The sequence below is a fragment of the Cyprinus carpio genome, chromosome A4, assembly GCF_018340385.1.
Source record: "Cyprinus carpio isolate SPL01 chromosome A4, ASM1834038v1, whole genome shotgun sequence".
Lineage (NCBI taxonomy): Eukaryota > Metazoa > Chordata > Actinopteri > Cypriniformes > Cyprinidae > Cyprinus > Cyprinus carpio.
The window spans coordinates 22,383,317-22,455,405 of NC_056575.1; the positions used below are offsets into that span (position 1 = coordinate 22,383,317).

The 72,089-nt window shown below is 37.3% G+C and overlaps 2 protein-coding genes across 4 annotated transcripts; both read right to left on the minus strand.

Annotated features, from left to right (window-relative positions):
- Nucleotides 1-22,535: 22,535 nt before the first annotated feature.
- Nucleotides 22,536-25,503, minus strand: LOC122140921 (GTPase IMAP family member 7-like). The gene is made up of 2 exons (XM_042746365.1): nucleotides 25,498-25,503; nucleotides 22,536-23,704 (listed from the first exon to the last, which is right to left on the minus strand). Exons 1-2 carry the CDS (start codon nucleotides 25,501-25,503, stop codon nucleotides 22,817-22,819), a joined length of 894 nt encoding a protein of 297 aa, XP_042602299.1. The 3' UTR covers nucleotides 22,536-22,816.
- A 9,768-nt stretch (nucleotides 25,504-35,271) lies between these two features.
- LOC109077900 (NACHT, LRR and PYD domains-containing protein 3-like) lies at nucleotides 35,272-58,823 on the minus strand. 3 transcript variants are annotated; one of them, XM_042744064.1, is made up of 10 exons: nucleotides 58,748-58,823; nucleotides 58,099-58,285; nucleotides 57,449-57,541; nucleotides 54,680-54,793; nucleotides 48,588-50,450; nucleotides 45,851-46,024; nucleotides 38,705-38,878; nucleotides 36,432-36,605; nucleotides 36,299-36,345; nucleotides 35,273-36,226 (listed from the first exon to the last, which is right to left on the minus strand). In XM_042744064.1, exons 2-10 carry the CDS (start codon nucleotides 58,242-58,244, stop codon nucleotides 35,652-35,654), a joined length of 3,360 nt encoding a protein of 1,119 aa, XP_042599998.1. In that variant the 5' UTR covers nucleotides 58,245-58,285; nucleotides 58,748-58,823; the 3' UTR covers nucleotides 35,273-35,651. The 3 variants fall into 3 exon arrangements, with proteins under 3 accessions (XP_042599994.1, XP_042599998.1, XP_042600003.1); XM_042744060.1 differs by having other exon boundaries at nucleotides 35,272-36,345; XM_042744069.1 differs by lacking the exons at nucleotides 35,273-36,226; nucleotides 36,299-36,345; nucleotides 36,432-36,605; nucleotides 38,705-38,878 and adding an exon at nucleotides 41,302-41,546.
- Nucleotides 58,824-72,089: the final 13,266 nt, after the last annotated feature.

Sequence of the window (72,089 nt, forward strand, 5' to 3'; positions counted from 1 at the left end):
CTCTTCTCGTTGTGCAGCGTTTTTTTTGCCACACTTTTTCCTTCCCACAGACTTCCCACTGAGGTGCCTTTGATACAGCACTCTGGGAACAGCCTATTCGTTCAGAAATTTCTTTCTGTGTCTTACCCTCTCGCTTGAGGGTGTCAATGATGGCCTTCTGGACAGCAGTCAGGTCGGCAGTCTTACCCATGATTGCGGTTTTGAGTAATGAACCAGGCTGGGAGTTTTTAAAAGCCTCAGGAATCTTTTGCAGGTGTTTAGAGTTAATTAGTTGATTCAGATGATTAGGTTAATAGCTCGTTTAGAGAACCTTTTCATGATATGCTAATTTTTTGAGCTGTATGCCAAAATCATCAGTATTAAAACAATAAAAGATCTGAAATATTTCAGTTGGTGTGCAATGAATCTAAAATATATGAAAGTTTATTTTTTATCATTACATTATGGAAAATAATGAACTTTTTCACAATATGCAAATTTTTTGAGAAGGACCTGTATATGAAGATGTTGTGGACTTTACAAAGGGTATTCATTTCTTTTTCTATTGCCTGTAAAGTCCCTCTACTCCCATGAGATGAAAAATTGGTTATGTAATGTGTTTTCTGCATGTCTTGCAATGTTACGATATTTGTGAGAGTTTAATGGTCCTTTTGAATTAAATGTTTTTCTGTTTCTTACACGTTTGTCACCACCGTCAGTTTTGTGTCAACACCGTTGATGCCTTGTCAACTCTGTCAGAATGATATATTGTTGTTGTTTTTTTTTAAAGATGAGCTGTTTTGTTCCCTCAAGAATATTTGTTAATAAAATGGTAGCATTTTTTAAAGTTATTGTGTAATTTGTATGCTTCTAAGTATCACTGTTCATTATGGAAATTAAATGATAAATTGATGAATCCATACAACCTTAACCACAATCATTAAACATTGACTAATCTAACTTTTAAAAGGTGTTATGATTTATTTTAAAAAATAATAATTAGTGATTAAGACAATTAAAAATTGCTAAGAGTCAAAATATCTGTGATAATTTAATTAAAAATAATTTTATAGACATTTCTATGTGTCTGATGGTGTTGACTAAAATCCGGTGCTGATCCCGCAAACCTCTAATTTATATGTATGTATATATATATATATATATATATATATATATATATATAAATATATAAAATGGGAGGTTGTTCCAAAACATGATTACATACCCAAACCCTCGTTTAACAAATATGTATACACTGGTTTTTAAAATAATGAAGATTTTTTTTTTTTTTATTAGAAAAACAAAACCTGTTTTGTCCCTGATCACAAGAATCACTGATAAGTCCTGAAGGTTGAGTGGGTACACACCAATTATCCTTTCAGCTGTCCTGACAGTCTGTTGCAGTCTTCTTCTATTTGACTTTTTAATGCAATTAATTTTTTGGTAACACTTTACAAAGCAAATTTTCACTTTCAAAAGTCTCATTTGTTAATGCATTAATTAACATAAACTAACAGAGAGAAATTATTATTATTATTAAGTTAAAAGTGAATATAGTGCTCTTTAGCATTGCTGGTGCCATGCCATGAACCCTACCTCCACAGCAAACAAAACCGAACCAAATAGAACCGTGACCTCAAAACCGTGAAATGAAACGAACCGTGGCATTGGTATCGTTACACCATTAGTTTTGAGCGTATTCAGCTCCAGGTTGTTGGGACTGTACCAGACAGCCAGCCATTCAACTTCTTGTCTGTAAGTAGACTCGTCGCCGTTCTGGATGATGCCGATGACTGTAGTGTTGTCCGCAAACGTCAGGAGTTTGACAGCAGGGTCTTTAGAGGTGTAGTCATTTGTGTAGAGAGAGAAGAGCAGTGGGAAGAGAACACACACCTGAGGAGCACCAGTGCTGATGGTGCAGGTGTTGGATGTGAGTTTTCCCAGCCTCACTAGCTGCTGCCTGTCTGTCTGTAAGCTGATTATCCACTGACAGATAGAACTGGGTACAGAGAGCTGAGTCAGTTTATTCAGAAGGGTATCCGGGATGATAGTGTTGAAAGCAGAGCTGAAGTCTACAAACAGGTTCCTTACATAAGTCCCTGGTTTGTCCAGATGTTGGAGGATGTAGTGCAGTCCCATGTTGACTGCATCATCCAGACCTGTTTGCTGGGTAGGGGGGTCCAGACTTTGTCTAAAAAGTGATGACTTGTAACTATTTTTTAAACAACTTTATTATAGCCTCCATGCAAGGATGATGACAACATGACACCCATAGAGAACTGCTCTGAGGATTCTGTAACTACTGCAGGCACTTCACAATTCACAGCTCAGGTATGTGTATTTATTATCTCTGTCTGTGTCAGTCTCTTTATGTGTTTGTGCCTGTCTGTGTCTCTGTCTGTGCCTGTCTGTGTCAGTCTCTTTATCTGTCTGTGCCTGTCTCTCTCTGTTTGTCTGTCTGTCTGTCTGTCTGTGTCAGTCTCTTTATCTATCTGTCTGTGTCTCTTTATCTGTCTGTCTGTCTATTAATTTATTATATTTGGTTTTGACTTGGGAAAGTCTTACATGCTGTTTCCAGTGTAATGTACGTAGTGGGGACCTGTAGTTTAGCATAGTGGGGACCTTGTCTAATAAGTGATGACTTGTAACTATTTTTTAAATAACTTTATTATAGCCTCCATGCAATGATGATGACAACATGACAGCCACAGAGAACTGCTCTGCGGATTCTGTAACTACTGCAGGCACTTCACGATTCACAGCTGAGCTATGTGTATTTATTATCTCTGTCTGTGTCAGTCTCTTTATCTCTCTGTGTCTGTCTCTGTCAGTCTCTTTATCTCTCTGTGCCTGTCTCTCTCTGTGTCAGTCTCTTTATCTGTCTGTATGTCTCTGTCTGTGTCTATCTGTTTGTGTCAGTCTCTTTATCTGTCTGTGCCTGTCTCTTTATCTGTCTGTGCCTGTTTATGTTTGTGTCTCTGTCTGTGTCAGTCTCTTTATCTGTCTGTGCCTGTCTCTCTCTGTCTTTCTGTCTGTGTCAGTCTCTTTATCTGTCTGTGTCTGTCTCTGTCTGTCTCTTTATCTGTCTGTCTGTCTATTCATTTATTATATTTGGTTTTGACTTGGGAAAGTCTTGCACACTGTTTCCAGTGTAATGTACGTAGTGGGGACCTGTAGTTTTAGGAAAGCCATACAAACCCTTTGGTACCAAATACACGCATTTCACAGGTTTAGCATAGTGGGGACCTTGTCTAATAAGTGATGACTTGTAACTATTTTTTAAATAACTTTATTATAGCCTCCATGCAATGATGATGACAACATGACAGCCACAGAGAACTGCTCTGAGGATTCTGTAACTACTGCAGGCACTTCACGATTCACAGCTGAGGTATGTGTATTTATTATCTCTGTCTGTGTCAGTCTCTTTATCTGTCTGTCTGTGTCTCTGTCTGTGTCTGTCTCTGTCTGACAGAGATTTTCTCTCTTCAACTTCATTTTCATATTTTTCTTTCTTTTTTATTCCTTAACAGCCTGGTTGATTACTCGGACAGCGAAGACGAAGTTTTGTGTTCTAAAATTATGACATCTTATAAAATGGTATTTATTTTTATATTTACTTCCATTTGTTTTTACCTGCCTTGTCATTCTGATGTTTTTTGTTTGTTTGTTTTTTTAGAGATCTGTGATTTGTGATGATTCGGATGATCTCTTTGAAAATTCCAGTGTAAACAGTAAAGATGACCATACAGACATTCAAGATGACGTCAGACGGAATCATGCATCATTTGCAATGAGTGAACAACATTCCGCTTGTACCATAGCATCCAAAAGAGCAAAAAACACCAGAGTGAGTGTTAATTACTTTAATAGCTTGAATAGAATAGAATAGAATAGAATAGAATAGAATAGAATAGAGAATAGCCTATTATAGAGGAATAAATTAACTGAATGGTCATTGTCTTTCAAGGCTAGAGGGAAGATTGCTGAGTACTCAGATGGTTCGAGTGAAGATGAGTTATCTGTTAGTGAGGAAGAGTACATTCCTGACACATCAGAGAGTTACACATCAGTGGCATGAGCTTTACTGCTTCACCAAAAAGTAAAGAAAAAAAGTTACAGACTTTGCCAGTCCGGAGCAGTTCAGCTGTGAACAGAATCAAAAAGTTCAGTATTCAAAGCAGCGGTGACTTAGGGAGCTCCCAGAACCACGACATAGCCAAAGTTCCTGACACATCTTCCATTCTTGAAAGCGCAACATCAGTAGTTATCCCAGCTATAATTAAAAAGAGAGGTGGATTGAGAATGTACAGCAAAAAACAACAGTGCTTTTTTTGTGACGGTGCTTTTACAAAAATTTCTAGACACCTGGAACGAAAGCATAGAAATGTGGTAGAGGTATTGAAACCATTAAGTCATCCAAAGGGCTCAAAAGAAAGGAGGATGCAACTGGAGTATCTACGAAACAAAGGGAACTTTGCTTACAATAGTACTGTTATTAATACAGGTGCAGGACTGATGATTGCGCGGAAACTGCCCAAAAAGAAAATGGATGGGGAAAGTTTTATGCACTGCATTTACTGCAAAGGACTCTTCTTAACCTGTTAGCCAGCACCCCCCATTATGGTACTCACAGCTGAAAGTGCCCTACCTAACTTAAAATTGTAACAGTTGGTTATTTCAGTGTGTTAAACACATAATTTTGGTGTCTTTGGAAAGAATACCCTTTGGGCTGTACTTTTTATCAACCAGAGTTGACAATGCTCAAAAATATTAAAAGTTATAGACACTGAAGTGAAGTGCATTGAAATTTTTTTTACCACACTGATTTTTTTTTATTTGATATAAAAATACATGACATCAGTCCTGGAGCAGGGCTCTACAAACTATTTTAGAAATTAAAAATACCAATGAATTTCTATTTCAAATCATAAAAAAATACCATGAAAAATTAGATTACTGGAACCATTTTTCTGAGACTATGTCTAGCCCCCCCCCACCCCCCCAAATATTTACCTTTACCTTTACCTTTAACTGTATTGAAGGGTTCTACAAACTATTTTAGTCATTAAACACACCATTGCATATTTTGTCAATTATTAAACACTAGACAGAAATTTAGACATCATATAAGTGATTTATTTGAGCACTAAGAACGATACAATAAGGATAATTTGAGTAAGAAAAATAAAAAAAGATTTAACTTTGTATGCCAATTACAGAACATCCTAAGATTGCTATATAACGAATAATAATGAATTACAATGAAAATACGTGCTGATGTGCTGATGGCCAGTTATAGAGATGGTAATCATATAAATGCGCCATAAAGTCAATAAATCGCACTCTATTCATATAGATGGCGTTCACATTGATAGCTGTGATTACACAGTAATAGTGAGCTGATTTGCACTCAAATAGATGGTAATCATGTCAGATACAGGCACATTCAACATAAAACACACTCACATATATATAAAAAAATTTTGAAAAATAAAAAAATTAAGAAAAAGGCGATCGCTAAGTTCTGCCTCCATCAGATGACAGGTACATCACATCCCTCTCCAATATAAAGCGCCCAGAATTCAAATAAACAATCTTCCGTCTATCTTTCACTTTTTTTTGGGTGGATCATCTCATTCTGTTTGTGACACTGTATGCCTCAAAACCATGCCGTTTTTTTTACTACCAAGACGCAGTTTTGGCGGGAGTTATTCCATAACAGGCACAAACAATTCTGTCCCAGAAGAAATGAGATGTAAACAAAGGAATTATATCCAGATTACGTTATTGCTTTGTTGGACTAAAAACGCTCTAGGAGATTGTTCAGTGGACCCTTACCTGTCTAACTAAACCGGGATTTACAGCTGTGAATGTGTTTATGACTGGCTATCAAGACGAATCTGGTATGTTCTGCGTTTTCATTCTTCATGTTTTCATGTGTACTGCTTACACAAATTTAGCAAATACATTATTTATAAGCTTTCCATTGAAAAACAGCAATCTATCATCAATGCTTGAGGCTTACATCTTTATCATGACATATAGTTTGTCAAGATTAAATTTGTCCCGTTTCATTTAATCTATTTGTAAATATTGACACGTGCAAACAAGGAGGGGTTGAGGACGCCGGCGTCTAGGTGCAGGTTTACAGGTTAAAGAAAACTCTGTGGCAACATGTCAAGGTTTGCAAATTCAAGCCTGGTGATGAGAAGCTTAAAACCTGGAAAAACCCATGTCCAGGTTCTTTGTGGTTTTCCACAACCTCCCCCACCAAGAGTAACTCATGGTGTTTGGAAGCTGTTAAATTCCATGAACCAGGACCAAGTGGCACTTGAAACTAGAAATGACTGGTGCATTTTAGAGTTAGGAAAGCATCTTTACAACATGTATGGATCAAGAGTTAAAATGCATGAACACATCCACCAAAAGATGAGGGAGCTTGGAAGACTCCTAATATGTGCAAGAGATGTATCCTCCCTTACATCTATGAAAGAGCTCATTCATCCCACAAACTTCATGCATACCATCAATGCAGTTAAAAGGGTTGCTGGCTACAATGAAGAGACCAATGTATTTGAAAAGGCTAGTGTGGCTGTGAAACTTGGACAGAGTCTGAACAAAATCGCAATGCTCATTGAGAGCCACTGGAGATGAAGAGACAGGAAAAATTGCGAACAGCTTTCAACAGCTTTATCAGTCCAGATGGCCCGAATACATTTCTACAACAGCCCGGGGAACACTGGAGGAAGCAAAGTGGAATTCCCCACAATTACTTCCATTCACCAAAGATGTTAAGCTCCTTCAGATATATCTTGACGAGCAAGAGAAGACCCGTCGCAAACTCTTGTTAACACAGCCATCATCTCAGCACTGGGCAAAACTGGCCAAGATCACATTAACTCAGGTTATGCTTTTCAATCGTAGATGAGAAGGAGAAGTATCACAAATGCCGTTGTCTGCATACATCTCCAGCAACCAATCGGACACTCATCCAGATATTAGCATGGCCCTCACAGATTTAGAAAATAAACTGTGTCAGTACTTCAAGCGTGTAGAAATCAGAGGCAAAAGAGGCAGAAAGGTTCCCGTGCTTCTCACACCTTCCATGCAAGAATCGATCAGCCTGCTTATTGAAAACCGGAGTAGTTGTGGAATACCAAATGAAAATCCTTTCCTCTTTGCACATCCGTCTGCAATGAAAAGTTTCAGAGGCTCTGATTGTATTTGAGAATTTGCTGTTGCATGCAGCACAAAAAATCCTCAGACTCTTCAACAAAGTTGAGGAAACAGATCGGGACACTTTCTGAAGTTCTTAATCTTAGCAACACAGAGCTAGATCAGTTGGCAGACTTTCTAGGCCATGACATTCGAGATCGTCAATTTTACAAGTTACCCGAAGGCACCCTTCAACTGGCTAAAATTAGTAAAATTTTTCTGGCCCTCGAAAAAGGATGCTTGGCAGACTTTAAAGGGTGAAATCTTAATGAAATCAACATTGATCCAGAAGGTACTATACACTATACACTGTAGAGGTTGACCAATTTATCAGTTTTGCCGATTAATCGGCACCGATAGTTGATTGCTGGAACAACTGGTTATCGGCGAAATCCATGCCGATAGTTTTACGCATTTCGTCCCTTGCTGGAGCAGCTGATAGTTTTCCGGGTTGGGTCCGTTGCTGGAGCGGCTGAGAAGGCTCTGTTTTCATTATACAGTGCGAGAGCGGCCACTAGTGGTTGAAATCACTGACAGCACGTGCTATTTGTTTAGACACGTGACGCTGCATGCTGAACAGAGTGAGAAGCTTCAGACAGAAAATCCTGCCGTGCCTCAGAGTGCCATTCACATTTTCCATTAAATCACATTATATTCGCCCCGAATCGTTATTAATGTACATAATGAATTGTATATTGAGATTTTCCATCGAAACGTTTGTCTTTCTGTGGCTCTAATAAAGTCTGTATGCTTCATTTATAGAGCTATAATATAGATCGCTCGATCTTTCCGTTTGCTCCATTTTTTAAACACTGAACTTCAAATTATCTTTGCCTCATTGTTCATTCTTTTAGTCAGCTTGTGTCCCTTTGGTGAATAAATAAACAGTTTTAGACTGGTGCTTGTGTTGAACGCGACACATCCAGATGTGTGTGACTTACAGTGCATTCAGGCTATCAATTTTTACCTATCATATGTTCCCGGGGAATCGAACCCCCAACCTTGGCTTGTTAACGCAATGCTCTACCACTTGAGCTACAGGAGCACTGCTAATGATTAGACAATCGTTAGCAGTTAAAGTGGTAGAGTAAACATTGTGCTGGTATAATTGTAGGGCCCTATGTTTTCCGCTATGCAGAAAACGTGGACGGAATCGTGGAATCCATTCATAATTCATCCATTCATAAAAAAGAAATTCACAGTTTAGCGTGTATGATGCTCACGGTGATTTCAGCATCTGCTGTCTCACTAAATGAGGATGAAAACACATGAAGAACATCTCCAGAACTGCTCTGAGAGTCACTTCATGACCTTTCGTTGATTTGAGCAAAAGCATCATATCACATGCACAGAATTGTAAAGGTATTCTTTTATTTTGCAACCCGTCAAAATAAAAGTCTGGTTTTGAAGTCTATTGTTCAGTAGAATGTACATAGCCTACTACTACTATTAAAATGAAACGAGCATTATTTTTTAAGGAATAATCACACAAAATTTCTTCCATGTTTTAATTTTATTAGTAAATCCCCTTTGTTTGCCAAAAAAGTTTGCTTAATTTTAAGTAATTAAAAGACAAATAAAATTAATGTTTCATGCCTTGATTTGATAACAATAAAAATGTAAATACACACAGAATTTTTGAGGGGAAAAATCATTAGGCTTCTTTAAGAAAAAATAAATAAATTAAGTTGTTTTATGCATTCAAATAATTAGACATGCTAAAACAGAATTTGGTAACAATAAAAAAAAAATATGGTGAGAAAAAATAATACATTTCATAGGGCTCTAATCATGTAATTTTTGTTAAACTTTTGTTAAACTGATTTGAAAATGTGTAAGTTTCATGATTTTATTTAATTAGACTTACTTTATGATAAATAAACTTTAATTTAACTATTAAAATGAGTGGAGTAAAATTAAAATGGAAAAAACAGAATCCAGAAAAATTAAATAACAGAATTTGGAAATAAATATATAGAATTTAGGAAAAAATTAAACAGATTTCATAGGGCCCTATTAGAGTGTGGTAATTTCAATATTTACTATTACTGTTATTTTTATTATTATTATTACTACTACTACTACTTTTTTTGTAAATAAAGCACTATTTTATTTTTTTTTTTTAGTATCCATTTTAAAAACTATCGGTTAATTAATCGGTATCGGCCAGTATGGTCCAGCCTAGCTATCGCTATCGGCAAAATCCAATATCGGTCGACCTCTAATACACTGTACACAACATGGGTTTTGGGAATGCTTTGAATAACATTACCTTGTGTTTTAAATTATATATTAATGTATTTTCTACCTTTAGAGGAAGTTAGAGTGGACAGTGATTTCCAAGGGTTGTGAGTTCGAGTCTCAGGCCAGCAGGAATTGTAGATGGGGGGAGTGAATGTACAGCGCTCTCTCCACCCTCAATACCACGACTGAGGTGCCCTTGAGCAAGGCACCGAACCCCCAACTGCTCCCCGGGCGCCGCAGCATAAATGGCTGCCCACTGCTCCGGGTTTGTGTTCACAGTGTGTGTGTGTTCACTGCTGTGTGTGTGCACTTTGGATGGGTTAAAAGCAGAGCACGAATTCCGAGTATGGGTCACCATACTTGGCTGTATGTCACGTCACTTTCACTTTCACTAATGGGACATCGGATGCCCATTTTTCATGAGTTGGACTGATTCTTTAGGGTCTTCATGGAATGTCTGCAAAATACCCGTCTGCCGAAACCCGGAAGCAGTTAAAGCGGATGATGTAGCACGTTGGCATTGCGTGATTACTGAGAGCGCAGAGAGAGTACAAAACAAAACGCTGTTCACGAATTAGAAGCACAAAGTGAGGATTTGGCAGACGTGAGAGAAAGGCCTTTATAAAGCATATGTTTGTATATATATATATATATATATATATATATATATATATATATATATATATATATATATATATATATATATATATATATTTGTTTTAGTGTTTATAGCTCTTTTGAAGCTGAGAACGCAACCATCTGGAGTCCATTGATGTCCACTATATGCCGAAATTGTCACAGATCGTCCTGTTTCTTCCTCTTCTTATCACAGCACTCGCCCAAACCTGGCTCCTGATCAGGCACACCTGCACCCCATGAACACTCCAATTAACTCATTCATCAATCCCCACATAAAAGCAAACACCTCAGAATCATTCACCATCCGGTCTCGTAAACTCTGTGTGGACTTTACCCTTGGTATCCTTATCCTAAGCAAGCTATTACCTACCTGCGATACTTACCACCTGTCTCCTTCCTCAGTGATCCCTTCCGTCTCCAGCTCCATTCTCCAGTCGAGGTGTGCCCGTGCAGCTCCCCTGAGCCTCTGCTGGTCTCATCCAGTTCCGCTCCTCCAGAGCACCCTCAAGTGCCAGCTCCTCCTGAGCGCCCACCAGAGCCCACTCCTCCTCTGCGCCCCCCTGACCCTAAGACCCTGTACTTTCCCAAGAATTTTTTTTTTTGGGAGGGTGGCTATATAGCCACGGCTGAGTTAAGGGTGGGTGGGCTATGAGCCAAGATTATTGTCTTCGAGCTGCCTGCTCCACCATGGCCCCCCAAGGTACCTGATCCGCCCCGGAGGTCCTCCTTCACTCCATCCTATTCCTGCCCTGCACCAGCCCCCAGGCCGCCTGCCCCCCTCACCGGTGTTATTACGGCTCAGGACGAACCTTCCGGGAGGGGGAGTACTGTCACAAGTTAGCCTGTTCCTTCCTTTTCTCATCACAGCACTCACCTGGCTCCTGCACACCTGTACCCCATGAGCACTTTGCTGAACACAAAAGCACAAACCTCAGAATCATTCACTGTCCTGTCTCGTAAACTCTACGTGGACTTTACCCTTGTGTCAGGGACCAAGCAGTTAAGCAAGAGGAGTTGCAAGGGAAGTTCAAAAATAAGGATTTTTATTTCCCAATAATCATGACAACAAAATGAAAATAAAGGTTTGGGCCCAAAAACAAAGGTCAAATAAACAAACAGTAACTAAAGCTCTAAACAAAAAATTCAAAAATACAACTGACCTCCTACAAAAGAAACAACGGGGACTTATATATTGGCTGATCAGACCAATTTTGACACAGGGGAAGACTAACAACAACACTACTACATAAGCTACAAATAACAGCAAAATCTACCTAAAACTTATTCCAAAAGGAATATACTTTTACTTAACCTTAACTCAACAAAAGTACTCAATATAATATAAATCCAAACCCCAAAATATCTAAGGAGAGAATGAGCTATCCCCCCCGGACATAACAAACAATGGTAGTGTCCAATTAGGCCACCTCCCCTATAAAACTGCTCCTGCTCTTGGTATCCTTATCCTAAGCAAGCTATTACCTACCTGTGATACTTATCACCTGTCTCCTTCCTCAGTGATCCCTTCCGTCTCCAGCTCAATCCTCCAGTTGAGGTGGCTGTTTCCCGTCAGTCCTGGTCTCCACTCTCCATCTCCACGAGTCTCCTGTAAGGCAAGAAAGTTCAGATTATTTCCTGGATCATCCTCTAGAGGAATCTCAGTGTTAGCATACTCACCTCTCCTTTTAGCTCCTTTCCTCTCCTGTTGTTAACCCTCTGGAGTCGATTAACGCGTATACGTGGTTTGGGCTATTTTCTCCTGATAACCCCAAAAAGAACTTAAATTACACTTTCAGTTTTGATCGTACAGATAAGAGCAATACATCAATCGAATCTGTAAAGGGTCTACTTTTTTTTGTATACAGACATAATAACAACAAAACTTTGTGCACTTTTTGTAAAATAAAGATAACAAACAAGGAGTGCTGTCTGCAGCCTTTGTCTGCGCTGATCTTCATTTACAAACGCATCATTAAAATGAACTGTAACTCAACACAGAGACATGAGAGAGATATCTATAGAAAGCCTGACATGTCTACTTTTAAACTAAACAAGTGCTGGCGAAAACAAATATTCTGTGATAAAGTAATCCATATGAAAACAACGCGATGTCCATTTTTCACTTCTCCCTTCATTATCTTATAATGCGACCACGCCCCCGCGCTGAACGCGCTTTTGAGATGATAATGTTTCACTGAAGCGTGTGGCTTGAATACGCCCACACAACAGAAGACAACGCAGCGAGATTGTTCTTCAAGTTTTTTTTTATTTTACTGTTTGCTTCGCGATGAGAGGAATAAGACATAATTCACCCCAAAAAGATGTGATGTGGTTAAGGATTTGAGATTTGGATTTCCTCAGAAAAAAAGAATGAAGCACTTTATACAGCAGAGATCATAAACATGAGTAAGTCTCTTTTTATTTATTTATATACTTGTACTAGTTTTCACATAATGTGTAAACATTTTACTAGTTAGACTTTTCCAAAGACTTTTTCCAAACTATAATTCCTGACTAAATGTATAATCAAGTGAAATATTATGAAGTTTCAATAACAATATACACTACTATACCATTCAAAAGCTTGATGTAAATAATATAAATGTACCAATAAATGTAACTGTAACAAATGTAACAAACAATGCTGTTCTTTCAATTTATCCCCCCTAAAAACCCTGAAAAAAATATTCTCAGCTCTTTTCAACATTAATAATAATAATAATGATAATAATAACAATAAATGTTTTTTTGTAGAAAATAAGATTGTTAAAAGGATTTCTGAAGGATTGTGTGACGAGCAATGATGCAAAAAATTCAGTTTAAAAATCAGCTTTGATTGTTCCTAATAAACTGTTTAACTGCACTCACAAGTGAATATTAAATGATGTTGTGGGATAATTAAATATATTCTAAATAAACTACAAACATAAAATTATATACATTTATTTTGTCCTCACATTCTTTCTTGTAACTCTTCCCCTCTCAGTGACACAGGTGACTGAATGGCTCATTATGCAGCTCATTATGCAGGCCTTTGTCTTCTCAGGTGTGAATTCATGATAGTTGACACCTACTCGCATATGACTTTTACCAACAAAAAAAGAAAATTGAAAATTTAAATCAATATATTGTTTTCTGTAAGTGAGTAAACAAGATGATTTTCACATTATATAGAAAGAAAAATTCTAGGCTACAAGCTCCAGTTCTCAAAAGTCCCGGGAACCAATGTTCTGTATGTGTTTTTATTGCCTTATTCAAGTGATTTAACATTTTTAGTTTTTCACTAACCACGCATAACATTTTTTTTCTCAAAAAACAAAATCATGTACATACATGCTGCTCACATATTATTATAGCCCAGTTTGTGCTGATTACAGTGAGATTAGACTTTAGCCATTTAGATATTTATAAGAAACTGAAAAAAAGCACAAATGTCAGGGCATGACAAAACTTCTCCAGGCCCCAAAAATACACTTAGACACCAAATATCCAATTAAAGATCACATAAAGCAAAAGCAAAACAAGTTGGTTTAACAGCTTCAAGTTTAACACACTAGGTGTTCAATACAGGCCGTTTCGCATTTATTTTCCCACACCACTTACTGCGCCTATATTAAGACTTTTCTCTGCGCTTCACAGTCTTTAAATCCATATAATTTGTGCAGTCACTGATGAAAGAAAAAAAAATCTGTTTGCTTATAGCAGTACTTGTAACAGTATAGAAATAACACAAAATAACCCCAGTTGTGCACGTCATGTGTCTGCATGGTGGTGCAACTGCTAAAGCGAGTGCACTTGTGTGGCAGCAACCCGAGCTCGAATCCAGTCAGTAGTGTTTCCTTCATTTAATGTATGCATGCCTGTTCACAGTGTCACTGATATTCTCCAGATAAGTGTATTAGACGGTATGCTGGAGGTGTTAGTAAAACGCAAATTCATAAGCTGTGCCATTATAAAACATTAATTTATTGCATTAAAAGCACACAATGATGCCATTAGCACACTTCAGGTTTGCTTGAAATGATATGTTTTTTAAATGTGTTTTAAAGTAATTAAAAGCAAAGGATATGACCTCAGTTTGTTATTAATAAAGTATTAATGTATGTTTAACACTCTTACAGTGTAACTGAATTGCAATTGTAATGTCCAAAATACATTTTAAGTTTATGCTGAGTGAATTCAGCATTTCAAATCTTAAATACGAGAGTGATATTTAAAGTGTACTTAAGTATACTTGGAATAGTTCCACTTTAGCACAAACATGTATATTTATTACAACTTTGGTTGAACTTTAGTACTGCTTTTGGACTACAATGCATTTAGTGCAAAATTAGTTGTTCCAATTTAACAGTTCCCTTCCAAGGGAACTTCGAACTGCGTCCTCTAGGGGTCGCTATGGGGAACACCTCGTCGTGACCCTTGTCTGAAGCATACATTGAAAAAACACCAATGAGTTGGCCGGCGACAGCCTCTGACGTCACTACCGGCGCGACTATAAACAGGCACAGGATAACACGTCATTCTCTTCTTTGTCTTTTCTCAGTTACGGTGCTTACTAAACACTCGTCAGCACCAGCCATCCAGCTTCATGTTCCGGTATTAGGCTGCTGAGATCACAGGTTTCTGCGGGAGCCTCCTTGATCATCAGGCCTGGCACAGCACTGCAGGGAATTTCATGGATGCTTAGGTGCTGTCGCATCCAGTGGGAAGTGAAGGTGGCAGTTACAGAAGTCTTCTTGTATATGCTGCCTCAGGTGATGCTCCCCTCGCTATAAGTTTGTAAAATTTGAGCTTGCCTCTCCCGTGCGGTTCAGCGCTTAGGAACCTTTAGGTACACACGCTAAGCTCTTTGTACTTTCTGAAAACCACATGGTGGTCAGTGTGCATGTGAACACTTTGCGCACTTTCTAAAAATCCACGTATTGGTAAATGTGCACGCAAGACTCTGTGCACTTTCTGAAATCCTGTATGGTAAGGGTTACGTGCTCCGCCTCGTTCCCTATCTTGAGATGATTAGACCTTGGTTCCTTGGGCTCCATTCAGCCAGTGTGTATTCGTTTATACACTTCAAGCATTCCTTCCCTCAACATGAGGGGCTATTTGGGCGATTCTTGTGGTAGTTTAGCAGCGCTCCCCTTTTCCAAGAAGGGTCGCCTATGAGCGTGCTACTCTGTATTCAGGAGTCTCCTCTGATAGGAGAACTCCTGAGTCACTGTTTTTCCCAGAGCACTCCAGCATTATTTCCACAGATCGAGTTGATGACTCTCAAACACACTGTTTTGAGATGCACCATTCCATCTATGAGCTGCTCTATCAGAGTGCCACGAGAGCCCTTCCTTAGAACAGTATTTGAAAATCCATGCTATGGTAAGTGTGCACGTCAAGTCTTTGCACACTTTCTGAAATCCACACTGTGGTAAGTTCGCATGCTAGTATTCTGCGTTCTTTCTAAAATCCTAAATGGTGAGGGCTTCGCGCGGTTGCTTCATGCCCTTTCTTGAGTTGGTAAAAGCCCGGTTCATCTTGGGCACCACTCCACCTATGTATCCTCGGATACCTATCTAAACGGGGTGTTGCTTACTGGAGATCTGTTCAGACAGCTCCTTCAGCAAGCTTTTGCGGAAGCAAGCGGTAGCCCCTGTGTGACAGGCAAGACTAAGTATAAAATGCTAGGTTCCTAGCCGTATCCCTTTAAAGGAATCTTTCCTGATTCCAAGCCTTCAGCTCTACCCCAGGCCGAGGCCCTAACAATTAAGTTGGGTATGTAGCTTAGGCCTTTGGCTGTAAGGGGTACTGTCACAGACAGCCGTCAAAACGTCCCAGGGGCAACTCCCATGGAAATGGTAGAGTTGGTACTTAGTGTTCACCATGATTCTGGCCTGCAATCCCCTCAGCATGGCGGCGTGGGTATACTGTTCCCCATAGCGACCCCTAGAGGACGCAGTTCGAAGTTCCCTTGAAAGGGAACATCTCAGGTTAAGAATGTAACCATGGGTCCCTGAGTAGGGAACGAGACACTGCGTCCTCTAGCTCCCCGCCATGCTTCGGACGCAAGCTTCAGATGAAGAAGTGATTGACGTGTTATCCCGGTGCCTGTTTATAGTCGCGCCGGTAGTGATGTCAAAGGCTGTCGCCGGCCAACTCATTGGTGTTTTTTCAATGTATGCTTCAGACACGGGTCACGACGAGGTGTTCCCCATAGCGACCCCTAGAGGACGCAGTGTCTCGTTTCCTACTCAGGGAACCATGGTTACATTCGTAACCTGAGATGATTTTTAAGTATACCAACTTATAGTGTGCCACAAATATATTTTGTTATACTAAAGTAATACAAATAAAGTGTGGTTAAGTGTAATATTTTTCACAAGGGTGGGCATTTACTAACAGGATCAAGGTACAGTACTGTGGTAAAATCACAATCGTTCAGTGGCATTAGCAACTTATTTGTAAAGAAAACATCAGACTGCACTTACTTTCACATTAATTGCAGGCCACCAGAACGGTACCTTAAAAAACAAACCATAAAATAAATTATTAACACAACTGGACAACGACATTCTGTGAATTGATGGGTTACACTTTTTTGATTGGTAATGATGGTAACGACAGTCAAAAGTCATTTGATGACCAGATGAATCACTACTGTTCCACATACTATTGATTTATTGTCATGTGGGTGACAAGAAGGGTTATTCTGGAATTGCTCACCCAAGTAGAAAAATATGCTGTTGCTGCCAGATCTTGATTACCGAAAGAATATTGTTTTATGCAAATCTCGTCAAGGTCCAAACCTAAATAACCTCTGAGATCAGAGACTGGTATTTACAGGTCAAAAACAGTCAAAACACAGTTCTGAACACTCAAATAAATACATTTTAAAAATCCTCAAAAGTTAAAACTTGTGTATTTTAATTATTTGTCAATTTTCCGTCCAATTTAATCACATAAATCCAACGTAAAAGTTAAGATTTTAAACTTTACCATCAAGTTCAGCTGACATGAATTAATGAAATAAATGTTATGTATGATGATATGATTTATGTTTGTGTAATAAATAAAACAACATAAATTGTTGTTACTTGCTTTATATAGTTATATTATATTTCCCTAATTCTACTGAATAAGCAGTCAAAACCATTAAATTTTCAAAAGTTTATTGTGTTACGAGTCAAAAAAAAAAGAAACTTTAAAGTTGTGGGTGGCAAGTTATTCAAAGTCCAATAGACCCCACAAAGTTTGTGGTTTTTACACGAGGTTCCTAGAGGGTTACAGAGCTCAAAGTCATCAACGTATAATGACAAAGATATTTTCAATTACTCTCCACAAAAAAAATAAAAATAAAAAAAAAAAAACACTGTACTATATTATTATAGCTGACCTATCACATTAATGGTTGAATTATCATTTAAATTCATGAAAATGCTGTCATCTACTCTATCCTCATGAACCATACTGTACATGATGTTTTCAACTAAAATGTATAATTTAACTGGGAGAGTTAAGTTTTTTTATTTAACTGATGCACACGTTTGAATAACGTACAGTAGGTGGACATCCAAAGCGTTACTTCTACCGCCGCTCGTACCGCCGCCGCGGCGTCTGTAAAGTGCATTTGCAGCTTTTGACCGCTGAGTGGCGCTTTAATCACAAGTTTTCAAACAAGCGCATCAAAGCACATTTTCGCAAATAGACGTCACTTTTGCCTAGCTGATGTGTTACATTTGACGGCTGCAGTCAGGGAAAATGAAAGAAAAAACACTATAGTTAAAATATTGCATATTCACAGATGAAAGTTTGGTAATTATGAAGTTATGTGCATTTCTTAGAACGAATTCAAGCAGGATAAATATCAAGCCTGTGCCTGAGCCTGTGCTTATATTTTCTCTAAGCTACACAGTATTACACCATATTTTAGATTTGACACATTTAATAGGTGTGCAGTATTATTTATATAATATGAATTATGTGTTATATTATTCAAAATAAATTGTAGTTACTTTGCATCGTAGCATTAAAAGTGGTAGCCTATTTTAGTGAGCTAGGCTACATTGATTTATATGCAAACATGTCAATATTTCTCATATATTAGGCCTATATTTTAATTTATATTTTAAAATTCCTTTAATAAAACAACATGCATTTTTGTTATTCGTTACCTGTCCTTTATTTTGACAGACAACTTCTTGGGAAAATATATTTGTCTGTAGACTGATTAAGAAATTGTTGCGTGTTTTATAAATTATTTTCTTTATTTTAGTAAAACGTGAGGCACTGTATAATTTCGTTCCCATTATTTAGGCCTAATTAAAACAAGAAACGAATAAATTAAACCTGCACGATTTAGCTAAATCATTGAAATTCTAAAGAATGGACTGATTAATAAAACGTCCTCACAATTAAACTCAAGTTCTCTCATTATAATCACCAAAGTTCAAATGATGTAAAAAAGAGCTTCATTAATAGACAACTTCAGTGATTTTAAAGGGAGCCGCCGTTACTTGCTACATAGAATTACGGCGCGAAAAAAAAATTCAACCCAACTTAAATTAAATAGCGAAAAAAACAAAAAAGAAAGATTCAAAGCAACTGAACAACGATGCTGAGTGTACGCGCAGAATGTATTCTCATTTGTTTTATCTTCATTACAAATCTTGTTTGGTTTTATTTTGGATAATTGCATGTAAAAAATAATTTACGTTGTAATGCATGTGCAAAATGTGAATAATTATTCATATTCAAGTGTTTGTGCGAAAATTATTAATGCGCATGCAGGACGGGGAGGCGCCCTCTAGATCACTTGAATTTTTTCCTGATAATGAATTAACTTAAAATTGTGGTGTCTCACATACATGATAAATATATCTACAGAAAGCTTGAAATGTCTTTTAAACGAATCAATTCAGAACGAAAGCATTATGTAATCTGTGAAGGTTGTATTTCTCTTTAAAGGCACGTCCATGTGGAGAGAGTCAGCACTGTGAATTTCATCTTGCAGCCGACAAGAAAACATTTGTTTATTAATAAATAATTAAAATGTCTCCTTTTTTACAATTATTAGGCTACTTCTGCCTGTGCTTTGGGGCAAACTTAATGCATGTGCTTGAGCGCGGAATATATTAAGATTCATTATGGATTATAGATGTAAATGTAGGCTAATATAAACCTGCGATTAGTTGAATGATGACAAATGAACGACTAGTAACTAGAAAAATCTTACATGGGAGGCAGAGCTATTAAATACCCTCTAGACATCTCTGTTAAAGTTTTTAAAGCATTTTATACGCGTTTGCATAAATTCTTCTTTCAGAACGGTCTGTAATGGAGAGATACCTTAACACTGATTTTTCCTCTGAAACACAAAAACGAAAATTGAAATAAAATTGATATTTTTATATATTTTTGAGAATGGCCAACCCTTCTCTGCAGATATTGTTGCTTCTGGTTTGTGCATTGTAAATAGGCTACAAAAAATAAATAAATAAATAAATAAATAAGTAATAATAATAATAATAATAATGTCTCCAAAAACTCCAAAATGTTTTTTTTTTTTTTTTGTCATGTCTGTAACGCATGTGTATTCCCAAATCTAAAAAAGCCTATAAAACATCATAGACGGATCATACTGATGTCTGGACTCTGTTTGGGATTTAGAAAAACACAAAGAGATATATATAGACAATATATGGTTATGAAAAGGCTACATTCTGTGAGAATTTATATTTCATAGTCTAAAAATAATATTGTTTAGACGAAACAAAATAAAATTAATGCAACAGTTTGCTATTTTATTTTTATTTTTATTTTATTTTTTGAGTTAAGGCAACTTCCTCTGAAGTTATAATAACTAATAAACTATATTGCGCTATACAGTAGTCAACATTTGAAGTGGATCAAAACCTTTTTTCAAAGTTGCCCTAAAACCAAAATGACGAGTCCTATGTAAACCTGTTCTGCAAGTTTGATACCCTCATAAGACACTGTCCATATGAAAGACCAAGAGATTCACACCTTTATCTCGACCCCCACAAGCTATACAGAACTACCACCCAGCCCCCTCCAGCTGAACTGAATTCGGTCTGTTTTTTGGCCGTGAGGAACGGTGTGTTGTCATGTTACTGGGTTGAAACATGCCTGCATTCAAAAAACATTCAGTCTACCTGAAGGAAGATGTATTTCATTGTAAGTTAATGCTGTTAAATAGAGAGTTAAATGGAGAGAGAGAAAGAGAGAGAGAGAGAGAGAGAAATAAAAAAAAACGTGTTGGCTATTCCTAAACTTGGAGCTCATTATATTGAAGTACAAATCCAAACACCAGAAGCAAACTCTCAGTGTTCTTTCATTGAAAAGTATGCATTTTGTTTATTCACAGGCTATATGGTTGAAATAATATTTTAGTTCAAAACTTTAAGTCCCATTGTTTAAAAAAAATGCTTTGTTGGCTAACGTTTCATTGACCTTCAGTTTTTATGCTTTAAAATCCCATAACATTTGTAATTTCACAGTATTTTCACCTCCTAAATCACTAACCTAATAAAAAGCCACAAATCTATAATGGTCAAATTTACACAGGCCGATGGCACTTTTAATTACATTGTTTTTTTGTTTTGTTTTTTTTTTTAGAATAATTGTAGCTTACATAAATAGGTGAAGCAAAACAAATATGAATAATATTTGGATCGTCCCTTATTTTTTTCCCTTATTTTCTTAAAGAATAAACATTATTTTCTACAAGATAAACATGATATTATTATAATTCATATAAATAATTTAAGCAATTAAAACCTGATAACATATTATTAATTCATAGAAATAATTTAAGCATTTAAAACCCTTTTTTTAAAAACTTGAACTTCAATACTATTAAACTGACTTTAAAATCTCAAGGAGTTTATAAGTTAAAACAGGGTAAAATGTCACAGTGCATGTTAAATAGCCTAAATGAACTTGTGTTAACAATATAATTAGAACTAACAATATAATTCGATTTTTTTTTTAAATGAACAATTCCTGTATAAAATAGAACAGAAACCTTTATAGCAAACATTTTTAAATCGTCCACAGCTGAGCAACCGCGCGAGGCAGGTTGAGCGTGCAAAGTGAATGTGCTGCACAAAGTCATTTTCAGATGCAATGAAAATAAAAAAAAATAAAAAACCCTGGATAGCCTAGATTAGGCCCAGACTCTGTTCCTAAGTATATAATAATTATAATTACCCCACAGTACCCCACAGTAACAAATTTTAACCGATTAATCGCCTATTTTCGTTTGCTGCATGTTATTTTATTTGATTTTTATTTTATTTTATTTATTTATTTATTCTTTTTTTTAAAACAGGCTAAAAAATAAATCAAGTTTGTGAGAGGAAAAAAAAATATATAAGTCATATATAAGTTGCATTTTATTACATTCAGAAATAATAACGGCTGGCCTAATAATGTTATAATGTCCCAACAGGATATTTTTAGTTCTCTTCACTTTACAACAAATCCTTTAAATTTAACAAATTTATCAGAACAGAACAATAATTACAAATATATAATTCTAATGGATAAATAAAATTGCAGTATATAATAATATAGGCTTAGCTATAAACAAACAAAAAAAAAAATAAATGAATAATAATTTAAAGCGAACCATAAGGTAAGGTTGGGCTCTCATTCGGGAGAAATCCAAACGTTTCCATATTCGTTATGTTGCCTATTTCAAGCTTAACTATTATTCATTAGGAAAAATAGGCTTTGTAGTTCTGGCGTGTTTCAGTATCGACAAAAAAAAAAAAAAATCATAATTAACAAAAATATGCCAAAGTGGACCGCTGCTCGCGCCAGATGGCACAGTGAACGACTACTGTTTCCAATGAATGTGCGTGAGGCACCAGCGCGATCAAACAGCTGAAACAGAAAATACAACATTTTTGGTCACACAGTAAAGGCATAATTCAAAAATGCAAAGTGTCAGCAGTTTGAAAAATCAAGAATAATAACAGAATTAACAATAATTATTGCTAAATGCTGGACCGTTCTCATTTCGATCTGCAAATGGAACCTGTAGGATTTTTAAATTAAACCAAGAATGAACCGAAATGAAAACATTTAGCTTTTTTATCTGTATATATAGGCCTTATATTTAATGACTGTTTAATAACAATAGCACGCATAAGATCCTTTGTGTAAAGGTCTTTCTTTTAATTTTTGATGAGTAGACTGTAGCCTAAGACTATCCTACATTTTGAAATTAACTCACTGTACATTTTTTAATGGTTTTTAAAGATGGTACAATGTTATATCATTATGTTATTGTTGTTTTACCTCCTCCTTTTATCTCATTTTACAATTACATTCAGTTCGCAATCCGTCCCTTTGCGCCACCTGGCGGTAGTTTCGCGAATGAATTTAACACGCGGCTGACTTGCAGTTAACGCCACGGCCCTGCGGCGGCGGTATTACTCATTTTGGTTGTCTACCATCTGTACAACCAAAAGCCCCTGCTGTACAGAAATATGCTAAATATTGGACAATGAGATCTATAACTGGATTTCAAAAACTTTAGTTCATAACATTGTCAGCAACAGTCAGTAATAGTACATAATTAATAGTATTATTAATAGTATTAGTGTTGAAGTGATTATCAGAGCACTTGAACAGTTCTTTTTACTTCATTTATATTTTACATTGTAGTCATGCTTGAATTATTGTTTATAACATCCTGTTCAGATCCTTCCTCCCTTAACTCTCTTTAGTTTCCCTCATTTCCCTTCTGCTCCTTGCAAACTTTTAATGCATGTTCAATAGTTAATGCACCTCCTTCTGCCATGAGGGCAACTCCTGCTGCTATTAAAGCTACAGGTGCTGCTACTAAGCCAATTGCTCCATGTGCTACACCTCCAACAACCGCTCCTGCTATTCCAATTACTCCTCCTAACATGCCTGCTCCCACAAATGCTGCTTTCTGAGCCAAACTCAATGGTTCTTCCGCTTCCGGGTTTTCCTCCTCTTCCAAACTCCTTCTCTGAGTTTCCTGGTACATCTCATTTGCGTAATGCTGTCCTCCATTCTCCTCCACCATTTTGTCAATCTTCTCAGTGACCTGTGATCGATTTTCAACATCTGTGTTACTAAAAACATGATACCTGCCTTTACCTGCCTCATTAATCTGATCATCTGTTGTCATACATTCATACTCTATAGGTGTATTTAACTGATCTCCTCTAGTGAACATATTGATGGTGTAACGTGCAGCTTCTTCTCCAAAGTTCTCCTGAATCCATTTCACTGTCTCCTCTTCATCTGTGATTTTTTCATCCAGGAATCCATGAGGACCAAGAACAGACATCTCGACACACTTCAGTATTTCCTCCTTCAGTTGTTCTTCACTGATTGATGAATCAGATGGTCCTGAAGTGTCGATCACTGAGATTTTTCTACTCTCCACCTTCTGCTGATACTGTTGGCATTCCTCAGTCACAGATTCAGAAAATAGGTGTGCTTCAAATACCTTCTGTTCCAGGATTATGTTTCCAGATGAGCTCTTTCCAGCTCCAGTTTTTCTCTGGATCCTCAGATCTGATAATATTGGAGAAGATAAAAGGAAAGATGGAAACTCATTTAAAAATGCTAAATAAAACTATAAGCATTATATTCAGGTGGTAATTTTGTAAATAATGTCCAGTTCCTTGCACAGACCGATTGTTTTGCTTCAGTGTATATATATATATATATACCACGGTCTAAATTTTTCCCCCAGACCTTTTGCTTTCTGCGTTTCCACCACGGTCTAAAGTACCGTGAAGATTAGGCAAATAGTCTGTATGGAGAAACACGCGCAGACCTACGTCATCAGTCAGCTCGCCTTGGCTACTGCAATTTTCCTCTCTGTATATTTACAATAAGATGAAATATGATATCAAATACCACTGCCTCCTTTCATTTAAACATAATAATAGCTGCAAAAACACACCTACCCCAAACTTTAATTTTCATTAAAACATATATATAAACAGACAACACAACACACCTATCCCAACTTTTTATTTTCATTTTAACATATAGATAAATTGATTACCCCTTACGAAAAAGAAGTTTATTCAAGTGTGCTATTAGTATACTTCTTTTAAACAAAAAATAGGAAAGTATACTTTTAGTTTACTTTTTATGTACTTCTCAGAAATGGGCTTTATGTACTTCTCAGAAATAAACTTAAAATGACACTAAAGTATACTTGACTTATACTTACAAAAAGTCTAAATATACTTGAACTTTACTTAAGTATACTTAATAAAATAAACTTGAAGTATACTACTTTTTGGTAAGGGACAGACCAAAGATTACCTGTTAGATTTACCCAAAACGAATTGTATTTTATGTTTAACCACTAAAGAGACATCAGAGCCAGCGGTAAATGTCAGAAGGACATTTACCGCTGGGTAAAAGTAAATGTGAGTTGAGACTGCTCTAGGCGGATACATGAGCACCAAGCTCCCGCTGATCGTGTGGAGCGGATCGTCTCCAAAATCGGCAAAACACATTTTTAAACAGGGGCTGTCTTTATAAATAAACTGCAGATTTGAGTTTTAAACAACTACATTCTCGCCTGAAATATTTTTAAAACTACATTTCATGACATGATAACAGTAATATTTTGAAAATTATCCTAATAAATGGTGGTTGAAATCACAATGCTGCATGAACTCAACCAATCAGCATGCTCAGCACCCAAGTCCCGCCCCCAAAAGTTCCGGACCTTTGAAAAAGTACTACCTCGCGAGCAGGGACTTTATGAGCATCATTTTTACCCATAACCTTAACTAGATACTAGATCCTGGTTCCTGTGGTGGAAACACACAGAGTACCAGCCCAAAGTCCCTAGTTCCTGGGTAAAGTTCCAGTGGTGGAAACGCAGCTCTAATGATTTCAAATGAGATTAGAATAACTGTATGTGTATCCCCTCCCCACCTTGCATGTTGTCATCCGTGTTCAAGACGACGAAGGTCTACATTTCGGTGCCCCTCCATGTGAAACTGGTTAAATGTACATTAATGTAATCATACTCTGTTGAGCTTGCATGTTGTCATCCGTGTTCAAGACGACCGTAATATGAGACTTCTCCCACTTGCATTGTGATCTGTAAACCCTCCCTTCCAGTTGGAATATTTAATTCCCACTTGAAATGGTGTCCCTTCTGTATCCAAAATTGTGCAAAAACATCGTAGGACAAGGTTTTCACACTGACAGCTGTCATTCATTGTAAGTCTGTGAGCAACTCTGTTTGTTTGTCTAAGAGAGAATATATTTTATTTATGTAAGGGTCATGATCCTTCTGGAAACAAGCAGGGGCGTGTCTACATGATGGCCAGGGGTTTGCCACCCCAGGCCTCAAAATGACCTATTTATACTCAAACACTATCCACTGATTGTTACCGTCATTGTGTATTATTTATCAAGTATTGAGGTTTCTGTGTTCATGTGGGTAATAACTGTATTGACTAGACATATTATCTTAAAAAGGATAACAAGCTGCTCACTCGCTTTCTTACATGTTTGTAAGTGAACCACATGATTTAATAGCATTAATTTAATCAGTGCTACATTGTTTGAATAAAGTTTACAAATCGTGACTGAGTAATTTCTACTAAGTTTAATCTGCAACACTCCAGTACATTTCACTCAAATTCTAACTGGCCATGTTAAATGTACTTATTTCCTTTGCTAATTTTATATAACTTAAGTAGATTTTACTTAATTCCATACTTAAAATTGACTTATATTATGAAATTACATAAAATTTACTTAAATTTTAATCATGATACTCTGTGCTTTTGTACAAATGTATAGTAAAACACAAGAACTGTAAACTCTTGACTGTAGTAGTTTTAAATCAAAAAGTAGCAACACAATTAAAAATACTTATGAACATAAAATAATTTTTTTCTTATTGTTTTACTGCTTTCAACCAAAAAAGCACAGTATATAATTCCGTTCTCATTGTATTAAACTGTAGTTTGTGAATGTCATATTAGGTTAGATAATTCATTACAACTGACCTTTATATGAAGATTCCATGATGTCTCTTAAAGTTTGTTCTTGTCATTTAGAGTCTCTCTGTCTGACTGAATAATCTCAATATGGGAAACTAGAAGTGCCTATCCTTCCTCATACTTACTCAAAAAAAAAAAAAAGTATACGTTAAACATTGTTCATCCCATATATTCAGTGTTGCCCACAGGCTGCATATTTGACACCTGTTTTGTTACCACACAATACGTTAGAATTTCACTTCAAAAATTAAACCACGACTTCTATGTTAAGTTGCAGTAAGGAGTTATGCAATGTGACCATTAATCGGGAAGCAAGCAAGAATGGCACAGAGAGCAGCATTTTTACTGTATCTGAAGCTAATACTGTGATATTTGCATACATCTTGATCCTGTTGTAGCATCGTGGGTGTGTATTGATTGCCTTTAACAATATCTACAATTGCAGATCACTATTTGGGGACAGTGTTACAGTTTAAAGAGCTGATTGTTAGAAGTCTTATCATTTTCTATCTACCTCACTATCGTTAATGATTATTTCATTGTTGTACTGTTCCTAGACCCTTAAAAGTTCATATAAATGCAGTTCAGATAAAACAGAGATTGTGAAAATGCATAGGTTAAATATACAAATGTCAATAAACCTGTGGACGAGGAACTAATGTCTTCAGAGTCTTGATGTTTGGAAAGAGTTTACCTGGCTATCATGTTATATACAGAACATATACCGAGGGGCAGCACAACACCTATAGGTACAGTATGTTTTTTACAGTATGTGCTAAGTACTGTATGCTCAGTCTTTTATCTCAGAGGTTAACCGATCTGTTTAGTATTGAATAGAGTAACTCAGATTGAATCATAAGAAGAGTCAAGTCTAGGCAAGCCTGAATCATAAAGCACTCACCTGACAAGGTGAACACAGAAGACTCCCTTGTTCTTATATTATTATTTATAATGAACTATATTATAATATATTCAAATACTGTAACAAATATATTCTATTTTTTTTTCTCCATTTGTTTATTTTCTTCATCATATGTTTTGCAGGTTTCTGAACCAAACAAATAGCGTCTTTTTAAATATTGTTTTATAAAAAAACTTGCACTCTTAATTTACTAAATGCTTATTTTCTTAAAAACAACACTAACTATTCTATCCATTTGTTTTCTTTTCATTTATTATATAATTTACAAAAGCAAAAAAGGTCTCTACCACTAGCTTGCTCTATTCTTTTTCTATTCTATCTGTTTTCTTTTTATGTATTATAATTAAAAATATCCTTGCTATGTGTACTGCATTAAGCTATCTGAGACTTGTTATAGCACTTGTATATCATTGCTCTTTTGTTGATTTTGATTGATTCCATTGTCCTCATTTGTAAGTCGCTTTGGATAAAAGCGTCTGATAAAATGACTAATAGATACAACCAACTAAACAAGAAACTGCAATAAACAACACGAGGTTCAGTTATGATCAAGCATATGGAAAATGTGACTTACAGTCCTTAGTATTGCAGGAAGATCCAGGACCAGCGTAGATACAGGCAGAATAACTAAGAGGATGAAGATAGGCAAGGTAAAGGTCAGATAAGTCTTGACCAAGACCAGACAATAATAGAGGCTGGATCAGGGATGGGCAACTTCAGTCCTAGAGGGCCATTGTCCTGCATAGTTTAGCTCCAATCCTATTTAAACACACCTATCCCTATGCCCTAATCCCCTAACCCCTTCAAAGGGTTTACCGTCCAAAGTGAGAGCTTCAAAGGGATGAAGGGTGTATGGGTCAAAAAGGTTTTTTTTTTTTTGGAATGCACTTCTGCATTATCTTAATGAGACGATCAAGGAGGCACCTTCCTCACACATTTTGTACACTGCTGATCTCCAGCCTCAACCCACAAAAACACTCAAAAGCACACCACCAACCTTCAACAAACACATAAAACATCCAATAACTCCTCAATCCATCCATTATAAAAAATATAAGACAAATATATATATATATATATGTCTGTTTTCTGTTGAATTTTTTGTAAAAAGTGTATATGTCAGTATTATATATATATATATATATATATATATATATATATATATATATATATATAAAATAATGTCTGTTTTCTGTTGAATTTTTTGTAAAAAGTGTATATGTCAGTATTTATTTTTAATAAATGTGTATGGTAAAACGAACGCAACACTTAATTGACATGAAACTAAACTGTTTTGCTAAAGTAAGAGTGTAGATGGTTGTGAATTGTTTTGTGAATTTTGAGAAGAAACTGTGGATATCCAAAACAAAGCTTACTTCTGCATTTGAAGCAGTTTAAATTGCAGTTTAAGAGGCGATGGACCAGGTGGAGATTTGACCAACCCCACTTTCAACATTGCCATCTAGTGTAGTGTACCGCCATCTAGTGTTCACACTTAAAAATACATGCTTTCAACAGAAAGTAAAAATACGTACATGAACTTGTATTTACACATTAATTACTTCTGTTTAATATTTAATTTTTATTTCTAATGTTTGTTAACACTAGAACCACCACGGGGTAAATTTTACCCATGGCTGTTTTTCAAATGTACATAACAGGTTTTCAATAAAACATTCAAGTCTTCCAGTCATTGACTTACTAAAATTGTGTAATTTACAATCCCCTGGTGTTAAAAATGGTTTAGCTAAAACAGGGCACTTGTACCTATAAGCGTCAGCAGGTCAAATTTACCCGCTATATAATGCCTGTATTTTCACACTGCTTATGTTTTAACATTTTACATTTTAAGGCAACACATTTCACTCACTGAATTAGCGGTTATCGGTTTCATAAATAAAGTCACAATGAGTAAAAGAAGGAGATTTATGGATGCCAAAGAGGAATTAGAAGCCCTAAATGCCATGAGTGATGGAGAGTCTTATGGTGGGGAGATCAGTGATGCGTCCTGGGTCGGCTCAGCATCTGACAGCGATCCAGAGCCTCTGAGTCTTTTCTTCAGGACAGGATCACTACAATAGTTACAGAGGGTGAGCATCAATAAACTTTGGATGTAAAATAATTTTCTTTAGTCAGACATCTCCCACAGTTATAATTATTATTGCGGTGGGTGCCTTGTTGGCAGAGACTATTTACACCAACTCCAACCAAAAAATAAATAAATAAATAACGTTACCTCAGTGGTACAGCAGATAAGTTGCGTAGCCGGAGGATTTTTGATGTGAATGACTGGAGTGCAAAGCCACCTTTTGCAGAGTTCGTTATTTTCTGTTTTTCTCATCACATATTGGAAAGGAATTTACTTTCAGTTAAACACAAATAAATTTTTCCAGATAAACTGGCTTCCATTTGATAAATTTGAAAATACACTCATTTGCAATTAGTATTGTTAATGTTTCCTACTACAATACTGAGGTGCAAGTATCTGACACTATTTCCACGAGGTAGGCTATAAATAGCATCTAATTACTGCGAATACTGTTTTTTATGGAAATATATTCTATGGATATTTTCACGTTGTGTAAATAGCATTTTGCTAAAAAAAAATTTAACTTTTCTGACTGGCAAAGGTGGTGGTCTATAGTTTCACCCTTAACTATAAAGATACATTTTCCTAGCAGCTAAAGTAGCCTGTGGGCTAATCTTATAAATGATCATTGAACCCCTGTCTAATTTTAGTGTGTCACGGAGCCACAAGCACCAGTCCAAGAGATCAGAAAATCTGGTGAAGGCACTGGGAGACAGTAAGCCCAAAATATTCTCACTGAGTCTGCTGGCCCCACACCACAATATTCAAGATAAGATGACAGCTTTTTGTGCTTGTGTGATAGAGTGATGTTGCAGCACATCCGAGAGTGCACAGCGGCTGAAGCCCACAGAGCCACCCACTGAGGACACAGCCTGGGATATGTCCCTTGCTGAGCTGAAGGCATTCATTGCACTACTTTGTGTCAGGGGTGCATAATATGGGAAAAAACATTGACATTTAAAGTTTCTGATCTGAGGAATGGGGCAACACGTTCTTCATTTCCACAATGTCAATGAACCGGTTTATGGAAATCATGCGCGACCTGCGATTTGATCGGAAGGGAACACGGCGCTGCTATTTAGCCACCGACAATTTGCGCTCATGTCTGAGGTGTGGCAGAAATTCACACAGAACTGCATTGCATGTTACTTAAAAGTGTGTACTTTTTCTTCACCAAAAAAATTCATACTTTAAGGGCGTAGTATAAGTAGGCATGTTGGGATGCAGCAGTGGATTGCTTATGACGTCATAAAAGTGAACCCACCGTGCCACCATACTGCTATTCCCTAATATTTTCATTTGTTTTCATTTTAATTAATAGGAAATCATACAATTTTAATGGGAAAACATCACCTAACAAGTCAGCGTTTTTAGATTTTAAGTAGCTCTGTACATTTGAACGTAAATGTCCTATGCATGTAAACGGTTATTTGTTTAATGAGGGAAATTTCCACTGCATATTAAAAAGTTACGTTATACATTACAGTAGTGAACATCAGAGGCTCAACATATGTATTACAATTGGCAAAGTGCTCATTCTGAAATCTGAGTAAAGATTTATGCTTTGTATATACATATACCCTAATAACTGCCATCACTGGACTCTGACGGTATTATTTTTTTCTCATGACTATGTTCATCTTTTCATGCAGTTATATTTCAAAAACATTTATTCTAACATTTAAATAATGCAACAATTCCAACAATTAAGGTCATGATCCCACAAGAGAAGAGGGCTCTATGACTGCATCCAAGGGGGGAGAGCCAAACCAATATAAAGGGTTGCCAGGATGTGACAAGGTAATCCAGTCTTTATAGCAATTTATGTTTAGTGGGGTCATAATCTAAGCACATGAAACTTGAAAATGTGAAAACTTTTAAGTTTTCGTTCCTATTTCATACAGATCATTCATGAGACAGATGGATATGTGGCACCTACCACATACATGGCAAAGAAACAGCATCTTCAAGTTCAAGTTAGGTTTATTTCTAAAGCACATTTAAAAATGGCCACAGGCCGAACAAATTGCTGTATGATAAAAGAATAAGAGTACACAATGAATGAACAACAAAACCAATTTAAAACAGGAGTAAATCAAAGTGTATATAATAAAGAGTTTATATAATGTTGACAAAACATGATCCTTACGTATACTGTTTACATATAAAAAGATAAACATCTACCTATTCTCCAGCATTGATGAGTGGACAATATTTAAAAAGATTTTAATTATGTATTACTATTATTACTAGTTTATAACTACTATAACACATAATTATCATTGATCACACGAAACACCTAAGTATCCTTAACTTAAACACAATCGCCTCGGAACCGCATTGTCTGTGTGTTCATTCATTCATTTATAATTTGCAGAATGCATCTTGAATTTGGAACATGTAGAGTATTCCACATCAGCAACAGGAGTAAAAGCTCTCAGGATGGAATGGCAATAGCCACTTCCCTCTTAAAAAACACGGGTAAGAATTCTTGCAGTCGGTCTATAATTGTCTATTACCTGTGAACATGTATTTAAAGAGGTTTTATGTTCTTTTTGACTAATTGGGTATCTGAATAAAAAAACAAAGTACTTGACTATTTTTTCTGCCTTTCTTTCATAGATACGACAATAATTATATTATAGCATTAGAAATACCCTACTACTGTAACTAAAGAGCTTATGCATATTGGAGGACTAACCAACACAGAAAGCTAAAAAATGATTTTGGTAATTACCAATACTGTTAGTTAGTGCGACAAACCTTACAAAATTGGTTAAAAACCTTACATAAATTTGTTTTAATTAATTTGTTAATCACTGTAGGCAATATGTTTTAATCTCTAGATCAAAAATGTAAATAATAAAGATAATTAAGATGAATAATATCACAGTGAAGTTTTGCAGGAACACGCGACGCATGCACTTTGATCACAGTCAGTCTCCTCTTACTGTCATTTCTTTATCCTGTAAAAGCGTCTGACATTTATATTCAGACAATTACACGCTGCTATCCCTTCACAGTTTCTAGTACTCTCATAAATTACTCACACCGCATGTTGATTTTTAAACAAATTTAATGTTCAACAACAGATATTTCAGCACAGTGAATGTTTTTGCACTGAATAGTGTCTCGGAAGTCAGTAGAGAGGCTGCGTTCCTTCTGTTTAAGGTGCGTACCTTCCGCGCCGTTGCTCTTTCAGTAAAGATTTCAACTTAATGCAGACTGTCAGGACAGGCCTTTATTCAAAAATGGAAATGCCTACGTGAATTTGTGACATTTACAGATAAGGATGTGACCGTTAACTGAAATTTTTTACACATATTTGTCAAAGCGACTGACAGGGCAAGTCATTACGCTAATGCATCAGCTTGAAGCTGAAAATAAAGATTTCTCATGTTTTGGGCAGCCTTGATCACATACTTTTCTTGCAGGAGCTCATTATGTTTCGTTCACTATTTTTAGATGCATTTTTGTCCATAGAAATGCGTTATTCAGTGCTGTAATTTGATGTGACTGGCTGAAGTTGGATGTGCACTGTGGACAGACCCGACTAATCGATAATGAGAATCTTCTTCAATGATTTTCAACTAATTGTCGATTAGTTGTTGCAGCCCTATTGTATACACTGCCAAAGGATTCCAACATCAGTGAAAAATGAATTCAGTTTATTTTTAGGGAACGTCCCAGTCACGTCGGTGCTTATTTACCTGTGTTTAGTCACCAAATCTCAGTATGATGCTGGCTTTACCAAAATAGTTTTGCTAAAAGATCAGGCCTTGCCAACTGTTCTGGACCCAACATTGATGCCGCAAACTGTAAGTAATGTATTTTATGTAAAATCTATTTTAAAAACAGTAATAGACTTGTTCGGCATTGCTGGGAAAGCCCACAAAAATCCCTTAACCTTTTATGCCATGGGGGAAAACAAACCATTCGAATTAACGCGTGAAGACCTTGTTAGTTGCTTGAGCTTTACTTTTTGTGATGATTTTGATTGATTTTTGCTTGGTGCAATGCCGAAAAGTTGCTGTGTGGTGTTCTGTACCTCTAATAAGTTAAAAAACCTGATCTGAAGATATATATGACTGATAAACAGACGGACTACCAGAGGTGGCACTGAGTGGGTAGCACAGATAAGCTACACTACTTACCCTGCAATGATCTGTCATTAATCCCGTCCCCCTGCACTGCAAACCAGTTCTGATGGGGCTTACAATAACCCTTCTTTGCATCACAATCAAATGTGATGTCATAATCCATAAAAAATAAAGATCTAAAAACATATAAAAAATAAACAAACAATCATAAAATTATACACAATCCCTTACGAAAATTAGTAATAGTGTTACTATAGTAAAAGTATAGTAGGCTAACCAGGTTTTTTTTTTTATTACCAGTTGTAGCCTATAACCACAGATTTACTACAAATACCATGGTTAAACTATAGTTAGTGTAGCAAAACGTTTTTACCATGGTTTAACTATAGTAACCAATAACCATGTTTTTTGGTCCTTTATATAAATATCTTTGTGTTATCTTTTTATTTTATGGAATGTATTAGTGAAAATGATTAGGCAGCCGCAGCACACAACACATAGAATAACGCTGAGCATTTCAAGGCACTTCAGTGGACCTTAATGTTACCTGATTTATCAATGTTAAAAATCTTTTCAATATATCAATAAGTATGACAGGCTTTTACTCAAGTCTTTATCATTTTATTAAAAACAAAACGGCAAATGTTTACTTTCACAAACCGTATCGTATAGGCTTGTAGTAAGCTGTCTCTTGCCTAATTAGGTGACAAAAATATCAGGAAACAACACCTCTGGCCATTCCGTTGGGTCCGACTGTCCAAATGGTATCTGTGACTGGACAAATGACCCAACGGAATGACCAGAGGTGTTGTTTCCCAACATTTTTTGTCACCTATATAGGCAAGAGATGCGGCTCAGTTTTTATACGTATGTTGCTGTATTGAGCAGCAGAAATGATTTTATTTAGGCCATTCTGAGTCAACGCCATACTTTTCCAATGATGGGGAAAGGACTGTTTTCCCACACGCCAACTCCACCCACACAATTATGATGCGACACCAATCAAGTCTATGGCAGTTAATGATGGTAATGAATGTTAGCCAATCATAAAATTGGGTGGTTACACTGACATCTTTACGAGAAAACACCCCAAAACCCATTGTTTCTGTCAGAACATAATAAAATAAACAATAAAAAGCATGTCATGACCCCTTTAAAGTACATGTATTGTTTAACATCACACTTTTATGCATTTTCTACCCTGAAATTACTGTTGACTAGATACCCTGAAGGACCTGCACTATTTCTGTGGGGAAAAGGAAAATGGAACTGACTGGGTAAGTATACTGGCTAAATAGACTTAGTCCCAATCCCAATTCTACCCCTCACCCCTTCACTTTCCCCTTCCCCTTTGTTTCGCGCCTTCATATGAAGGGGTGGGTGTGTCTCAATTCTCTTTTGCTTGGAGGGGAAGGGGTAGGGAGAAAGGCAAGATAGCCTTTCAAATGAAGGGGTATGATAAATTTCCCTGCATATGGCAATATGGCTGCCCTAGCAAGCAGAAGACCCATATAGTATATAGTAGTACATATAGTAGTATTTTTTTGCATATGTAAAGATTTTAATAACAAATAATAATTTGCTAATGTTATTGACTGCATGATAGTTCCACAACATATTTAATTGATACCCGCTGATTTGAAAACATTAATACTAGTCTGGTGCAATCCTCCAACAAACATAGGCGTCTCCTTTGCCTTCTGTGAAGTGCCAAAGAAAAAATACAAAAAAAAATAGCTGTAACCCACATAACTGAGATCACTACAGCTACCGATGGCATCTTGGAAGTTTGTGATAAACACCGGCATATTTTCTTTGATGAAGGAGCTAGCAATGACAAATGATGATGTGTAACGGTGTAGTAGTAGTGTCCCATTTCTTAGGGGAATATTTTCAGCCCTACACCTTGACACTCTGATTCAAGGGGCAAGAGGAAAGGGTAGGCGTAGGCGTAGGGGTATAAAACAGAATTGGGATTGGACCTTAGACTGTAAATACTTATTTTTAATGTTCAGTGTTTTTGTTCTGTATTTATTTTGTAGTTTTTCTTATAAATTCTTTAAAGTATTTTTCAACAAAAAATGACAATTCTGTTATTTACTATTCCTCATGTTGTTCCAAAGAACTTTTGTTTATTATGAAAAGCAAACTGGGATATTTTTAATGAAACCTGAGATTTCTGTCCCTTTACTGACAGTTCAGATAAACAAAACATTCAAGATCCAAAAAGGTCCAAAAAAATGTATCCATATGAAGCAAGCATTTTAATCCAAGTCTTCTGAAGTGACATGTTCACGTTAGAATGGAGAAACTTAATTTAGCCATAATAAATATTGATTAAAACACAGAAGTGTTTGTGTCTGTGCGTGACACATGAGAACCAATGAGGTTTGTTCTAGCACATCCCGCAGACACATAAGAATTTTTCATTTACATGTGTATGTGACGCATCGTTTGTTGGTCACAGGCTTTTCAATCTTACGCAAACACACTGAGAAACCATAAACTCCAAATCCAGCATACAGAGATTCAGTGAATGTGGAAGTGAATGTGTGTAAATGTGTGAGTGTGTGTGTGTTAGAGACGCTGTAGAAGGACAAACTGCCAGCCAACCAGTCCAAATATACACCTACTATCCGAGAGGAACGTAAGGGGACATGTATGTCAGTAGAATTATTATTGTGACGGGCAATGAATCCATTATCAGAGCAGATCAGACTCCAGGAGTTTTTATTTCGTCCAAACCAACAGTCATGACTCTTTCCTTTCCTGCTGATTCCTTTATATGTCACAGACATAACAGAATATCCCCTCCATTCAGCCTCCCAGTAACAGCGTCCAGACAGACTCTCTCTAGAAAGAACCTGATGACATACATCAAATCTTTCTGGATGATCAAGAAATGACTGTTCCTCATCCACACGCGTCACCTTTCTGTTCCCCTCAGAGAGAGTGAGACAAGTGTTTGCTGTGTTTGGATCCAGTGTGAGAAAACAGGCATCTGAACACAAGAGAGAACATTTAGAACACAACACAACTCCAGTCAATAAAGGTGTCCATTTTGCAGACTTACATTTACGTAGACCTGCTGTAATCCTGCACTCTCCTCCATGATCCACACTATAAAACACACACAGGGTTCACATTCTGCACATCAGATATAATAAGTAAACACACAGCAGTGTAACTCTTCCTGCTCAACATACTTGAGTTTGTCCAGTGAGCAGTGTGGATCTTCCAGTTTTTTAGAGAGCAGCTTGACCCCTGAATCTCCTGGGTGATTGTATCTCAGATCCAGCTCTCTCAGGTGTGAGGGGTTTGATCTCAGAGCTGAAGACACATAACAACAGCCTTTCTCTGTCACCATACAGCCAGACAATCTACAAACACACAACAACAGTCCACATCACATTAGTTTGTCAATCAAAACTACTAAAAATACTTATATTAACACAATGTACATACAGATATACATTTTTTTTTTCTTTCTTTGAGTCTTTATTTTTTACTTTCACTTTCCTAGTTACATCCCGTTGGCCCACATTGTACACCTTATGCCCATGTTCCTGTGACGTCATTGACCAGCTCTCCAAACTGATCGTTCCACCGTGGCATAAAAGTGGAGAGTAGATGTCACTAGTGAGGCCCTAGATGCTTTGAAACTTTGTTCTGTGTGTGTAATAGGGGATATACAGATTCACTGTGTTTAGTAACTGTATGTATCCAGCTTACTTAAGAAATAATTTAAGCAAATTGCTAATCACAGGATATTTATGTTCATTGCATGCATATGTTCTATTTAAAATAAATTTTGGGGATGTGCTCAAGACAGTGGAGTACAAAGATAGTAAATGCTTTCAAGCTTTATACACAGTAGGTAGTAAACCAAGTGACATGTGACAACTTTCATAGTGAAATACTACTGTGACGGTAGTGCTTGAAGTATGCTTACTTTTTACTCTACAGTACCAGTCAGTATTTTAGATCAGCTCTTTTAAAATGTATTAAATATAACCCTTAATTGCATGAATCTTTCGACAATCATTATTGCATATTCAGGTCTTTAGCGACCCAAACCTATATATCCATCATGGATGAACTGCTCTTGAACTCTCTTGAAATTTTAAAAGCAATTACAGAAGAATAAAATAAAGCATATTTAGTTTCCTTTTGAAACTTAAAAGAAATATATAAATACACACACAAAAACACACACACATTTACATACCTAGTGACCCTACACAATTTACACAAAAAAATTATTACAAAAAAATCATTTCAAAAAAATAAATTCTTTCATATAAAATTTTATTTTTTTTATTTTTTTCTATTCATATTGTTTATATCTAATAGATTTTAATACTAGGAAAGCTGATGTCTAATTAAAAAACATTAATGAGGGAGATTGTACAGAGTAATTGCTCTGCAGTAAAGAGATGTCCGTAGTTTAATTATTGCTGATAATATTCTTTTGTTTTAAAGCCTGTGGTAATAGTGATGTAGAACATCACGTCATCATTGTGTATCAAACAGTGCCACCTTGAGGAAAAGGATGCATTGCACACAATTGAGTCATGTATGTAAATAGGCACAGGTAAAAATATCTTACACATTTTTTGACCTCGGGTCTGTAGTACAACCCTATACAACAAATAAATTAAAATAATAAACAAAAAATCTCATACATTTATATATATTTTTTCTTGTTATATTGTTTATAATTAATAGATTTAAGAATACTAGGAAAGCTGATGTCTAACTTTAAAAAATTATTCAGCAGGTGACCTATTTATTCTTTATCTATCTTTTTTTTTTTTGACACATCTATTTCCCGTATACAGAGCCCTGCTCATGACATGGTGAAAATTATAATGTACATGAATTAAGAAATTATCAATTTTTTATTAAATTATTCATTTGTGTTTTAATAAATAATTAAACCATGTTTTAAATAATAACAATAATAATAATAATAATAATTATTATTATTATTATAACTAGAATAATGGATCTTAAATTGAGGAAACAAATTAATAAAACATCTTAATATTTAAACTAAAACGAATGGTTAATAAATCATGCTTGTGAGATGAAATCTTTTTTCCACACATCACACTCGGCACGCCAAAAATTGGCTTACATGTTTTCTATTTCGCATGGAAAATTATAAATTTACCAATTATTGCAGATTTTCATATAGAGTCATATTCCCTTTCTTGTGATTTGATTTAAAATGAGGAATACAAAACATGATTTGAAGCCATGTCGTTTGTGTGTTAAATAATATAATTTCTTCTGCGCAGTCACAACAAATGAAGTGCGCAGTCTAAAAGATCATTCTGGTTTAGTGAATGTTTGTGTCCGGATGTGAATGGCTCCATAGGAATAGATTTTTTCTATTCAAAATCTTGCTCGCAAAGAACATTCATGTGAAAATTCATGTTTGGTGTCCCTTAAATCTTTATGTGTTACTAAATACCTCAGTATGTTCAGCTGACAGTTTAAACTTGTCAGTCCAGCAGAAAGCAGTTTCACTCCTGAATCCAGCAGGTCATTGTTACTCAGGTCCAGCTCTCTCAAGTGGGCTTTTGATGATTTTAGAGCTGAAGACAAACTTTTACAGCACTGATCAGTGAGATTACAGCTGACCAATCTAAACAGAAAAACATTGAGGAAGCAATTAACTTTTTACAATATAACAACTTTACAATTTAACATTTACAATAATCTTTTACCATAAGACCACTTTAAAATAATGGTATATATATATATATATCACAAGGAAAATATTAATTTATCAGAATTGTAGACATGGAAAAGTGTTTTGCGCTGTTTTCACACATAAAAAGATTTGATCTGTCAGATATCAGTGAAACAACAATCTATTTACAGTGTAAATGTGGCCATAGAGGAATTCTTTAAATCCATACAATGGTCAGTTAATGTTCTCTAATCACACAAGTGAAAATTACAATACATTACAGTAGGCAGAGATAAAATTTAAGTGAAAGTGAGGTGAAAGTAATATGTGGCCAAGTATGGTGACCCATACTCGGAATTAGTGCTCCGCATTTATCACATCCAAAGTGCACACACACACAGCAGTGAACACACACACCACACGGAGCAGTGGGCAGACATTTTTTGCTGTGGCACCCGGGGAGCAGTTGGGGGTTTGGTGCCTTGCTCAAGGGCACCTCAGTCATGGTATTGAAGGTGGGAGAGAGCGCTGTACATTCACTCCACCCACATGGTACGAGACTAGAACCCGCAACCTTTGGGTTACGAGTCCGACTCTCTAACCATTCATGGTTTCAACATGTTTTCACTTTTGGTTTGATTGTTTGGTCTGAATGTCTGAAATCAGAGTTTGATTCTCCCTCTCTGATTCTCCCACAGATCTCTTTTCACATTGATCGTTTTGGTCACAAGTACCACCGTGAGTACTAGCTGCAGCCATTTACAACTGTAAACCAAACCTGTCACACAGATGTGTTAATGAAAATTAATTGACAATGGCTACATTTACATTCATCCTTACATTCATATTACCATTATATTGTGATGAAAGCATTATAGCAATGACCCTATTAGACTGGGTCACACTCTATATTAGGTGTCTTAAATAGTTATGTACTAATGTAAAAATAATTGTTAGTTACAAAATATTATTGTGTTCATGTTGTCTAGCAAATCATTTTTGCTGCGATTGAGGTGGGATACGGGTAAGGTAAATTGCATGGAAACAGGAGCGAGGAAGTAAGCTCATGCAAACAAATGTAATTAAAGAATAAAATACACTACACAACTTTTAAAACCAGAATAGATTTTAAAATACTAGGTATCATACACTTGCTGGTTTTCAAAATAGTTACAGAAAAAACTAGGCATCAAGCACAAAAGTCTGTTATCCTCAGTACTTTAAAGTAATTCTGAACACAACAAACACACCAAAACATGCCCCTTATTGATAGGAGATGCATGACAAATGAAAACAAACAGGAATGTACAGGAGCTGACTGCAGTTGTTGTTGTAGTGACTCTAAGTCATGTTCTAAGTTATAAAAAGTAACTTGTACACACTGCAATGTGAGTTAAAGTTGAAAAATGTCAGTAAAGACACATAGGACACTACAATATGCATTCTAAATAACCTGTAATGGGAATCCAGATGCAAAGATGATTAGGTGTTATCCAAACACGGTTTGTAGGTTTTAAGTATGTGGGGAGGGGAGCACACACCAGTGATTCATTGGACAATGGGAGGGCAGCAAAGAACATTCCATGAGATTCATGGATGAGTCCAAATCATTTATGTGTGACTAAATACCTCAGTATGTTCAGCTGACAGTTTAACTTGAAGTCCAGCAGAAAGCAGTTTCACTCCTAATCCAGCAGGTATTGTTACTCAGGGCAGCTCGTCTCAAGTGGGCTTTTGATTGATTTTTAGATCTGAAGACAAACTTTCACAGCACTGATCAGTGAGATTACAGCTGACGCAATCTAAACAGAAAAACATTGAGGAAGCATTACTTTTTACAATATAACAACTTTACAATTAAAACATTTACAATAATCTTTTACCATAAGACCACTTTAAAAATAATGGTATATATATATCTACAAGAAAATATTAATTTATCAGAATTGTAGACAGGAAAAGTTTTTTGCACTGTTTTCACATATAAAAGATTTGATCTGTCAGATATCATGAACAACAGAATCTATTTACAGTGTAAATGTGGCCATAGAGGAATTCTTTAAATCCATACAATGGTCAGGTTAATGTTCTCTAATCACACAAGTGAAAATTACAATACATTACAGTAGGCAGAGATAAAATTTAAGTGAAAGTGAGGTGAAAGTAATATGTGGCCAAGTATGGTGACCCATACTCGGAATTAGTGCTCCGCATTTATGCCATCCAAAGTGCACACACACACAGCAGTGAACACACACACCACACGGAGCAGTGGGCAGACATTTTTTGCTGTGGCACCCGGGGAGCAGTTGGGGGTTTGGTGCCTTGCTCAAGGGCACCTCAGTCATGGTATTGAAGGTGGGAGAGAGCGCTGTACATTCACTCCACCCACAATCCCTGCCGGTATGAGACTCGAACCCGCAACCTTTGGGTTACGAGTCCGACTCTCTAACCATTCATGGTTTCAACATGTTTTCACTTTTGGTTTGATTGTTTGGTCTGAATCAGAGTTTGATTCTCCCTCTTCTCTTCTCCCACAGATCTCTTTTCACATTGATCGTTTTGGTCACAAGTACCACCGTGAGTACTAGCTGCAGCCATTTACAACTGTAAACCAAACCTGTCACACAGATGTGTTACAAGAGATTAATTGACAATGGCTACATTTACATTCATCCTTACATTCATATTACCATTATATTGTGATGAAAGCATTATAGCAATGATGCTATTAAACTGGTTCACACGCTATATTAGGTGTCTTAAATAGTTATGTACTAATGTCAAAATAATTGTTAGTTACAAAATATTATTGTGTTCATGTTGTCTAGCAAATCATTTTTGCTGCGATTGAGGTGGGATACGGGTAAGGTAAATTGCATGGAAACAGGAGCGAGGAAGTAAGCTCATGCAACAAATGTAATTAAAGAATAAAAAATACACTACACAACACTTTTAAAAACAGAATATATTTTTTTAAAATACTAGGTATCATACACTTGCTGGTTTTCAAAATAGTTACAGAAAAAAAAAAACTAGGCATCAAGCACAAAAGTCTGTTATCCTCAGTACTTTAAAGTAATTCTGAACACAACAAACACACCAGAACATGCCCCTTTATTGATAGGAGATGCATGACAAATGAAAACAAAAACAGGAATGTACAGGAGCTGACTGCAGTTGTTGTTGTAGTGACTCTAAGTCATGTTCTAAGTTATAAAAAGTAACTTGTACACACTGCAATGTGAGTTAAAGTTGAAAAATGTCAGTAAAGACACATAGGACACTACAATATGCATTCTAATAAACTGTAATGGGAATCCAGATGCAAAGATGATGAGGTTTTATCCAAACAGGTTTGTAAACAGAAAAAATTATGTGAGTAATCACAAAAAACAATTAAAAAAAGCAGGTAGACAATCAATGTTGGAGGGCAGGTAAATGAGGAGATTGTAGGAGCACAGGTATTCACACTGAAGATCATTGGAGGAACAGAAACTAAGATTTACCATACTGGGCACCTTGGGAGTAAAGATAATCTGACACTAAGATCACTTGATCAACAGGGAGGTATACAGGAAGATCACTTGTAGATCACAGTATTATTACAGAAAATAACAATCACTGGAGGTACTAAGACAACAGGTTAGTTATGCTGCCTTCACAAGCTATCAGATTTATCATAAATATGAGTTTCCTATTTGGAAATTGGACATGAACGAATTCTGTTGAATTTACCACTGGGAAACTCAGAAATAATTTTAATACACAAGTTTCCAAGTTGGGTGGGCCATAAACTCTAAACATGGCAGAGGAGAGAAAGTATTAGTACTGTAAGAGTAGCTGTAGTACTATAAAGTTTTATTCATTTTCCCCACATCTACATTGCTTTCTCCTGAAGATACAGTCATGTATAGTTATGTATATAAATAACCATTTGATGCATATTCTATGTATTAAACACAGCAAAATAGCACTTATTTCACCAAAATTCCCTTTCGCACGTGAGTTTAAAATATTCAAGCTGAGACCCCGGCGTGAGTTTCTTTTTTTTCAGGCGACCGTTATTTAGAGTGTACCGCCTTATTGTTTTCCATGGCCACACGTCATGCTTGTCATGTGACACACCAAAGCCAAAAATAGATCTGTATGACACATGGACCGCTTTTATTTTCGTTTTTTTTTTTCTGTTTTATTCAAAATATTCACAACAAACATACTAACTATATTATGGTATATCTGATATTCCGATTCTGAAATATGTGCAAGTAAAAATATATTTGGTAGTTTTAAACACTTTTATATCGACCGTGTTAGTTGATCTATACCGGGTGATGGGCGCCGCCATGTTAGTTTTTGCGCTGAATCCGAGCTGTGGGATTTACAGCACGCAAAAATTCATCCTTTCCTCCCGAAAAACACGTTAAAAGTATGTCTCAGGTAAACTCGGAGAAAGGCAGAATAAACTTTATAGTTACCTACACAATCTGTATATGATATCAATAAAAACATGTAGTCAGATTATATTTGAATAGTTTGGTTCCAAAACGCGATAAACGCCATTTTTAAAAAAAATTGGTTTCCGCCAAAATCAGTATTATTTTTTGTGGTCGGTATTGAAAAGACAATTTTAAATTTTACGCAAAATGCGATATTCGCAGAGTTTATTAGGTCATGTTTTCTCCCTTTTTTTTTTCCAAAACGCGACAAAGCGCCCAGTCTCTCCCTTTTTTGCAGAATGCGGTATATCCTCTCAACCAATCACAGTGCACCATTCCACTCACTGTAAAATACTAACAACCAATCACAGCGCACAATTCCACGCACTCTAGACAGTAAAAGGCGGCACTTTGAATACACTCCGCATCTTAAGTTTTACTTCTCTACTTTGTGATCAAGGGCTGCACGATAAATCGCATGTGATTGTCATCCGCATCTCGTCAGTAAAGCCGATTCTGTGATTAATAGTACCGGTAAATCTCCATCACAGGCTTTTAGATGGAGCGACATTTAATACACAAGAGCCGTAGATCACCGACAAGCTGCACTATATCGCGTTCATTAGATGAATCGCATTCGATTATGAACGCAATATTGCATAGCCTTTCAGTGTCAGTGTTTTTATTAATGCCATTTATGTTTTTGTTAATACAGCACATAGCCCTACTAGTCAACCTAAAATGAATGTAACATGGCAAAGATGAATGCACTTTTGGAAAAGTTGAAATGTAAGGGAAATATCATTTTAAAATTTCTGTGGTCCTAATGTGATATTGTTAATTGTTCTTGTTCATGATGAAATTTTCCTTTTATTGCTGTAATTAATTTATAGCATTAAAAAGATGACCCACTGAATTCATTTCGGAAGCGATGACTGATGGATGTATTTTTTAGTCCAGTGCCTTATATAAGTATTGATTATGATATAATATAATTAGTATTGACCAAGTTCAGAGGCTGTCATAAATGTGGATAAACTTACTGTGTTGTGTATTTTAATTTTCCATCAGTTTCAAATATGAAAAAAAATAACTTTTCATATTGATTCAATTGATTTATTGCATTTTGAGAAGAAAAAAAAAAAGTATCATGGATTCATTGCATTTTGAGAAAAAAATTATAAAATGTTATAATAAATATTTGAAAATCAAAACCTATATTTTATTTTTTAATGTTATTATAACCCTAAAGATGCTATGTGAAAGTTTGAAACAGAAAATCTTGCGACTTTCTTGGTAAAGAAAAACACATTTTTACTCAAAGTAATCAAAATGGATTTATTGCGTTTTGGAACCAAAAACTCTTCATTTGTAAGGGTCATTATTGCCGTTTCCATAGACATCAGCGTGTATTTTACAAACTGTAAATTGTATGTTTTTGCTAGTACTTATGTGTTTTTTTTTTATATCTGAAACCTAAAATAAGCATTATATGGTTGAAAACACTGAATATTTGTGATAATATGTCTAGCGCTCAGCGCATCTGATCTGGCTCTGCGCCAGCCAAAGTGCGAAAGCGGATTTAAAATTCAGCAGTTGATGACCGTGACACACTGAAAGTTCTAATCCCCGGTGTGATCGTAACGCATCATCAGCCAGCTGAATATCAAGATAGCACAGTGATAGTTTATATAGTAACCAATGAACAAAGCAAAATAGCACTTATTTAAAAAAAAATCCAGCCAGCTGAATATCAAGATAGCACAGTGATAGTTTATATAGTAACCAATGGATGGAATGCTACATCTTATTCAAAACCTGTTGGATAATGACTGAATATCTTCTATACTATTTGGCTTGAATAACATTTCCCCAAGAGACACGCAAGAATGAACTCATGAATGGGCCATCCACTATGATCCCTGTTCTTTCTGATAACAAAGCACTTGAACACAACAAACTTGTAATTACAACTTCAAAAGTGGGAAGTAGGAAGTGTCTGAGCATGTGAAGACAGAGCATAACTGACAGTAGTGGTTCATAATCATGGTCCTGGAGAACCCTTAATAAAACTCATTTCAGATGTCTCTCTAATCTAGCATACCTTATTCAACTCTACATTTAAGGGTCTTTACTAATGAACTGTTAAGACCCTTAAATGTGTGTGTCAGATAAGACATCAAAAACGTGCAGTGTTAGGGGTTCTTCAGGAGCAGGATTGGGAACCACTGATCCACAGGTTAGTGAATAGCAAGGATAAGTCTGTATTCAGACCAGTGAGTGAGGAGTGAGAATGGCTTTTGTAAAAGTGTGATTCAAACCTCGAGGTATATAATCTGGGCAAAAGTTGTGCAGTGTATTTCTGCCTCAAGATGTCCTTACTCTGATTATTGGCTATAATCGCATTAGTGGAGAATATGTAAATATAGTCAGTAATGTCATCCACAGTATTTGAACAGTGAAGGAGTAACTGTGAAAGTCAAACCTCAGTATGTTCACTTGACAGTGTGAACTCTTCAGTGCAACAGAGAGCAGCTTCACTTTTGAATCCTGCATATCGTTGTTACTCAGGTCCAGCTCTCTCAGATGGGAGTCTGATGATTGTAGAGCTGAAGACAAACTTTCACAGTGTTGATCAGAGAGACCACATCCAGCAAGTCTATAACAGGATGGCACAGCAATAAAGAGAAGATGGATGGTTAAAAACTAGGCATTACGCAATAAACGACTGAGGATTACAGACTTTCAAGTTATTCTGAACACAACAATGGCATCATTACTGCTGCTATTAAGATCACCGGCAAAGCCCAGAGATGAGCAGTGTTTCAGACTCATTTGAGCTGCCCTCATGCATCCCACAAAATACCTGTAATCCATTTCAAACAGACTTCTACTCTACCAGTACCAACCACACAGGTGGTTTATTCAATAATCCATATTGTTCTAAGCTTTATTGTGAACAACAGGGTGAATTTAGCTTCTATTTCACTACTGTTACCCATTTTGCTAGTCTAGACTTCATATTTGAAGAGTTTGGTTCCAAAACGCAATAAATCCATTTTAATTAATTTGAGTAAAAATGTGTTTTCTTTACCAAGAAAGTGGCAAGATGAAAACCACTATTTTTCTGTTTCAAACTTTCACATAGCATCTTTAGGTTATAATACCATTAAAAAGTATTACCCCCCCCCCCCCCCCCCAAAAAATGCAATAAATCCATGACATTTTTTTGTTTTTGTTTTGTTTTTTTCATTGAATCAGTATGAAAGTTATTTTTAATATTGAAACTGTTGAAAATACAAAACATAGTAAGTTGATTCACATATGACAGGCTCTGAACTTGGTCAATACTAATCTTATATACAGGCACTGGACTAAAAATACATTCATCAGTCATCGCTTCCAAAATGAATTCAGTGGGTCATCTATAAATGAATTAGGTCTACAACAATAAAATAAAATTTCATCATGAACAAGAAAATGAACAATATCGCATTAGACCACAGAAATTCCAAAATGACATTTCCCTTACATTCAACTTTGAAAAGTGCATTAATCTTCGTCATGTTACATTCCTTTAGTTGACTAGTCCTATACGCTGTATAAACAAAAACATTAATGGCATTAATAAAACCCCCACTGACAAGCTACGCAATATCGTGTTCATGATCAAATGTGACTCATCTTCAATTATGTACACAATATTGCATAACTTGTCAGTGATGTGTATTAAATGCCGCTCCATCTGAAAGCACGTGATGGAGATTTATCACAGAACAGGCTTTACTGACGAGATGCGCATGACAATCACATGCGATTTATTATGCAGCCCTATGTTTGTTGATCACAAAGTACAAAGTAGATGAGAAAAACCAGGATGCCAGGTATATTCAAAGCGCTGCCGTTACTGTCTAGAGTGTGTGGAATGGTGCGCTGTGATTGGTTGAGCAGAGCAGTTCTGCAGAGAAAGGAAACTGGTGTTTGTTGTGGTTTGGAAAAAAGGGAGAAAACATTAGAGGTCGACCGATAGTGGATTTTACCGATACTGATAGCTAGGTTGGATCACACTGGCCGATACAGATTAATCAACCGATAGTTTTTAAAATGGATACTAAATGAAACTAAAACAGTGCTTTAATTTTTTTTTTAAAAACAATACCAGTACTGAACCATACTTTTTAAATGAATAAACATATTAATTATTATATTGATCAATAAAGTTATATCATAGTTTACTAATGTTTAAAAAAGAAACTTTAAAAATAAAAAATGTAGCCTATTAGAATTAGTAAATGTTGAAATGAACACACTAGTAACAATACTTCTACAGCTTTCATTAATATTACAAATGGACTCTTACTATTAAGTATTACCATTTAATTTCAACAGTCAAAACCAATGAATCGGTCGGCCGAAAACATGACCTAAGAACTCGGTGGATATCGTACATATTTTGCGTGTAATTTAAAATTAAAAATTGTACTTTTCATTTAAATACCACCAGATACTGTACTGATTTTAATGCGGAGAGGCCGCTTTCGTACTGTCTACATTTTTTTTTTCTGATAACTGTTCCGCCAAATGCCATTTTGGAACCAAACTCGGCCGAAAAACAGGACCTCAGTTATCGTATTTTGCATTTTTCTTACTGTATATATACAACTAATACTTTAAATTTTTTCTTAACAACAGCTAAAACTTTAAATTCCTAATTAACAATTTGAAACTTAAAAAAAATATCTAAATTTATATATATATATCACGATTAATCACATCAAAATAAAAGTAAATATAGGTATCTAATATTATTATATATATATACACACAAATAAATGTGTATATATATATATATATATATATATATTTATATATATTTTTATAGATTATAAATAATATTTTAATATATAAACATAACACACACATATATATATATATATAATAATATACACAGTATACACACATATATATATATATATATATATATAATATATATATATAAATATATAAATATGCTTTCCACTTAACTGTACTTCTACTGTCTACTGTTCAGTGTGCTTTCAACTGTTATTTACTTTCTGCTTCAATGCTCATGGGAGGAACAGATGATTTTATTCACATATTGTTCTATGAATAAACACGATCATGATTTGATAAATGAATTAGTTCAAACAAACCTGTTTCTTCTATGACAAATGAATGTGATGACATGAATGAATACTCACAGAGCTTTTCTGTAGTTTCTCACAGCTGGTAACAGTCTCCGTCTTCCCTCAGATGATGTATTATATTTGATGAGGTCAAACTCATCCAGCACCTCCTCTGACATCTGAAGCATGTAGGCGATTGCTGAACAGTGATTAGGAGTGAGTTTCTTCTCCGAGTGTTTGTCTGATTTCACAAAATGCTGAATCTCTCTGTAAAGACTCTGATCTTTAACTTCCAGCAGACAAAGGAACAGACTGATAGATTGTTCAGCTGAGAGACGATTATTTCCCTTGATTTTGTGTTTAATTTTAATTTTAATTTTTCTGATTGTTTTTGAGCTATTCTCTGTGCATGTCAAAAGGGCCTGTAAGACTCTCTGATTGGACCCCAGTGAGACCCCCAGCAGGAACCGCAGAAAAAGATCCAGGTGTCCATTTTTACTCTGAAGAGTTATTTTAACTGCTGACATTAGCAGCTCACACAAAGGCCTTTTTTCAGATGTGTGTGTCTTATGTTTATCATTCAGAAACAACTTCAGTGGCTCCATGTTGTTCAACAGATGGGAGTAAAACACATAGAATGCAGCCAGAAACTCCTGAAAGCTCAGATGTATGAAACAGTAGACTTTCCTCTGATGAAACACAGATTCCTCTTTAAAGATCTCAGTGCAAATCCCAGAATACACAGAGGCATCAGTGACATCTATGCCGCTCTCTCTCAGGTCCTCCTCATAGAACATCACATTGCCCTTCATCAGCTGTTTGAAAGCCAGTTCAGCAAGTTTCACAATAATTTCTCTGTTGGACTGCACTAGTTGCCCTGGATCTCTCTCTTCATACTTCTGATTCCTCATGTTTATCTGAGTGAGTAGGAAGTGGATGTACATTTCAGTCAGAGTTTGAGGGATTTCTGCACTCAGATCTTCTTTCAGGAGCTTCTGAAGCACAGTGGATGAGATCCAGCAGAATACAGGGATGTGGCACATAATGTGGAGGCTTCTTGCTCTTTTGATGTGTGAGATGATTCTGCTGGCTTGATGCTGGTCACTGATTCTCTTCCTGAAATATTCCTCCTTCTGAGGCTCATTGAATCCCTGAATTTCAGTCAGACGGTTGATGTATTTGGAGGGGATCTGACTGGCTGCTGCTGGTCTGGAGGTGATCCAGATGAGAGCAGAGGGAAGCAACTTTCCTTTCATCAGGTTTGACATCAACACACCCAACGATGAAGTCTCAGACACATCAGAAACTTTCTCACTGTCTGAAAACATCAGTGTGATTCTGCTTTCATCCAGACCATCAAAGATGAACACAACTTTACACTCCTCATAAATCTTGGAGTCCAGATCTTGAAGTTCAGGATGAAAGTCCAGCAGAAGTCTGTGAAGACTGTACTGATGATCTCGGATCAAGTTCAACTCTCGAAATGGTAGCACAAAAACGAAATCCACATCCTGATTGGCTTTTCCCTCAGCCCAGTCCAGAATGAACTTCTGCACAGAGACGGTTTTTCCAATTCCAGCGATGCCTTTAGTTAGAACAATCTTGATTTGGTCTTTCTCCTTACATCCTGGTTCAGGTGATGGTTTAAAGATGTCATTGCAGTAGATTGGAGTGTCTTGTGAGCATGGTTGTGGTCTGGCTTTTTTGTCCATCTGTAAAATCTCATGTTCTTCATTCACTCCTTCACTCTCTCCCTCTATAATGTAGAGCTGTGTGTAGATCATGTTCAGGAAGGTTTGATTCTCTTGTAGTTTGACTCCCTCACATAATCTCTCATACTTGTTCTTCATGCTGGTTTTGAGTTGGTTTTTGACTCTCTGTAGTTTATCATGTACTGATTGGTGAGATTCCTTCTGCAGGTCTCCAGTCTGATCACCTCTATCCACACAGCAGAGACCATAAGAATAAGACAAAGATTGAATGAGACCATGAGCAACAAGATCTTTGAGTAAAGTAATGTGTCATTTTTTTAAATAAATCAAGACACAATAAATAGCGCTATAGGCCCAGACTATTTTTATACAGAAACTATTCCATATCATCTAGAACCATATATTATATATATTTTCAGAGGACCCTTGGGGCAATAGCATGCCACTTTAAGAAATAATTTTTCTAATGAACAGTAAGATGTTAAAATACATTACATCAGCTCCTGCTTCTGGAGACACCACATACCATGCAGCTAATATTTTAACAAATATTTCACATTCTGATATGCTTGAACTGAATATGGTGGCAGCAATATGTGAAATTTCTCCAAAAGGAGTTTGCACTTCTGGTTTGTCATAGTCACATGCATTTAAATGGAAGTGTGTTCGACTATGTGGCACTGCACAGATGGATCAGCGTTTGACTTCTGTGGAAAATAAACTGTGGTAAGGTACACAAAAACACCACCCAAGTGTCAATACAGAAAGCAGAATGTATTCGATTTCACAACAGAGTTGGGTTCCATCCGTAATCAAACAAACTTGCCTTGAATTTCTTACTATATGCTCCCCAATTTGGAAACTAAAGCTTCTTTGTGAATTATGCAGTGCATTGTGTGTATGCGAATCTGTTTGATTTGAGATTAGCCTAAATTGTCATAGTCATCCATCACTGTCATCACTTGTATGTGCATTAACAGTATCTCTGCATGGTTTTCTGCAGTGAGCCAGAGTGATTCATTCTTATTATTTAGTAAGTAAGGAGGCATCTGAGGTAAAGAGTAATTTGTGGAACCTCATTTTATGAACAAATAAACATGGAGAGACTAAAATAATTTTCAATAAATTCCATGTATAAAGCTTGTTTTCCAGCATCTTCTGCAAATTTGACCCCTTTCCAACAGTGACTGTATGAGATCTATCTTTCCACTAAAGGGACCCATACACAACTATAACAAAAGGGATATGAAAGTATTATATAGCAAATATTAAAGGGATACTCCATCCCAAAATGAAAATTTTGTCATTATTCACTTACCCCCATGTCATTCCAAACCCGTAAAAGCTTCGTTCGTCTTTGGAACACAATTTAAGATATTTTGGATGAAAACAGGGAGGCTTGAGACTGTCCCATAGACTGACAAATAAACAATAAATAAAATAAATAAATAACAGTGTCAGAGTCCAGGAAAGTATGAAAAGCATCGTTAGAATAGTCCATCTGCCATCAGTGATTCAACCGTAACGTTATGAAGCGACGAGAATACTCTTTGTACACAAAGGAAACAAAAATACACAGTCTATGGGACAGTCTCAACCCTCCCTGTTTTTCATTCAAAATATCTTAAATTGTGTTCCGGAGACGAACTAAGCTTTTACGGGCTAGGAACGACATGAGGGTAAGTGATTAATGACAAAATTTTCATTTTGGGATGAAGTAACCCAAAACATGTTTTAAGTCCACATCCATTGTGCCAGTACCGAAACACTCCTCCCCGATGTGCTTAAATGACTACCGCCCTGTAGCACTCACACCCATCATTATGAAGTGCTTCGAGCGATTGGTCATTCCCTCCAAGCTGACCACAAAACTTGGAGACCTGGACATTAACACCTCCCTCTGCAACTGGATCATGGACTTTCTGACCAGCAGACCTCAGCATGTTCGGTCAGGCCACACCCACTCCACCACCATCACACTTAACACCGGAGTACCACAGGGCTGTGTGCTGAGCCCATTCCTTTACTCCCTTTACACCCACGACTGCAAACCTGTGCATGGATCCAACTCCATCATTAAGTTTGCAGATGACACCACAGTGATTGGCCTCATCAGTGACAACGATGAGACTGCCTACAGGGAAGAGGTACAGCACCTGGCCACATGGTGCGCTGACAATAACCTGCTCCTTAACACCAGTAAGACAAAGGAGCTCATTGTGGACTTCAGGAAGAAGAAAGGAAGCACGCATGACCCCATCCACATTAACGGGATGGTTGTTGAACGTGTCTCCAGCTTCAAGTTCCTGGGAACCACCATCACGGAGGACCTGTCCTGGACCACAAACACCTCCAGCCTGGTCAAGAAGGCTCACCAACGCCTCTTCTTCCTCAGAACACTGAAGAAGAACCAACTGTCTTCAGCTATAGTGGTAAACTTTTACCGGTGTGCGATCGAGAGCATCCTGACCAGCTGCATCACAGTCTGGTATGGGAACTGCTCGGTGGCTGAACGCAAAGCACTGCAGAGGGTGGTGAAAACTGCCCAACGCATCACAGGGACACCACTTCCTGCTATTGAGGACATCCAGAGGAAACGCTGTCTACGTCGAGCTCGCAGCATTCTTAAGGACTCCTCTCACCCTGACCATGGACTGTTTAAACCTCCTGCCCTCCGGGAGGCGCTTCAGGAGCCTCTGGACAAGAACCAGCAGATCCAGGAACAGCTTTTTCCCTACAGCTGTCTCCTTGCTGAACTCTGCCCTCTGACACCCCCCACACCACCATACACACAGACTCCTCCCCCACTTCATCACTACGTCTGACTGATTTATTTATTATTTATTTATTTACAACAAGCAAAAAACAGCAAACTGGCTATTACTTGCACTACTGTCTGTTCATCCAGGAACACTGAATAACCCATTTGCACACTGAAATATTTTCTATGCACTTTACTTCCATTGCAATAGTGTAAATTGTTCATATGTTCATAGTTCTGCCTATAGTGTACATACACTTCACATATTTCATCTGTATAGTATGTTCATAGTACACCTATCTGTATATCATGCTGATAGTATTTAAAATCTGTAAATTTTGTCCATAATACTTATCTGTATAGTTATTGTACATATTGTAGACCTTGTATATTCTGTACTTACTGCTTATTGCACTTCTGGTTAGATGCTAACTGCATTTCGTTGCCTTGTACCTTACATGTGCAGTGACAATAAAGTTGAATCTAATCTAATCTAAGAGCATGAAGGTGTGTAAATTGGTCATATTTTTATATATATATAGGAAATATGTAAATATCCTATGTATCTTCTAAAGGGAGTGCTACATAAAAAAGAGATACTATGGCTGTAATAATACAGGTATTTTGTTTAAGAGTCTTATGTTTTTGAAGTTTGATTGATGCTAAATAAATAAATAAAAGAAAGACCAATGTAAACAATACTGAACTTGTGAGAAACAAGGAAGATTGTCCACTAGGTGGATGTATAATATAAATTACATTAAACAAAAATAGATAGTTATTAATCATATTTTTATTAACCCACCAATAGGAATTCAAGGGATATGCTAAAGCAAAGAAAACAACCAATAAGCATTATAGAATAGGCTGAGATGTGCACTGCCACACACCTAACACATGATTATAGCAGGTTTCATGTGTTAAAACCAAACTTTTAAATGAAGAAGAAATATAATAGCACACTCCCTTATACACTGTTTATTTGTTACCGATGTTTCAGCCAGACCAGTAGCATTTCTGGTGTGCCATAGCTAAACTACATCCAGTATGGTTCTCAGTTGTGTGCTCTCATCTGGACCATATAGCTAATCACATATGTGATCCAAAAGAAAATTCCCTCCAATTCTAAAGCAATGGAAAAATATATATAGTGAATATTTGGCCTACATGTGTTCAACCATGCCATATCTAGGTCAAATGTGACAGAAATCGTTTATATTTGTCCCAAAACTTCTTGCTATCTGGGATGGCCAGTATGAAGCATCGTGTCCGTGCCTTCGACACAGATATGCGACAATAACATTACTGTTTGTAGCAATCAAAGCCATCAGTTATTTTTACGTCTGAACTTTTTCTTGATGTGATTTAGTTGACTAGTGAAATCGGCTGTGGGGCAGGGTTTGCATTTAATTGGTTTAAAACAAAATCATGTTTATGGCATGCTTCTTCTTAGTGACCGTAGCTTCTAAGCATGGTGAGTCTTGGATTCGGCACTCTGTTGAGAATGTCTTTGTGTTCACCATGAACTCTGAGTTCATTTGGGGCTAAACCCCAAATCAAAACTTAATATACTCCCCTTTTACTTAAATTTCAACCCATATAGCTGTTTGAAATATGATGGGGGTCCAGTAAATTAAAAATTCTGACTAGTTTAAAATAATTATTCTTGTCTGCAGTAGTGGTTATTGTCTCACCTGGGTTTAAAGGTCACTGATCCTTCACGTAGATTTGGAGGCTGATTTATTGACCTGGCACTCTCCAAAGACACACAGCTGGGCTCTGAAGATGCTGCTCTTTTTCTCTTTTTTCTAGTGATACAAAAAAAAAAAAAAACAACAACAACAAAAACAATTAATATTGTGTGACTTTTCCTCTGATCAGTGGTGTAACTATTGGCAGTGCAGGTGGGGCAGTTGCACTTGGGCCTGGGGTCTGTGAACATCTCGCCCTTGAACTATTTTTATGGCACATTTTTAAAATCTTTTTTGAAGCTTCACACCAGTGATGTCCTCAGGATCACCCTGCATCACCCAGTTTATTATCCATTATAGCATAAAAAACAATCGTTCTGGTAAAAAGATGAACACTTCAAAATATTGCCATAGGCCTACCATTAATACTTAAGTCCTCCGGTTTCATTTTACAGTATAAACAGTCAATAACCAAGGCACAAGATGACAGCAGTTGTGTTTGAATTAAATACTTTTTTCTTTTTATAATTGTTTTTACCTTAGTTCTTACCCTTTATTCTTTACTTTAATTCTTAATGTAACAAATAAAACCTGTACTTGATTAGGATCATTACTGTGACTTAGGCTACGTTTACACAGCAATCTAGTCAAAGACAGAAAAGTTTTTCCCTTGCGTTTTTAAAAAGTTTCACGCATACACGTTTTCAAAATGAAAACAGCCAAAAACGCTGTATTACGTATGCCAGGCCAGTAGTTGGCGCTGTCACCTTGTTAGTAAACAGTACCTGTAAGCAAGTGACGATTATATGTTGTATATGATGCATCTCCACTGTTGATTGTAATATTGGTAGAGTAAATCCACACTTTGCTGAAGAAGCGTTAGCAAACTCTTGAGCAGCAACAACAGTAACATGTACTCTGCCATTGTTGTGTGTCTTTGTTCGCGTTGCCTTTAAAATCAACACGTAGGCCTACTGCATGTCTACATGTGCACGTACTACGTACACGCATGATGTCACCATTTTCAAAGATTCCCGTTTTGGGTGTTTACACAGAAATGACAACAGTGGCATTTTCAAAAGCTTGCACTTTGAAATCCGTTTTCAAAAATATGCGTTTTCAGTCACCAAAACGCTGTTGTCGTGTAAATGAACAGGAAAAATGCATAAAAAGTTTCCCATTTTTGGCTGAAAACTTTGTCGTGTAAATGACCCTTTAGCCATTGACATGTCTTGCTTGGTTTGTGTGCAAAATTAGATTTGTCTTGAATATGTGTGACTTGGTCCCACCTCTGCTTAAGCATCTGTGTTCAAATAAATAAGAAAAAACACCTAGTTTTACTGTGTCACATTCCCAATTTATCTAATCTAAAAACTTAACTAAAATTAACTGAAATATATGGCTCATTTCAAACAACATATCAAATTATTAAACCGTCTGAAGGAAGTGCGATTAGTGTTTGCCTGAGCAAAACCCAGATGGTTCCCAGAGCTTAAAGGTAAAATTGGGTTAATGGTAAATGTAGCTTTATTTATCCAAATGCAGCCTGTGGCAAACCGAATGAACACTTAAATTTTAGAGAAATTGATGTATAGTATCATTTAATGAGAGACAACAAAGACATTGAACTTTTCATAGTTTATGAAAAGATGTTTTGAGAGCACCATATGGGTTGAGATTGTAAATATAACGCAATGCTCTGCCAACTGAGCTATACAAGGCTGGCTGTATCTATTCGCAAGTTATTATATATGAAGAGTTTGGTTCCAAAACGCGATGAATCCGTTTTGATTAATTTGAGTAAATAAATGCAATAAATCCATGATAATTTTTTTTCTCAAAATGCAATAAATCCATTGAATCAATATTAAAGTTATATTTCATATTGAAACTGATGAAAATACACAACATAGTAAGTTGATCCACATATGACAGGCTCTGAACTTGGTCAATACTAATACTTATATACAGGCACTGGACTAAAAATACACTCATCAGTCATCACTCCCAAAATTAATTCAGCGGGTCATCTTGTTTGCTATAAATTAATTACAACAATAAAAGAAAATTTCATCATGAACAAGAACATAAACAATATCACATTAGACCACAGAAATTCCAAAATGTAACCCTCAGAGAAATCGTGATTTACAGTGCATATACATGAGTATGTGCGTTCTCTGGGATATGAAAGTGTCCTGTTGCCGAAAGGGGCGCCATATAACGCAATGCTCTGCCAACTGAGCTATACAAATCCAAATTATGATGCAGAAAAAAAGAGTGTACAGAGCATTAATATGAAAGTGTCCTGTTGCCGATAGGGGCGCAATTGTAGTACACGCTCTGATGGATCATATTTCAGGGATTTGGACAAACAACCTATGCGGGCGTATTGGTTGGAGGACATGTTGATTATTTCCTATTAGTTATACCTATTATTATAATTAAAAATATTTCAATATCAACATAATTTTCCAATTAGTTAGGACAGGCCTATATTAGTTATAGTTATTTTTAACAGGTTAAAGAATACAATTCATGGTATTTCAACACAACTTCTACTCATGAATTTGATGGCTGCTACTGGATCATTGAAGGTAAACATCATATTATGTGACTACACATTACAGAGAGATAACAACTTACTAGCTATGGTCTAGTTTAAGAACAAATGTTGCAACCACAGTAAAGAGTTAGTTACAAACTAGCTGTTGCAGCCCTACCCTGATGTTTAAATCTGTATCTTGCCCGCAGGACTGGTTATTGTCTCACCTGGGTTTAAAGGTCATTGGTCCATCACTTAGATCAGGAGGCTGATATATGGGCTCTGGACATGCTGTTCTTTTTCTCTTTCTTCCATTGACACTGAGGAAAAACATCAATAATTTATACAATTAAAAGTATGTAATTAAAAATAATTTGTGTTGTTTTAGGATGACAGTTTTCGTTATGTGTTTTTTTTTCTCTCTGTGAATATCTAAGATCCTCAAAAGTCATGACATTTGGTCGACATATGAGAACCAATGAGGTTTAAATGTGAGGTTTAAATTTCAACCTGCTCATCATGAAATGTAATCGTATCACTGCTGCAAATTTGGATTAAACCCCGGATTCACATGGTGTGTCAATATTATATATGTCTTTTGGAGATAATTTAAGGTTTTGAAAAGTAGAGTAAGAAAAGAAAAGAAGAAAAGAATGGTAATATTTAAAAAGTACAAAATATTTATTAGCATATTGTACCATAAAACTTTCAGTATATTTTAAAATAAAACAAACAAACTCAAAATGAATAAATTATAAATAAAAAAAATAGAAAAAAATATATTTTGAGGGTTTTGATGAGGGTCCAGTAATTTAGAAGAGTTGGAGCATTACTAGATTAAGACATAATATGTCTCCAGTGCTAGTTAATGTCTCACCTGATGGTGAAGGTCCCTGTTCCTTTACTGAAATAAATGGGTTGTCCCATGGATGCATCACTCACACAGCTGGGCTCTGGAGGTGCTCCTCTCTGGTTCTGATAGTGATCAACATCCTCCTCCTCTCTCTCATCACAGAGACTCATTTTAGAGCCAGTCTTCTTATGTCTCTATTAAAATTTCAGTTCTGCATTTAGAGAGGAAAAAACACAGCTGAACACCTGATAAAGTGGCTTACACGTTCTTGCATTATTGTGAACCACTGCATTACAGTATTGATGAGTAGTGAACAGATTAACAGATTTTTGAAGTGCGGATAACTTCTTTATTTGTAAAATGAAGTTGAACTTTAGCAGACTACAAATCAACTCATAACATAATGACAAAAGTACCAGAAAGAATGAATGAATAGAAATGAACAAACATTTAAAGACATTTCTGGGTTCGTACTAATAACTATTTGATCTACGTCATGAAATATACAATGTTTGTCATGTTGCTTTATTGACTGTTGAATCTGAACGATAATAATATTATAAAGCTCAATACAATCAATCTGCTTCATCTTTGAGTTATCTTTGTTTATAGAGTTTGTAAAGAGTATTGTGAAATTTGTCTGTTCTGATAACAGAATATGACATGAACTTACCCTGAAGACTTTAGTTGGAGTTTGATCAGTCTTTCGCTTTCGGTTTGTTCAGCTGAGGTGACGACACATCACACCTAAATCAAATCACTAACACATTATTCCAATCTCAACTCGCAAACTTCTTAATACAAATTGACATTTTAAAAATATAAAAACAAAATGAAATATTCAAATATGTATTATCACCAAATCACTATATTTTAAGAGGACTTACATTTTGGGATGTAAAAACAGGAATGGCTATGACTTAATGTGATTATTGATCTTCAAAAGGCTATGATTTATTTAAATAAACATGAGTGCTTCACATTTATTCCAAACAATTACTTATGTTCTACTTTTGATTAATTATGACAGTGTTTACTATATTGTGTCTATATTGCAATATGGCCTAAATTGATGTAAGAGTGCATATTTTCTCTCCATCTTTTTACAGTTGGAAGAAGTAAAGCATAAAAATTTCAAAATAAGAGCCCTGGTGTATTTCAGGTTTATTATTGAAAGTCAGCATTATGCTTTTTTTTTTTTCTGGTTATTATAGGTACTTTGGTTACCCAATAAACTGTATCTGGCATTTAACTTGACACTTAAATTCTGAATAATTACAGTTTGAATGAGGCAGTTTGCAGCCCCATAATAAAATCACATGGCATGGTCTTAAAAAGTATTTCACTGTGTATGACTTATCCCATTAAAGGGATAAGTCACCCAAAAAATAAAATGTAAAAGTTTTTTTATTTAACCCTCAGGATGTGTTCAAATCCCTACAACACTTGTGGTGTTCCCGGTCATAAATGACTGGGGCACAAAAAAATAGCTTATACATCTCGTTATGCAATATTATCACCTAATATTGGTATCAATCTTTTTGTCAGCTTGTATTCTGTCAATAAGAACTGATTTTGTGTTTATTTTTGAAACTGATTGATCGTAGGCCTCATTGAACTGAGCTTACGTACCTCAGTTTTTGAGTGAAAAAAGCATTATTTGTGGATAATTTTATCAGTATTAAACAGTGCAATTTTCTGTATATATGATTTATCACACTAGCATGTTCTAATATTTAACCAAGAAATTAAATAACTCTTCCCTGCGCTTCCACGTGTGTCACTTCAGAGCGGCGCATGCGCAAAGCCGACCTTATAACCTGAACTGCTTCCAGTGTAGAACAGTGAGCGCAAGCTACATTAAAGTGATTATTACGTTTTGAATATGGACATTTTTCTTAAAAAAACGCATCAATTCACTATGGAAGGCATTTGTTCACCCCCTGGAGCCGTGTGAGACACTTTTTTTTATGGATGAGCACATTTTATGTAACTGTTTATGAACAGATGCATGCAACACCCGCTGAGTTACATTAAACAGCAGTGGTGTAATGTAACGGATAATACTTCATTACAGTACTTAAGTATTTTTTGGGAGTATCTGTAATTTACTTGAGTTTTAATATTTCTGCCAACTTTTACTTTTACTCCACTATATTTCCTAATTAAATTGTATACTTCTACTCCGATACATTTCCCTGAAGCATATCCGTTACTTACTACAAAATAGTCAGAAGAACACAGACTGCAGGAAAGCATGTTTGACGAATCAATGGTCTGGCATTTGCAAGTTACACTCATGCTCATGTCCAAAAAAGTGCGCGCACAACCGCAGATGATTCATTTTCCACTCAAGTTGAGTCTGGGGTGTGCAATATAGCATCGTCTGCGATAATATGGTAAGTGTTGTTGTAATGATGTGCGGTCTGACATTATTAAGTAGGCTACACGCACGTTGATTTATTAGTCTTTTGAAACTCAAATTTTCAGGCATTCTAAACTGTAGACAGCAAAAATACTTCTGTATGCTTTTTATATTTGTATAATTTAATATAATTAACTTAATCTATATCACACAAAGAGTACCGTTTTTCTGCAGATATCAGCATGAACACATTTAATAATCATTTTATACAAGTTCAGTAAAGCAATAATTGACTTACACTTTAGACATAATATCGCTTGGTTTCGCTCAATTTTGCTAACGAAAATAGTTCCAAACAAAGATCACAGCACTGTTTTTCGGCTCTGAGCAATGGACGGTGTTTACTATTGAATGAATCAGCATTTTGAACGAATCGGTTGAATATGATTCAGTGATTCACTCATGAACACAGTCAAATGCTTTGTTTCTGAATAAATCAGTTGTTTGAAAAAATAAGTTGAAATTAAGTTTTAATTTCACATTTTGACTATTTTTTCACTTTTGAAATTATTTCGAATATCAGTACGTTTTATGTTAAAACCTAAACATTAGACCTATTTATGCATCTGTAACTGCAGTTTAAATGCATCCATGTCCCCTCTGAGATACATTAAACTGCTGTAAATAGCTAAATGCTATTTCAGACGCAGATTTCAGAAATGTTTTCTTATGTTGGAATGAAAGATTCTCGAAGAAGTGCTTCTTATTCTTACCCAAAAATACAAAATGGAAGAAAGAGCTACAACTGAACACAATCTTGCTATTCAAGCTGTGTAGGAATATATATATATATATATATATATATATATATATATATATATATATATATATATATATAAATATAAATATATGACTTTAACTTCTACCAAAGTCATTTTCTGGTAACATATCTTTACTGTGAGTAATTTATGGAATAATTTTCATTTTGGGGTGAACTAACCCTTTAAGATCTCTGGACATGGACTTGTAGCCTTGAGATTGTCTGTTTTTCCACAATGTTTTCTCTCAAATCCCCAGAAAAGTCTTTACACTTCTTTCTTTTCTGTTTGAGTCAACTTTTATCCATTTTAACTGGTTGCAAGTGTGATAACTATATTGCCTACACCTGTTACTTGCCACAGGTGTGTCTAAATACAAATTACAGGAGCATCACACGCTTAAAAAGCAATTATTTCTTACAAGTCCATTTTTGAGTTCTATGAGAAATTTTATCAAGTTTGACTTTTCTTCTCTGTTTTTTTGTGTTGTTGCAGTGCAAACAAAAACAATAAGCATGTGAATACCAATAAAATTTTCTGAGAGAAGTGTTGCATTTTCTGACAGAATTGCAAGGGTGCCGATAATTTGGGCCATGACTGTATATATATATATATATATATATATATATATATATATATATATATATATTATATATATGGTTTGGCATTAACTTTTTTGCTCACTAGCCAATGTGGCTAGTGGTTTTTCAAAGTTACTAGCCCCACACCATTTTTACTAGCCACATTTTTGTTGTTGTGAACTTACCTGATAAAAGTTGACTATTGCGTGCTAAAATTTACTTGAACTAGATTTACAACCCTTTTAAATGTAAAACCTCTGTACACACCCAAATCAAGACTACATAAATGTATAACAATACAGGTCAGTATCATTAGCTCTGATAAGGTTGTGTGTAAAACTCCTTTTTTAAATAAATACCATGTATTAAGATAAAGAAATAAAAAAGTAGCTTCTTATTGCATAATAAAAAGTGGTGCATGGATGTAGAAGATTAATAAAAAAAGATAAAAAAACTAAACTGAAAAAAAAAAAAAAAAAACTTTAGCATTAGAAACACTGTTTGTTTAAATATCAGAATCAGACTCAGAATTACTTTATTGAACCACACTGGGAAATTCTTTGTTACAAGTTGCAATGGAAAGTAGATCAGTCTCGAAATCTCACGAAAAATGCATGCCATGGTTTGGACAAAGTTGCTTTTATCTTCATTAAAATTTGAGGGGAACGTTCCTCTCATCATAAAGAACACATTTGAGTTTGGGTCATTTTTGTGCTCAGGCCCTAATAATGACTACTGGTTACAGCATCTTCTCAAACTCGGCCGACTTCATGAGGACCAGAGACTTCACCGCCACACTGTCTTGTAGCGAATCAGCTGCCTTCATCCGTTTAGTCGAAATGCTTCCAATATGACCAATGGACACTTCATGGTCCTTTACGGTTTTGACTTTAAAATTGCTTGTCCCAACCACAAAAGATGCCCCCTTTACCTCTTCACCTCCATACGCCCTACAATCGGAGCAATACATGATTTTGTTGACTGGATCATATACCAGCCATTCTCGACCTGACTTCCACTTTTCATTGAAAAGTCTTTTGTTTTGGTTGAAAAGTGCTAGCTGTCTCTTTGTTTCTGTCATAAGCGCGCAAGCACAAGGCAACACTGTGTGCATGTAATACTCATGGGAGTTGTAGTGTCGTAGTGTCACACTGCAATATGGCTATTTCAGATGCCTTTTAAAAACACTACAATTAATCAACCCGCCAAAGTGGCTAGTTGGAGTCACAGTGTTACCCACCACGAGCAAAATCCACCCGCATTTGGTGGGCAAACCCTGTATAAATTCAAACACATAAATATATATATATATATATATAAAAAAAAAATCACACTCACCTAAAGGATTATTAGGAACACCTGTTCAATTTCCTCATTAATGCAATTATCTAATCAACCAATCACATGGTAGTTGCTTCAATGCATTTAGGGGTGTGGTCCTAGTCAAGACAATCTCCTGAACTCAAACTGAATGTCAGAATGGGAAAGAAAGGTGATTTAAGCAATTTTGAGCATGGCATGGTTGTTGGTGCCAGACGGGCCGGTATGAGTATTTCACAAATCTGCTCAGTTACTGGGATTTTCACGCACAAACCATTTCTAGGGTTTACAAAGAATGGTGTGAAAAGAGAAAAACATCCAGTATGCAGCAGTCCTGTGGACGAAAATGCCTTGTTGATGCTAGAGGTCAGAGGAGAATGGGCCGACTGATTCAAGCTGATAGAAGAGCAACTTTGACTGAAATAACCACTCCTTACAACCGAGGTATGCAGCAAAGCATTTGTGAAGCCACAACACGCACAACCTTGAGGCGGATGGGCTACAACAGCAGAAGACCCCACCGGGTACCACTCATCTCCACTACAAATAGGAAAAAGAGGCTACAATTTGCATGAGCTATATATATATATATATATATATATATATATATATATATTATATATATATATATATATATATATATATATATACACACACCATACACAACATATATATATATATATATATATATATATATTATATATATATATATATATATATCTAGCAAAGGACCTTTACATTGCCATTAAACTGAATCTAAACATAGGAGCCTGATAAAAATGACAATTACATTTCAATTAATATTAATAATATTAATATTAATAACATATAGCGTTTTTATCAGGCTCCTATGTTTAGATAAAAAAATTCATATACATGCACGTGTGTGTATATATATGAAATTTAATTTTCTAAAATTAGCATTTTTATCAGGCTCCTATGTTTAGATTCAGTAATTTTAGTTTAATGGGAATGTAAAGGTCCTTTAACTAAAAATCAAGTCCGGAATCTTGGTGTGATTCTGGAGACAGACCTTAGTTTCAGTAGTCATGTCAAAGCAGTAACTAAATCAGCATACTATCATCTTAAAAACATTGCAAGAATTAGATGTTTTGTTTCCAGTCAAGACTTGGAGAAACTTGTACACGCCTTTATCCCCAGCAGGGTGGATTATTGTAATGGGCTTCTCATTGGCCTTCACAAGAAGAACATAAGACAGCTGCAGCTCATCCAAAACGCTGCTGCCAGGATTCTGACTAGAACCAGAAAATCTGAGCATATCACACCAGTCCTCAGATCCTTACACTGGCTTCCAATTATATTTAGGATTTAACAAAAATAACTTTACTTGTTTATAAATCACTCAATGGCCTAGGAGCTAAAAACCTTCCAGAAGAGATAAGATGTGCTAAAACAGTCACATTTAAATGCAGAGTCAAAACTCATCTGTTTAGCTGTGCATTTACTGAATGAGCACTGTGCAATGTCCAAACTATTTTATGTATAATAATTTTCTATTCTTGGCTGGTTTAAGTTCATTTTAAATCTCTTAATTCAATTTTTAAATCAAAGTTTTTAAATTCCTTGTTTTATTGTTGTGATTTTTTTTTATTGTTATCTTTTATTTTATTTTATTTTATGTAAAGCACTTTGAATTACCATTGTGTATGAAATGTGCTATATAAATAAACTTGCCTTGCCTAATATTAGCATCAAGCTACATAAGACATTTTATGACATTAATAGAACGCTTTAAATCAAAACTCACTTTAAACCACAGAGTGTTTGTAATAACTTCCTTTTGCGATCACGTGGAATTTGGTTATTTAATGTTGTTAAAATATGCTATTTATAGCCTTTTCTATTGCTGCACAAATTATAATTTAGATGTATGCATTATTTATTGTTATGAAAATAAAATCACATACAAACCATATACTACCGAAATCGGAAGAGCAGACGAAGGACAAAGCAAGTTTCTCTCAGGCACAGCGCGAGCATGGAAGAGTTAACACACTGAGACTGTCACGGTGTCTGGTTGTGTATCCCTGGGTGTCCACTAGAGGTCTCACTTCCCCTTATTGTCACCCCACTTTAGAACTGCATTTCCCATAGTCCTGTCTGTTTCATCACTGCTCATTGCACTCAGCTGTCCCTGGTCATTAATCATTGCACTCAGCCAGTTCCTCGTTAGTATTTGTAATCACCTGTCTATATATACCTGGTTTGTTTCTGTCTGTGTCACGGAGTCCTTGTTAATGTCAAGTATTATTCACTGTCCTCCCTTGCCTAACCTTCCCTTCCCTTCCCTTCCCTTCCCTTGCCTTCCCTTCCCTTGCCTTGCGATCGTGTCATATTTATGTTGTTTGGATTATGTTTGGTTTTTGACCCCTGCCTGGACTGTTACCCTTTTGGATTATCCCTAAATAAACGACTTACCTGCAATTGGTTCTATCACCGTGTGTCATTGGATCCGTGCCGTGGACAGAAGGACTCCGTCAACACGAGAACCAGCGGTATGTCTGCCCATATCTCATGCCCAGCCACAGAGCGGGAGAGGCGGTTTTGAGGGAACTCACCTGGTGATTTTTCGGGGGACCAGGGGAGGTCGCCGAGGAGGGAGTGGCCGAGAGGAGATTCAGCATCGCTCTCAACCATGGCCTCCCTTGACCCGGGGCTCCTGTGGAATGGGTCAGAGCCACCGTCTCACCATGGCGAGCGGAGAGGTGAGAGGAAGCACACCGCCCGCCCATGGTGGCGCCACTGCCCATGATGGCCGCTAGAGCAGCGCCAAGAGGCAGAGTGGACGCCAACCCAGCGCCGCTGCGGTGCATGGCCGCCAGCCCACAGCAAAAGATGGCCGCCAACCCAGCGCCGCTGCGGTGCATGGCATGGCCGCCAGCCTCACACCGCAGCACAAGATGGCCGCCAACCCAGCGCCGCTGCGGTGCATGGCCACCAACCCCGCACCACGAGGCAAGATGGAGGCCAGCCTCACACCTCAGTACCAGATGGCCACCAGCTCAGAGCCTACGCCCAAGACGGCCGCTGACTCATTCTTGGAGTATTTCTCCAGGCTGTCACAGACCCTGGAGGTTCCCAAGACTGTTCACATCAAGGCTGCTGAGCCAGCACACACAACACAAGATGGCCGCCAGCCCAGCGCCACAGCACAAGATGGGCCGCCAGCCCAGCGCCACAGCACAAGATGGCCGCCAGCCCAGCACCACAGCACGAGAGGGCCGCCAGCCCAGCACCACTGCACAAGATGACCGAATCTACACCTGTGTTGGCAGACAAGATGGCTGACTCAACGCCCGAGTCTCCCGTCAAGGAGCCACAGGCACACCATCATAGAGGTCGCAGGAGGAGGAGACAGGCGTCAGCCGTTCCTCAAAGCCCAGAGGACGTTCCCGAGCAGGCCGCTGCCGTCCAGGAGGACGTTCCCGAGCAGGCCGCGGCCGTCCAGGGGAGGTTCCCGAGCAGGCCGCTGCCGTCCAGGAGGACGTTCCCGAGCAGGCCGCCGGCCGTCCAGGAGGACGTTTCCCGAGCAGGCCGCTGCCGTCCAGGAGAGACGTTCCCGAGCAGGCCGCTGCCGTCCAGGAGGAACGATCCCGAGCAGGCCGCTGTCGTCCAGGTGGACGTGCCCAAGGTTCCCGAGGCGGTGCCTGATGCCGAAGCGGTGCCCGATGTTGTTCCCGATGTCGAGGCGGTGCCCGATGTTGTTCCCGATGCCGAGGCGGTGCCCGATGCTGTTCCGGAGGCCGATGCGGTGCCCGAGATGGTTCCGGAGGCCAAGGCGGTGGCCGATGTTGTTCCAGAGACCGAGGCGGGGCCCGATGCTGTTCCCGGAGGCCGAGGCGGTGTCCGAGTCTGTGCCCTGATGCCGAGGATGCTGTGGCCCGATGCCGAAGGCGGTGACCGATGCTGTTCCGCAGGTCGAGGCGGTGCCCGAGGCTGTGCCCGATGCCGAAGCGGTGCCCGATGCTGTTCCGGAGGCCGAGGCGGTGCCCGATGCGGGTTCCGGAGGCCGAGGCGGTGCCCGAGATGGTTCCGGAGGCCGAGGCGGTGGCCGATGCTGTTTCCGGAGACCGAGGCGGTGCCCGATGCTGTTCCACGGAGACGGCGGCCCAGGCGGTGCCCGATGCTGTTCGGAGTCCGAGGCGGTGCACGAGATGGTTCCGGAGGAAGAGGCGGTGTCCGAGGCGGTGCACGAGATGGTTCCGGAGGTTGAGGCGGTGCCCGATGCGCAGGCCGAGGCGATGCCCGTGTCCAGGGCCGTTCCCGAGGCGGTTTGTTATTGTCCTTGTCCCATGCCGTTCCGGAGGCCGCTCCGAGGGCGGTGCCCCGAGTCGTGTCCGAGGTGGTTCTCGAGGAGGTGCCCGAACCCGAGGTCGTTCCCGAGGCGGTGCCCTTGTCCAAGGCCGTTCCCGAGGCGGTGTCCAATGCCGTGACCTGGCCATCGCCACAGTCTGCTCCTCATTGGCTCCCCGAATGGCCAGGTTCCGTTCGGGCCACACTCAAATGGCGAATTCCTCCCTGGCCATCGGCACCAACGAGAATGGACTGATCCACCGTGGCCACCTGAACTGCCTGGCCCCCTCGTGGTCCCCTGAACTTTCGGGTCCACCGTGGCCACCTGAACTGCCTGGTTCCTCGTGGTCCCCTGAACTTTCGGGTCCACCATGGCCCCTGATCTGACCGAGCCACCTGGGCTGCCAGGGGAGCCATCGCGCTGCCGGTCCCAGTTACCTCACAACGGGCCTGGCCCGCCATCCCTCCCCCTGTTCTGCCCTCCACCAGTCCACACCTCCCTCCTGGTCTCTTTGTTTTGTTTGGTTTGTTCCGAGGAGCATCTAGAAGCTGCTCCTTAGAGGGGGGGTAGTGTCACGGTGTCTGGTTTGTGTATCCCTGGGTGTCCACTAGAGGTCTCACTTCCCTTATTGTCACCCCACTTTAGAACTGCAATTCCCATAGTCCTGTCTGTTTCATCACTGCTCATTGCACTCAGCTGTCCCTGGTCATTAATCATTGCACTCAGCCAGTTCCTCGTTAGTATTGTAATCACCTGTCTATATATACCTGGTTTGTTTCTGTCTGTGTGACGGAGTCCTTGTTTAATGTCAAGTATTATTCATGTCCGTCTACTCTTGCCTTGCCTTGCCTTGCCTTGTGATCGTGTCATGATTATGTTTGGTTTTGAACCCTGCCTGGACTGTTTACCCTTTTGGATTATCCCTAAATAAACGACTTACCTGCAATTGGTTCTATCACCGTGTGTCATTGGGTCCGTGCCGTGACAGGAAGAGCAGACAAAGGACAAAGCAAGTTTCTCTCAGGCACAGCGCGAGCATGGAAGAGTTAACACACTGAGACAGCCCAGGGAGCTGCTAATTATCATCATATGGCGTAAATCAGTGGAAAATGAATAGAAATTATGATTTTGTCTGAAGAAATATGAAGTAAATGTGTAAATATATCTCCATGTATATGAATCTTTGGACTATAAGCCCTTATTGACGCTGTTCAGTGAAGCTATGTGAACACAAATAAACCGCTGCAGACATGACTGAATATGAATGCGTGGTGAATTTCTATTCCAAATACAGCATATACGGATTTATTATTTTGCACTCCTGACATAAATTGCTAAATAACTGTCACTGCAACAATGTTTTATCAAAAAAGTGATCAAATATCGAAGCTAGAGTCTGAAATCTTTCTACTGATGCAAAGTTTGTGAACAGTTTTCCATTATCTTTGGAGTGTTACAAGCTGTTTGTGCATAGATAAGATCCCTAAAGTTGCAAAGACTAAATTGCGTTTTCCAGCATCCCTCTTGCCACTCGCCTGCACGCATTTGTCAATCACCCACACGTGAGATCTATCAGTGGATCCTCCTCACCTGTCACCACCAATCAAGCTCCCTATATCCATGCACTGTCCCCGCTGTTGCATTGTCTGGCCTCACAGTTAGCTATGCTTACTTACCTAATTCCTATATGTTTCCAATTGCCACAGATGATCTGCTCCTTCGTTCCCTGTGCTCCGCTGTTCTCCAAGGATTCCCTGGAAAAAGAAAAGGACTCATTACTCCACACAGGTAAGAACCCTTGCCATTCCCTAAATACTCACCTGGACCCATTGCCTTGCTTTCATTCACCTGCCTGTGTTCAATAAACCTGCTGTTGTGTGCAATTACCACTGTGTCCCTCTGTGTATTTGCTGACACATAGTTTGTGTGTATGTACTGTTTATTTATTTTGTATATGTACATACACATACAGTATATTTTGAAAATATTTACGTGTGTGTGTATATAATTTATAGTGTATATAAATATTTTAATACACCTATATTTTTTTTATAAACTGAATTCAAAAACATAAATAAAACAATAAATCAAAAAACACTTGTTTTTGCCCCCATTTTTTCATGAGCTGAACTCAAAGATCTCAGACTTTTTCTGTGTACACAAAAGGCCTATTTCTCTCAAATATTGTTCACAAATCTGTCTAAATCTGTGTTAGTGAGCACTTCTCCTTTGCCGAGATAATCCATCCACCTCACAAGTGTGGCATATCACGATGCTGATTAGACAGCATGATTATTGCACAGGTGTGCCTTAGGCTGGCCACAATAAATGGCCACTCTAAAATGTGCAGTTTTATCACACAGCACAATGCCACAGATGTCGCAAGTTTTGACATGCTGACTGCAGGAATGACCACCAGAGCTGTTGCCTTTGAATTTAATGTTCATTTCTCTACCATAAGCCATCTCCAAAGGCGTTTCAGAGAATTTGGCAGTACAACCAACCGGCCTTACAACCGCAGACCACATGTAACCTAGGACCTCCACATCCAGCATCTACACCTCCAAGATCGTCTGAGACCAGCCACCCAGAAAGCTGCTGCAACAATCGGTTTGCACAAACAAAGAACTTCTGCACAAACTGTCAGAAACCGTCTCAAGGAAGCTCATCTGCATATTCGTCATCCTCAACGGGATCTCGACCTGACTGCAGTTCATTGTCGTAACCGACTTTAGTGGGTAAATGCTCACATTCGATGGCATCTGGCACTTTGGAGAGACTCTTCACTTAATAAACCAATCCCTCACTTCACAGTACAGATCACATACAGCATGTATGGCGTTGCGTTGTTTGCGTGAGCGGTTTGCTGATGTCAGCGTTGTGGATCGAGTGGCCCATGGTGGCGGTGGGGTTATGGTATGGGCAGGCGTATGTTATGGACAACAAACACAGGTGCATTTTATTGATGGCATTATGGATGCACAGAGATACCGTGATGAGATCCTGAGGCCCATTGTTGTGCCATTCATCCACGACCATTCGCTCATGTTGCAGCATGATAATGCATGGCCCCATGTTGCAAGGATCTGTACACAATTCCTGGAAACTGAACACATCCCAGATCTTGCATGGCCAGCATACTCACCGGACATGTCACCCATTGAGCATGTTTGGGATGCTCTGGATTGGCGTCTATGACAGCGAGTTCCAGTTCCTGCCACTTCCAGCAACTTCACACAGCCATTGAAGAGGAGTGGACCAACATTCCACAGGCCACAATCAACAACCTGATCAACTCTATGCGAAGTAGATGTGTTACACTGCGTGAGGCCAATTGTGGTCACACCAGATACTGACTGGTTTTCGGACCCCCCAATACAGTAAACTGCACATTTTAGAGTAGCCTTTTACTGTGGCAAGCCTAAGGCACACCTGTGCAATAATCATGCTGTCTAATCAGTATCTTGATATGCCACACCTGTGAGGTGGATGGATTATCTCGGCAAAGGAGAAGTGCTCACTAACACAGATTTAGACAGATTTGTGAACAATATTTGAGAGAAACAGGCCTTTTGTGTACATAGAAAAAGTCTTAGATCTTTGAGTTCAGCTCGTGAAAAATTGTGGCAAAAACAAAAGTGTTTCACACTGTAAAAAAGAATTTGAGTCAACTAAAAATACTTTGTTACCCCGCTGCCTAAAATATTTTTGTTATCTTGACAATCTATTTCTTGTTGAAACAACTTACTATTTGAGTTGAATTAATTTTTTTTTTTTAAGTCAAGATAATAAATTTACTCAAGTTAACTTGACTATTTCCTAGTTCAGTCAACCGAAGTCAAGTTTAAACATGCAAATTTGTTAGCCCACTGCCTCAATCTTAGACAACAAAATTTTTTTCTTCCATTTATTTAGAATTCAACAAGCAATTTGCTGTCAACTAATTGACAATAGAAAAATACAAACATTTGTACATAAAAACAGACTTTTTAAAGGGTGCTGTATATTGGATGACCTTGGCATGGGCCTGAGAATTAACTACATTGTCACGTCAAAACCACATGGACCACTTCACATTTCATACCTGAATGACATCAGAAGATTAAACATTGCATATTAACTAAATTTTACATATACTCCCCCACCACAGTACAAGTTACTGGTCAAAATGAGAGCGCTTTCTCTCAAAGGAAAAATGAAAGATGAATACTGCACTGTCAGATGTGTAGAACATTCACAACTCGTTACAAACTTTTAATGTGCACTCTAAAAGTTATACAAGGCACAAAAAAACCATGCAAAAAAGGGCATTAAAAACAATGAACATTTTTTTTAAATAAATCTCATAACATGACAAATTCTAAATGTTACATTACCATTCATTGCAACAGATACAATAAAAAGCACAAAACCGATTATAAATTTCATAGCACAACATGACAAGTGTAAACAGCTTAACCTTGAAAATTTAATGCAATTTAGTTTTCATAAAATAAGAAACAGGAAGAGGAAAGCACTTTTAGGCAAATTAAGGTAAATACTTCATTACCATTTAAGAAAAGGAGACGTGAAAAATTCATCGAAGTCATAACATGACAAATTTTAAATCTGAGTTC

What these genes read in the sequence shown, in the direction of transcription:
- LOC109077900 (XM_042744060.1), bottom strand. Translation starts at nt 58,244, where the DNA reads ATGAGTCTCTGTGATGAGAGAGAGGAGGAGGATGTTGATCACTATCAG. An exon ending in ACAGGGACCTTCACCATCAG is followed by an intron (nt 57,542 to 58,098) that starts GTGAGACATTAA and finishes GTTTTTCCTCAG; the next exon opens with TGTCAATGGAAGAAAGAGAA. An exon ending in TGTCAGCTGAACATACTGAG is followed by an intron (nt 36,606 to 38,704) that starts GTATTTAGTAAC and finishes GTGTGTTTGTAG; the next exon opens with ATTGTCTGGCTGTATGGTGA.